Source organism: Capra hircus, chromosome 11 (assembly GCF_001704415.2).
Source record: "Capra hircus breed San Clemente chromosome 11, ASM170441v1, whole genome shotgun sequence".
NCBI classification, from domain to species: domain Eukaryota; kingdom Metazoa; phylum Chordata; class Mammalia; order Artiodactyla; family Bovidae; genus Capra; species Capra hircus.
In genome coordinates this window covers 10,555,154-10,626,063 of record NC_030818.1, presented here as the reverse complement: position 1 = coordinate 10,626,063, position 70,910 = coordinate 10,555,154, and the positions used below count along the sequence as shown (strand labels likewise).

The 70,910-nt window shown below is 44.0% G+C and overlaps 2 protein-coding genes and 1 pseudogene across 7 annotated transcripts; all 3 read left to right on the top strand.

Annotated features, from left to right (window-relative positions):
• Positions 2,581–26,944, top strand: ACTG2 (actin, gamma 2, smooth muscle, enteric). Of its 2 annotated transcripts, XM_005686352.3 has the most exons (9): positions 2,581–2,835; positions 11,690–11,851; positions 12,256–12,384; positions 18,953–19,063; positions 19,318–19,402; positions 21,196–21,357; positions 22,101–22,292; positions 23,944–24,125; positions 26,723–26,944. In XM_005686352.3, exons 2-9 carry the CDS (start codon positions 11,726–11,728, stop codon positions 26,864–26,866), a joined length of 1,131 nt encoding a protein of 376 aa, XP_005686409.1. In that variant the 5' UTR covers positions 2,581–2,835; positions 11,690–11,725; the 3' UTR covers positions 26,867–26,944. The 2 variants fall into 2 exon arrangements, with proteins under 2 accessions (XP_005686409.1, XP_005686410.1); XM_005686353.3 differs by lacking the exon at positions 12,256–12,384.
• On the top strand, positions 15,173–17,894 carry LOC108637134 (annotated as a pseudogene).
• Positions 33,019–66,682, top strand: DGUOK (deoxyguanosine kinase). 5 transcript variants are annotated; one of them, XM_005686349.2, is made up of 7 exons: positions 33,073–33,245; positions 43,560–43,672; positions 55,643–55,830; positions 59,669–59,816; positions 65,196–65,311; positions 65,900–65,999; positions 66,432–66,682. In XM_005686349.2, exons 1-7 carry the CDS (start codon positions 33,104–33,106, stop codon positions 66,456–66,458), a joined length of 834 nt encoding a protein of 277 aa, XP_005686406.1. In that variant the 5' UTR covers positions 33,073–33,103; the 3' UTR covers positions 66,459–66,682. The 5 variants fall into 5 exon arrangements, with proteins under 5 accessions (XP_013822951.1, XP_005686408.1, XP_013822952.1 ...); XM_013967497.1 differs by having other exon boundaries at positions 33,019–33,245; positions 65,900–66,682; XM_005686351.2 differs by lacking the exons at positions 59,669–59,816; positions 65,196–65,311 and having other exon boundaries at positions 33,019–33,245.

Below are 70,910 nucleotides of genomic sequence, written 5' to 3'. Positions count from 1 at the left end.
TGACTCAAGAACCTATGAATCAGAATACTGGTTAAAATTTTTACTGTATATCCCTACTATGAAAAACTATGTCAGGGTTTTAAAAAATCTATAAACTGATTTGGACAGCCATCCAAGAGTGTTATTAAGAGAACATGGCAAGTTTCAGAACAGTTGCAAAAATGTATGTTATAACGTAATCCCATTTTTATAAAGTAACATAAAAATGGAAGAAAAAATCTGGAAGAAGACTGAAAGAATATACATCATACTGAAAGCATATTAGAACCGTCTCTGACTCAGGTCTGTATGAGATTGTTGGAGGCAATTGCCTTCTAAAACACACATTTTTGTGTTCTTTGAATTTTTTGCATTATTTTTGAAACCAAGGGAAAGAAAGAAGTAGCTGTTTAAGGGTGGGAATCTTCGTACTATAAAAAAATAAAATAAAACTGAGCACCTCCGACAGCTGGCTTGGCCTCCTGCCTCCTCCACCCTTTCTCTCTATCAAAGTCAAGGCAGACTCCAGCCTAAGTATTTCCGACAGGCTTCAGTTTATTCAGATAGTTTTCTCTGAACTCTGGACTGTTTGGACCCAGACTCACAACCAGTTCCCTTTGATTATAGGTTCTTCATTGCTTATAAACTGATTGTGGCAATCAAGGTATGAACTTTCACCCAAGTCACAGTTCGAAATGATTAGAAGAGAATGAAGCCAACCCTGAAACTGTGAAGAGAAAAAACGCCCCCATTAGACCCCTGATCCAGTCAGAGGAGACTCAGGCTCTGTCGCTGCCCAGGGAGGGAGATTAGTGGGGAGCGCATGGCCTGGCGCTGGAGCTCAGCTGTCCCCCAGTCGGGACTGGCAGCACCGTGTCCTTGCTGGACAGCGCCCACCCCATCTGCCGCCCTCATGCTCCACCATCCACAACGAGGGCTTTTCCAGGGACCTGAAAGGCTCAGGAAATCTTCCCGGGGGCCTGGAATTTAGACCTGGCGTTAGGCACTCAGGCCAGTGGTCAAAGATAAGAAAGTATACCTCATGATGGCTACAGTGTCCCTTATATGCCGGGGGCAATCCCAGGTCTCCATGCAAAGCCTTCCCTAGTCTTTCCTCTGGGTCCTCTCAGCAGTGGCCACTCCTTACCCACACCTCTGCCCGCCTCAGTCCTTAATTAGTGAGCAATACAGACCTATACCAGCTGTTGTGCCAGGACCCCCAAAACCACTGGACACTCCACGCAGTGTCTCCAAAATGGACACATTTGTGCCTGGTCTGGTGCAAGCCCACGTCAGCTAAAAGCCAAAGGGCAATGGCGTCCCCACCCGGGAAAACAATCCCGTGTGCCCTCCTCCCCTGCTGCCCCTCACACAGCCCCTAACTTCGGGGCTGAGTCACCTGGGGGCCCAGGACAATGTAAGCAGGTATGCGATGCACATTTCTTCTGGTGACAGGTAGGAACCCTGGGCGTCTGGGTGGGAGGGAAGAGGCTTGTGAAAGACAGAGCTGTACCCCCAGTGTTTCTGATTCGGTCCTGCTGGGTGACACCCGAGGGTCTGCATTTCTAACATGGCCCAGGTCATGCAGTCAGTGCCTTCCAGTCAGCCTGGGGACCACACTCGGGGAACTGCTGGGTTTTAAGGTGGGGCAGAGTCAGGAAGGCCAGTCAGGAAGCTGTGCTGGGCAGGACCAGAGCCTGAAGCAGGGTGGGAGCCCACAGGGGTGGCAGGGAAGAGACAGAGCATTTCCAAGGGGAAGAGGCACCAGAAAGATGCCTGGTGGGTGCGGACATGAGGGAGGGCGAGGCACTTACTAGCTAAAAGGACTGAGAGGAAAGGCTCTGAAGTAGGGAGCCCAGTTGTCACAGCAACATCGACAGGAGGGAACGAGGATTCCATTTTGGAGGGTCATCTGGGCAGGGACGTCCAACAGGCAGTAGGTACTCTTAGTCTGGGTCAGGCATGAGGTGTTGGGACTGTGGGAATATGGCGGGGAGAGTAATTGCCACAGAGCTCTAGCTGCTAGCTTGGAAATGAAGCGGCTATTCAGGAAGAGGACGTGAGAAGAGCAGGAAGCCCAGGACTGTGGACAGGTCTACAAGCTTGCGGACCTTGTTAGGTGCAGCGGGTCTTATTGGGTGTCCCTCCAGGTCCAGGCTGAGTTCCCAAGGTCCAGGGACTGGCAGAGGGAATCAGGAAAGGAGACAGAGGTTTCAGAAGAGGCTTATGCTGTTCTGGGCCCGCAGGTGACTCAGCCCAGGGGTTAGGAGCGTGTGGGGGGGGCAACAGGTGAGGAGAGTACACGGGATTGCTTTCCCAGCGGGGATGGCACTTCCCTCTGGTTTTCAGCTGACCTGGGCTTGCACCAGACCAGGCACAATTGCATCCATTTTGGGGACACTGCCCTGGGGTGGCGGGCAGCAGGGCCTAAGTAGGGAGGTGCGGAGGGAGGCGGCCCACTGCCATTCTTGGTATGGTTCTCTCTCCAGGAGCAGAGCTCCATCTGGCCTCACTCTGGGCAGCTTATAAGGCCTGGTGTGAGTTTTGTTTATGCAAGTGCAGCATAAAAGGAACAAATCCGCCAGCACCGAGGCTGCTGCCTCTGGAGTCCTTTTGCATACATTTTTTCAAATGATAATTCACTCTACCCAACCCCCTTCTCCACCCTCCCCACCCCCAAGGCCGATTTATTGAAAAAACCACCTTATATGGTAATATTGCTAACACACCGTCAGCTGGCCTTTTTAGGGACTCTGTTTAAAGAAGATCCGCCTCTGGGGTTTTATATTGCTCTGGTATTTATGCCAAAGACACACCAGCCCTCAGTCACTGGGAGAAGGATCGCTCCTACACTCGGTGAGTACTATACAGCTTCTGCTGTCTCTGTCTTTCTGGGGCTGCCTGGCCCCCTGGGTGCAGGAGGCGCCTTCAGATTGGCCTGGCTTCCGTGACGCTGGCCTAGGTCACACGTCAAGGCCCTTGGTGTGCAGTGGTGCCTGCAAGCACACTGCTGCCTGCCAGTAGAAGGCATTTCTGGCCATGGGACATCCTAGGGCAAGGGCAGCACAGAATTCGGCTCCCTGCCCTCTTAACTAGGTGCTGGGTGGAATACGTTACCTGCGCTCTCTCTCTTCTCACTGCTCGCCCGGAGCCAATGCAGGTCTATACTGTGTCCTTTGTCATGGCTGAGAATGTCTGGGAGGCTGTTTAGGGGAGCAGATGCTTTTCAGAGAAATGACTTCCTAGGGCATTTAAATCCAAACCAGTCATAGCCCTTGTGTCTGTGAGATGTCTTGTTGGGGGTGGGTGAGTACTTTCTTCAGACCACCTCTTGTCTCTCTGACTTCTGATTCATGCTTGGCTAAGCGTTTTCTCAGTCTTGAAGGCTCCAGGGTCATTGGAGGATGCAACAAATCAGAAGTAGGGTGGGGTAAGTGTCCCGGGGCATCATGTGATTTTAGGGCTAGAAGGAAGTGGAACCATCTATTAACAATTCATTCTCCGATGAAGACACTGAGACCTGGGGAAGTTAAGACCCTCACCCAGCTGTGAGACCACCACCAATGTCGTTGTCTTCCCCCAGCGACACACACACAGACACATGAGCATCAATAATTAAGAGGAAAACAGACCAAGGGGCTGTGTCCACTTTTGTGATCAAACTCTGCTAACATGTCTTTACAGCTGAGGCTGGCCGGTGTAGTGGTGCAGGCCTTGGAGACAGACTACCCAGCAATGGAAGTAATAGTAATAATATCTCCCTGGCAGTGCTGTTGTGAGGATTAAATGAAATAATATTTGTAGAAAGTTCCCAGCTCAACACTGTCAGGGCCTGGCCCTGAGTGCTCAGACCTTAAATATCACCTGGACAGCTTGCTAAAACAGATTGCCTTACCCCAGATTCTGACTCAGTAGACTGGGGTGGGAGCTGATAATTTCCACTCCTAATAAACTCCCAAGTGAGGCTGAGGTGGCTGGTCTGGGACCATACTTTGCACAGAGAGGCTTTAAGCTCTTGCTTTTACCATTTGAATGGGTTTAGAGTTTGAGGTTAGCCCTTGGGCTGCAGAGAGACAGAGATTCCTGTGACAGAGATGGAGGGGAACTAGAAGAAATCTAATGAGCAGATATTATATGTCACACCTGGGAATCCAGGATGGGCAACATGACATCATGACCTTGAAGCTAGATTTCTTTCCTCCTTCCCTTTGTTCATTCTGGCAACATTTCTTGCGCACTTGTTATGTAAGCAGGCATTGTCCCTGCAGAGTAGGGGCTCTGCAATCACTAGGAGAGACAAATGAAAACCATGGAAAAGATAAATATATGAAAGGGGTAAAGCCCAGGAACCCCTCACCCAGCCCAGGAGTTATCAGGGAAGGCTTCCCGGAAGAAGTGGTACCTAACCTGGGTCCTAAAGCTGGGATAGTCCCAGGACAGAGGACAGTCCCAAAGTGGTCTTTGGGACTGTTTAAATGACTCAGCTCCACTGAATATAGATTTTAAGGCAGCAAGCAGGGAGTTCTAAGGTCAGAAGAGAAGGCGGGACCAAATTACTAGGGCTTTCTACTGCTGTTGCTGCTGCTGCTGCGTTGCATCAGTCATGTCCAACTCTGTGTGACCCCATAGACGGCAGTCCACCAGGCTCCCCTCTCCCTGGGATTCTCCAGGCAAGAACACTGGAGTGGGTTGCCATTTCCTTCTCCAGTGCGTGAAAGTGAAAAGTGAAAGCGAAGTCGCTCAGTTATGTCCAACTCTTTGAGACCCCATGGACTGCAGCCTCCCAGGCTCCTCTGTCCATGGGATTTCCCAGGCAAGAGTACTGGAGTGGGTTGCCATTGCCTTCTCCACTAAACTAAAGGACTGGGCAATGGGGCATCGCAGAATGGTAACAGCAAGAGGTCTGCCCCCTGAAAGGACTGCTTGGGCAGCTGTGAGGGGAGTGGGCTGGAACAGGGCAAGACTGCTACAGCAGTGCGCTGGTCCCAGTTGGTGCACAGATGCAGAGATAAAAGGCCTGAGGCTTGAGGGGAAGGAGCAGGGAGCACTGGGGAACCGGGTTCTGTCCTGGGTTGGGGTACGAGTCTCTGAGGGGCCAATCCAACCAGAGGACATTGATGAAGATGGCAGTCTCAGAGATGGAGTTGAGGTGCCAGGGCCGTGGGGCTCAGGAGAGGGGTCAGGCCTAGATCTGAGCAGGGGGAGAGAGTGGCCAGGATAAAAGCCAGAACAGCAAGTCCAAATGGCAGATTCCTGAGGACCAGAAGGGTTACGAGCAAGAAGCCATCTTTAATTTAATTAGTATTAACCAAGTCAAGGTACCCTGGAGTTAATAAGAGGTGCCACTAGAATTTTCCACCGTAGGAATGTTCCTCGTGCAGTCATTGTATTTGCAGGTTATAATAGGCAGCTGCTTAGCTGTCAGCTGAAGCCCTCACTCCAATCTATTTCCCCAGCTATTACTTGAAATCTCACTATATTTGAGAGGCTTTCCTTTTAGGACTCAAACTTTTCACTGAAATGAAAATGCCTTTGGGAACTGGCATAAATTCAACCTTCCTTTCAATAAGCATTGATTGGTGAAGCAGATCCTTCATCTCCTTCCAGTGTGGCAGACTTCATCCTGAGAGCAAGTTCTAATGGAGAAGATAAGAGCGATAACAAGAATTATTATTTTTCAGTCCTTTACAACAGGGATTGGGAAACTTTTTCTGTAGAGAACAAAATAGTAAATATTTTGGGCTTTGTGAGTCTAAAGGTCTCTCTCACAACTACTCAACTCTGCCATTGTACTGGAGCAGCCATGAACAGTATGGAAATAAATGGGTGTAGTTGTGGTCCAATAGAACTTTATTTATTATTTGATTTCATATAATTTCCTTGGGTATTAGAATCTTATTCTTTGATGTTTTTGCAACCATTAAAAAATATCAAAACCATTCTTAGTTCAAGGGTCTCAGAAAAACAGGTGTTGTAGTTTGTAGACTACAGGGTCCTGAGTTTACTGACCCTGATTTGCGCTTTATAAAGCACTTCATTTCCATTATTTCATTTGATCCATTGTCCCGGGAGATAGATGTCGCCATTTCCATTTTACAGTTGAGGAAACTGAAGGCCAGAGAGGGAGCTGTGGGACTGAGCCATGGGAAGGGGCACCCGAAGGGAGGTGAGAAAAGAAAAGAGGGCAGGAGAGAACTCTGAAACCAGACCTTCAGAGTGAGGGTGGGGAGCTCTCACCCCGTTCTTGGATTTGCTTGGGGGTGGCCAGGGGCACGTGTGGGTGAGCAAATCCTTTGCACTCATTATGTCTTTGGGTTTTGGCCACTTTTGGGGAGGAGTGGGGAGCTGTGTTTCTAACTCTGTGAAATCCTCAATGAAGGCCAGATGTAGTACGTGCTGAAAGGGCCAGAACAGTGTGCTTGGGTTTTCTGCGAGTGCAAAGTGATCGTGACCCAGGAAACCACAGTGACGTTGGCTCTGGTTCAGCTGACATGCTCGAGTCTAGCCACAAATTACCAGCAAGCGGCTGAGTGAGGTTTAGAATTTCCCCCAGCGGAGACCTTCCAGGAGAGGCTGGCTCCAGGGTCCAAGCCTTCCCCCAGAGGGCCCCCGCCGCCAGCTGCCCTCCCCCTGCGTTCACCTCCCTCGCTTCTCATTTGGTTCCAACTTCAAAAAAAAAGCAGATCTGAGTGCACCTCAAGTGCTGCAGAATGGCACGGCTGACAGCTTGAAGTCACTCTGTGGCTTGTCTCAGCTGCTGGGAAATGAAGTCCAACACTGTTTCTTCCTGCGAGTGCAGAATTTCGGAGGGAGACAATAGGGTTCACCGAAAAGCCAGCCCGGCTTGAACTACAGGTCACCCGAGAGAGGGGACCCCAGAGGGAGATCACAGAGGTGCAGCTTGGCTTCTTGGTCACCTTTGGAGGTTGTTTTCTCCCCAAGGTGGACCACCTGCGAGAACAAGGAAACCCAGCGCTCTGTGACCCGCTTGTGAAGAAGACTGTCCCTTCGTGGCTCTAAATCATGTGACCGAGCTGCCTGGGACTGTGGGAACTGGGAGTTCAGCTCTCAGGGGCAGAGCAGACTGTCACGGCGGAGCCCAGGCAGGTGGTGGGACTGTCATCCGACGTTTACTGAACCTCTGCTTCGTGCCGCACACCGGCATGGGGGCCGTAGACGCAAACCTAGATCTTGGCATGGCACGGGAGGGGCGCAAAGGCTCCGGGAGAGAAAAGAACACTGACCCTTTTGTTTTAGGGCTTTTGCTGCCTGCAGTGCTAGGGAGACAGAGAGGCAGAAGCAAAAACACCAAACATGGAGAAGTTGTGTGGGTGTCACTGAGGTGCTGGGGAAGGGGCAAGCCCAGGCTTTGGAGCCTCATGGGCTGCGGCCAGCCCTACCTCTCCCAGTGAGCGGCCTGAGAGCTACGTCCTTTCACTTTTCTGAGATTTGGTTTGCTTATCTATAAGTTAGAACTAAGGATATCTTCACTCAGGGCTTCTGTGAGGATTAAATAGATAATATGTGTGAAAGGCCTTCAAATTTTAAAAATCAAAGATGTGTTTTTACCAAAAATCCAAACACAGAATATACTGTTTCACCTAACAAGACAGCCTGCTCCTTTTCCAGAGCAGTAAATGTTCTGCTCTATTATAGGTAGGTTTCTGGCAACTAGTTAACCAGCATTTTATTTATTAGTCAATAACTTTTTTGGCATTAAAGTGGGCCAAATCTTTGCACTCACCCAAGGATAAATGGGCTTCCCCGGTGGCTCAGCTGGTAAGGAATCTGCCCGCAATTCAGGAGACCTGGGTTCAATCCCTGGGTTGGGAAGATCCCCTGGAGAAGGGAAAGGCTATCTACTTCAGTATTCTGGCCTGGAGGATCCCATGGACTGTATAGTTAATGGGATTGCAAACAGTTGGACACAAGTGGGCAACTTCCACTTTCACTTTCAAGGAGAAATTGCTAGAAGTGCATTTGTGAAAAGACGTGCATTTTTTAAGACTTTTGATAAGTATTTGTGAATTCTCCTTCAGAAAGGTAGTCCTGTTCACCTTGTCAGCTGTGAACGGAAGCTCACCTTCCCGCACGTCTGCTGGCAAGTGTAGTCCTAAAGAGCAGACACAGCTTTCAGGCTGGAGGTGGGGTCAGCGTTTATCCTGGCTCCAGAACACTGCTGACTGTCCACAAGACCCCAGGTCCTTCTCACAGAGGCTGAACAAGAACTTTCACGGTTTGTTATTCAGACTCACCTTCACAACTTCATATTTATCCTGTTGAATTTAACCCTAGTGAATTTAACTTGTTTTTCTCTGCTTTTTGAGATCATCTTAGATTTTGATCCTTCCAGCCAACACATGTGCTTTATCTGGACATATGATCTGCATGTACTCTCTATTTTCGTCCAGTTCATATATAAAACATGAGAAAGGACCAAGAGTGGAGTTCTGAGGTATATCGTTGCCTCCAGGTTGACAGTGATCTATCAATTAACACCTTTCAGTGACAGTAACTCAGGTAGCTATAAATATGCCTAATTGTTTTATTGTTCGGCCTACATGGCTCTATCAGTAGTGATGTCACAGGAGAACTTGTCAGATGCCAAGATCAAATTAAGCTCAATTTCTCCCACCTTCTCCTTCATTTCCAGCCGGGGAGTCCTGGGGAAAAAAGGAGGCTATTTGTTGTTGGTAAACCCTAGTCAGTTATAAGAAATCACTGCTTCTTTATAATGCTTTCTTTAATAGTGCCTTCTGGAAACCCACTTAATCTGGATATCAAGATTACCTGAGGTTTTAGACATCTGCCTTGTTTCCCTTTTTGAACATTGGAACTTTTGCCACCTCCGTCTCCTGACAGCTCTCCATTTCTCCCGGGTTCCAACATGGTAGGTTAGGGAACTTCTCTGCAATCCAGAAACTGTTCACACCAGAGACAGCATTGTTTTGAACAACTAGGTACTTTTTCTTTACATTTTTAAAAAACTGTTTATTTTATATTGGAGAATTGCCAATTAACAATGTTGTGATAGTTTCAGGTGGACAGCAAAGGGACTCAGCCATACATATACATGTATTCATTCTTCACTAAACTCCCCTCCGATGCAGGCTGCCACATAACATTGAACAGAGTTCCCTGTGCTATACAATAGGATGTTGTTGGTTACTTATTTGCAGTCTAGCAGTGTGTACATGTTGATCCCAAACTCCCTATCTCTTCCCCATTGGCAACCATAGGCTCTTAGCAACCGGGCACTTCCCTTCAGTCTCCATCACATCTCAGACCTTCTTGTCTTCTCACCAGTGTTTGTTCTATGCCACTGACACTGGTGGGCCAAAAAGACTGCAAACGCAACGTCGGTACAGAAGCCTGACAGGTGATGGGAGCCAGAGTAGTAAACAGGTTGGGGGAAGCGTGTTCCAGACCCTGCATCTAAAGGTCCAGAAGGGACAGGAGATGACACAGTTCGGAGGATGGAAAGAAATGCCACATAGCCTCAGCGAGAAGGCCAAGGAGGGGGTCCAGACAGGAGATGAGTCTGGGGACACAGGCAGGGGCCAGACCTTGTTGGGCCCTGTGGGCTGAGTGAGAAAGTTGGGACTTGCTCTCCATGGCCAAAGGGATCATGAGGGTCAGCAAGGACAAGCAGGGTTGGATTCTAGACGTGCCGGTGGCCTCTCCCCAGGTGTGCACACTGCTTTAAACAGAATAGGAAGGGCTTCCTTTTAGCCCGAAAGTTGTGTGAGCAAGCTTTTGCTCAGTCTCTAGGTAGGCTTTGGCATTCGCAGGCCTGAGGCTCTTCCTCTTTACTCTGGTCATGGTCTGTGCTGTTCTCCTCCCACTTAAGGTCGTACGGGAGCCGGGGTCCCAGGTGTCTGCAGCAGCTCTCTTCTTCCCCTCCTGCTGCCCGTCCTGAACGAAGCTTGGTGGGCTCCGCAGCCACCTTCTTGTTCCACGCCGTGTGCCTCTCTTCTCTGGGCTCCCATCCCCCTCAGCTGAGACTCTCCCACCTCCCAGCCGGGGCTTGCCAGCCGGATAGTGATCTGCACACCATCTCCTAGACTGCCACTGCTTCTCTTTTGCACAAGGGTCAAAAATTTGTTGGGTCACTCAAAAAACAGAAAACCTGCACCACATGTTAGAAAAATTAATTTCCTAGTCAGTCTGCAGCCATCCCAATTCAGTATCAGCCCTGGAGGAAGGACTTCTCTGTTTTTTTCCATCTGAAGCGACAGGGGCAGTGAGTCCCATCATGAATTCTCTTGCTTTCCTTGTCCTCCAGGGGCTTCTATCCTTAGGATTGTACATTTCATCTAGAACTGCTCCATCTTTTTTTTTTTTCCTTAATGATATGTTATGACTGATTTTAATTATAAACTATACATGGATACAGTCTCCTTGTTAAAAATTAAAACATTACGGCGCTTCTCCTCCCAGTCCCTTTCCCACCTCCAGTAACTGCTACAATCAGCCTTATTTTTTTTTTTCTCCACCCTCCAGAACTTTTTGCTATGTGTTCATATCCACAAAAAGAAAATTATGGAAAATGCACATTATTTTTTGTGCTTTAAATAAAACTCACTAATCTTTTATGCTGGGCCGTCTACCTGGCAACTTGCTTTGTTCACTCAGCAGAATGGGTTAGAAACTTGTCCACGTTAGTCCTTGTTGATCTGCCTGTCCCTTCCCTTAACCTCAGTACAATATTCCGCAAGGCATATTTAGGCAGTGCCAGATAGTACACTGATGTGTTTTTCTGATTAAAGAGTGCCAGTGTTCCCACAACCTAGCCAACAGCTATGATGAAACTTCGAATCTTAACAATGAGATGGGTGAAAATGGTCTTATTTCATTGGCATTTCCTGATAACTAATGAGGCTGATCACCTTTTCAGGTAATTGTTGGGTATGTGCATTTCCTTTTCTGTCAATTATCTATTTCATAGTTTTGTGTTTTTTCCCCCTTTTGGGCTATTTACTTTTTCTTATTGATTTATAACAGTTCTTGTATATAGTAAATGATAACCCTTATTATGTTTATTGCAAGTTTTTTCTGTTTCTTTTCTAAACTTCAAGTCTGTAGAGAGTTTTTCCATTGGATTAACACTTTGTATCTTTTCAGGTCTTTGAGGGGCAGGTGGATTTGTTTGTGAGGGCTGCCGTAATGAAGTATCACAGACAGGCTTAGCAAGGGAAATTTTATTTTTTCACAGTTCTGGAGGTTAGAAGTCTGAGGTCAAGGTGTCAGCAGGGCTGGTTTCTCCCGAGGCCGCTCTCCTTCGCTTGTAGATGGTTGTCTTCTTGCTATGTCTTTACATGGTCTTCCTCTGTGTGTCTCTGTGTTTTAATTTTCTCTTGTAAAGAGCCATTCTATTGAATTAGGCATATTTGGTACCAGTCGTAATAGATTAATGACCTCATTTTACTCTTAATTATCTCTTTAAAGGCTTTATCCCCAAATACAGATACATTCTGAGGCACTAGGGTTAGACTTCAACACAGAAATTGGGGGGTACACAGTTGAGCTCGAAACAGCAGGGTAGAGAGAGGGAAGAGGCCCAAATGCCAGAGCACAGGGCCGGGTCCTTGCCTGTCCATCGGGAATTAGGTCCTAGTTGCCGATGGGGTCAGACCCCAAAGCCGAGAAGATTGCCTCCAACGTGATTTTGAGAGGTGGCCACCCACCTCTCTTCTCCCCACTTCCCTAGGTGCTCCAGCCCCTGGTTCACTCGGCCACACTCACCATGTGTGAAGAGGAGACCACTGCGCTCGTGTGCGACAACGGCTCAGGCCTGTGCAAAGCTGGCTTCGCAGGAGATGACGCCCCCCGCGCCGTCTTTCCTTCCATTGTGGGTCGCCCTCGTCACCAGGTACGTGCTCACGTGGACCCAAGGCTTTGAGTTCCTGGGAAGAAGCACTGCATTGTGGCTTCCATGGGGAGCCGTGTGTGTGTGTGTGTGTGTGTGTGTGTGTGTGTGTGCGTTTCAAGTAAAGTAAGAGGGAGATGTGTATGGATGAGCCCTGTTCTCTCAGAAAATGACATTGTTTTAGGACAGAGGAGGGAGACGCCCACGAGAAATCAAGCGTCTTCTCTCCCATCATTTCCCCTTTCATCAGCATCTGCCTCACCCTGCCTCCTTCAGTCTGGTTTCCAGTGGGAAAAAAAGGACATTCTTCTTGTCTTTATCCTTCTTCAAAGACTCTCCAATGCCTGAATCCCTCCAAGTAGAACCTCAGCCAATTCCATTCTCCTTCCTTCTCTTTTGCATTGCAGGGTGTGATGGTGGGAATGGGCCAGAAAGACAGCTATGTGGGGGATGAAGCTCAGAGCAAGCGCGGGATCCTTACTCTCAAATACCCCATTGAACACGGCATCATCACTAACTGGGATGACATGGAGAAGGTATTGGTGGCCCCCTCCTGTAATGTGCTCATTTGAATACCATCAAGACCTTCTGCCCTGTCAACTCTTCCTCTACGATGTTTCTCACATCTTTCTTTCCTTCCTGTCCATGCCCCTGGGCGTTCCCAGCCTAAGGTGCCAACATCTCTCACTGGCTGATTCCAATGGCTTCCTGACTGAGTTCTCTGTCTCCTGTCTCAATCGCCTAATTCATTCTCTGCGCTGTTGCAAAGCTTGTCTTTCTAAAAACCAACCAAATCATGTCACTTGCCTCCTGGGACTCTTCAGTAGCGCCTCACTGACCAGCTAGGTTCCTAACTCCGTGTCTGGCACCTGAGGACCTGGTCCAGCCTAGGTCCCAGTTTTATCCTTTCCTGCAGCTTCCTTCCCAGCCCAGTACTTGTCCTTCTTTAAAATGCACGGTCCCCTCCAAAAAGGTGAATAAGTTCTCCTCTTTATTTTCCCTGTCATGACCTCAGACAGGTACATTGATGCTATACTATTATGATGCTTCTCTAGTGAAAAATTTAAGTAAGAATCGCTGCTGGTTTCTAGAAGCTTTTTTTCATGTCAGAAAATGGGAGAAGGGGCAGACTTCCCTGATGGTCCAGTGGCTAGGACTCCACGCTTCCACCACAGGGGATAAGGGTTCCGTCCCTGGTCTGGGAACTAAGATCCTGCATGCCGTGTGGTGTGGCCAAAACAACAACAAAAAATCAAACTTTCACTAGATAGCTAGGAAATACTAATATCAGGAACAAAACCACCTGTGAATGATAAATGAAAATAAAATATCTAGAAAAGGAAGATATGGGGGTACTTTTTAAATAGTAGTTTGTGTTCAACAAAATCACATGCAAAATGCTAATAGAACCTTTCTAATATTCTTTTCTAATTGAAGTATAGTTGGTGTACAATATTTCTAATATTCCTTTGATACATTCCACTGACAGTTGTCTGAGAATTCTTGTTTCTGCAATGACTGTCTTTTGAAATGTAACAGAGGGCTTATTGAGCAGCTGCAGTCTTGCAGCTGGGAATAAAGAAAGCTGATTTGAAATCTGTGCTTCACACACATTCTCTAAACCTTAAATTCAGTCACTCTGAATGAGTGAGAAACAGATAACAGATGCAATTGCTTTTTGTTCCACTCTGTGGGGCAGTTAAAAGCACAGACACTGGAACCAGAGCTAGGGAGATCTGGGAGCAAAAACTCTCTCTAAACCTCAGCTTCCTGATTTGTGGAAATAAAAATACTTTCTTCACTAGGTTGCTTTGAAGGTTAAATTAGGCAAATAGTCTAATCCCAACGCATGGAGCATACTTAATGCTCAACACGTGGCACATATTACTTGCATATGTCGAATAATATCTAATTTAAAAACAATAGACAAAATTTTTATTCACAATAGTAATATGGATTCTTTAAAGAAACTCCTAAAAATACATTACATGCTTTAAAAGAAAAACTGAATAGGATAAAGCTGTCAAATTTTTTCAAGTTGATTTATAGGCTCATTAAAAGTAAAGTGAAAGTTGCTCAATTATGTCTGACTCTTTGCAACCCCATGGACTGTACAGTCCATGGAATTCTCCAGGCCAGAATACTGGAGTGGGTAGCCTTTCCCTTCTCCACGGAATCTTCCCAACCCAGGGATCGAACCCAGGTCTCTTGCATTGCAGGCGGATTCTTCACCAGCTGAGCCACAAACTTATAGTGTGGTATGTTAATTGTCTCTTAGTGAACCTTGAGAGGGAGGGGAGGGGAGGAACCATGTCTCATTCATCTAGAATTCCCTGGAATTTGAAGAGCAGGAAGACCATGCAATTGAGGTTAAGTACATCTAATTTAAACTCTGGCACTTAAATTCAATAGGTGAGGACTGACTTGGGCTCCTCTGTCCATGGGATTCTCCAGCCAGAATACTGGAGTGGGTAGCCTTTCCCTTCTCCAGGGGATCTTCCCAACCCAGGGATTGAACCCAGGTCTTCCGCATTGCAGGCGGATTCTTAACCAGCTGAGCCACCAGGGAAGCCCAGGAATACTGGAGTGGGTAGGCTATCCCTTCTCCAGTGGATCTTCCTGACCCAGGAATTGAACTGGGGTCTCTGGCATTGCAGGTGGATTCTTTACCAACTGAGCTATCAGGGAAGCCCTCATTGCCATTCTAATAAAAATCTCACAATTTAAAAAACTTGATAATTTGATAATGTATATACGTTATGTATCAGTCACTATACTCAAGCTAATAACATATCTACTACCTCACAGTTTGTTTTTTTTCCTTGTAGTGAGAACACTTAGGATTTACCCTCTTAGCAAATTTTAAGGACAGTATTGTTACCTCTAGTCACCATGCTAATATATTATGTTAGATCTCCAGGTTTACTCATTCCACATAACTGACCCTTTGTGCACCTTGACCAAGAACGCCTCCCTTTCCCCTCCCCGTCAGCTCCTGGTAACTCCATTTTTACTCTCTGCTTCCTTGAGTTTGACTAAAAATAACACAAGCTTTAATTATGCAAGATAATCATAAAGTGCGGAGAAATAAATAAAATAAAATTTATGAGACTATTATGAATAAGGAAAACTGACAGAAGACTTGCTAACACCTAAATTAAAACAATCTGATGCCAGTACAGAGGTAAAAAAGAAATACACAGTACATGTAACTTCTAAGACCAGAGAGGAATAAAGGATTATTCAGTGAATTATTCTGTGACAACTGATCCATTATTTGGGGGGCAGGGAATCTGTTTATGGCCCTTACCTCATACAATTTCATTAAACACATCAGTTGAATATTAAAAAAATTAATGAGAAAAATACAATATAGTAAGTATGAGTATCAAATTTCCGGTGAAAGAAGTCATAGAAAGAATAACAAATGTGATTTCTTAAAAATCATAATTTCTAGTATGTGAAAAATAAAACCAAATTTAGAAGGCAAACAACAGGTTGCAAAGAAATTTCACAACTAGTGTAATAGAGGATTAATATAAACAACTAATGTAAATTGATCATTAAAAACACAAAGTCTCCACCAGACAAATAATCAAGGGACATGGCCAGACAATTGGCCAAATAGAAATGATTAAAAGTCGAAAATCTGAAAATTATTTGAAAAATTATTTAAAGTTTTATTTAAAAATTTGGAGTAAAACAGCTAGGTGTTATTTTTATCTGTCAAATTATTTCATATTTTAAGAATGAGAACACTGGATGCAGATAAGGGTGAAATAGGTAATATCTTATTCTGAAGTAAAGACAAAATTAGCCTCTTTGTGAATAATAGAAACCAAAGCATTTTCCAGCAGTCACCAAGATGGCAACACTCAGGCATGAGGCTGGAGCTGACCTGAGAGCTTCAGGTGTGGTGCTGGTGGGAGCTGGGGAAGCATGCAAGGACCTCAAGATGCCAGCATATACACTCAGTCAGTCCAGTCCTTCTTTAGGAGATGCAAAACTCAGAAAACCAATGGTCATTGAAATCATAGAAAAAATTGTGAATGCCTTAGAAAAGACATTTCTATATATGGGACAGTGACCTTTAGAACAACAGCTGCTTTCCCTGGAATATCGGGAAACTTCACTTTCAGGCATTGCTTCAAGGTTAAACATGATGCTTTGAAGACATACGCATCATTGACTATACTTCCATTTTGTCCACCATAATTTCTTACAGGCTTCTTATGACAGATGCTTTGTATTTAGGTAATACAAGCCAGGAAAACTGTGTTCTGAGAAGTTCACCGATTGGCATGGCATGTGGTGTTTTATACCACACTGCTTTGGCTTTTTATAAAAATGGATGTCTGGCAGTCGAGTATACTGTTCCACTGCCCCCAAAAGGAAGCATTTTATTTTATTGGCTGCTGCCTTGTCAAACAGAGATAAAAGCAATGGTGATTCCTCTCATTTTTCAGACAGTCTTTGGGATATTTCATGGCTTTCAGCATTATGCAATATTTGAAAGTACATTTGAGAAAACTGTATGTGAAGATTAACCAAAGAATGAATGGATACTGAATCAGCTGAATGCACTTTTTTTTTTATAAGGACTCAGGCGCTGCTGAAAGAGTTGAAAGTAATTCTAGATGGACAATTTGTTGTTGTTGTTGCAGAATGCTTGCTTTGTGGTGCTGTGCTGGTCTCTGCCATACATCAGTATGCATTAGTCACAACAGTATGTGCAGCCCCTCTTAGAACTTTTCTTGCTTGGAAAACATCCTGAATAGAAAAAGAAAATGTAATGGGTACAGAGATAGTTTTCACACGATTATAAAAAAAATCAAGGCTACCCTGAATAGCAATGTGATTAGATATATGATGGTGATGAGATATGATCAACTGTTGTATAAGCATTAAAATAATTTTAAATTCAATTTATTAAAAATAAATATTTCCTATGAAAAAGAAAATTATTTATTTATATTAACTGAAAAGTGATAGGAAACAAAGTTGAACACAGAAGTGTAATCGTAGTAAGTAATAAAGACATGAAAGCATATGAAGTGAATAAATGATAATAGTAATGAATTTGAAAATGCATAAAGATGAAAGATTAGGGAGAGAAAAAAGCCAAAGTGTTAACTGTTTATTAGTAAGTGATAGAAATATGGGGAATTTTTATTCCTCTTAAAGAAATTTTCCTAATTTAAAAATTGTCAACATCTTTAACTTTTAAAGTACTTCATAACTTAAACTTCAAAGTACTTTATAAAAGCTTTTGAAAATGAAATAAAATGAAGTGCAGATGGTTGGACCCAACACCCAGAAAGATTCTGATTTATGAGCCTGGGATACAGCCTGGGGAGCTGCAGCTATAGCAATTATTCCCGCACAACTGAGGCCACATTGAGGAAACACTGGCATCACCTTATTAAGCCTGATTGCGGTCTCTCCCGTCTCCTGTGACGCCTCCACAGCCTGTGGCCTCTGCCTGGGCTGTTTGCTCTGCCTCAGGTGCCCTTCTCAGTCTCTGGAGACCTTCCTTTGCCTTCAGGGCTCTCTCAGATCTCCTAGAAAACGAACTTCTCCTGCCTCTTCCTTCACCTGAATATGAATGTGTCTTTGCATTTTGTCTTTTTGACTGCTTTTCTCCACTCTAGACTTGGAAACTAAGGTTACTTTTAGCACCATCCTAGCACAAAACCGGAGGCCCATAAATACACGGGTACAATGGACACAAAGGACTCTGTGCCCCACCTCTGAGGAAATCAAAGCCCTGTGTCCCTGCCACTCTGCTGAATCCCTCTGAAATAAAGGCTCTTGTTTGCTGTCTGCATCACTCAGAGGGAACTGGACACAGTGGGAAGAAGTAACTTCCTCTAAAACTACCATGCAATGTTTTCAGAATCTAATATTGTGCCCTGTAACTATTAAATATTCACTATGTAGAAGTAAACTACCAGGCTTCCCCGGTGGCTCAGACGGTAAAGAATCTGCCTACAATGCAGAAGACCTCGGCTCAATCCCTGGTTTGGGAAGATTCCCTGGAGGAGGGCACGGAAACCCACTCCACTATTCTTGCCTGGAGAATCCCATGGACAGAGGAGCCTGGCGGGCTACAGTCCATGGGGTCACAAAGAGTCGGACGTGACTGAGCGACTAAGCACAGCACACATATAGAAGTAAAAAAAAGAACTAGCTTCACCTAAAGCAGTGATTCTCAGCCAGGATAATTTTGCCTCCCAGGGGCATCTGGCAGCTTCTGGAGACATTTGTGCTCCTCACAGCTGGACAGGTGCTACTGGCATCTAGTGGGTGGAAGCCAAGGATGCTGCTAAACATCCCGTAATGCACAGGTCAGCCCCCACGATGAAGAATTATTGACCTAAAATGTCAAAGCGCTGAGGCTGAGAAACCCTGCTGTGAACAGCCCAGTCAATAATAGACAGTGGCAGTCCATGCATATCTGTCAGGCTTCAACAGGAGACAGTATACACTCAGCTGGGGTTCTGAATTAATTTAAGGCAGGACTACTTACAGAGGTGTGAGCAGGTTAGGGAACCAGAAAGAGAGGCAGAGACACCAGAGTACCAGCAGCAGGGGAAGCTGTTAGAGCTGGAAGGCTGAAGGGCAAGGGCGGCGAGACTAGAGGTGAGTGAGAGCTGGAGCCTGAAGAGGGGCCGCACAGCGTGTGCTCAGGGAGACCTCAGCTTGGCCAGGAGGGCGCCCTGCCCTCCTCTCGCCTCGCACTCTGCAACCCCTTGCTGGTATGTCCGATCAGCCAAACAGCCAGAAGCCAGAGAGCTGCAGTACACCTGGTCCCTCGGAGATCAGGGGAGACGAAGGAGCGGAGTAAAGAGGACCCAAGGTCAGACGGAAGTAATCAACACACTGAGTATGTTGGCCCTAGGTCTGAGTCCTGTCTGGGGCCCTGATGAGAAGGACTATACCCTTGAAAGAGCGATCAGAAATTCCCAGTGTTGACGGGCCTCCTCTCCAGATCCAGTGTATTCTGAGACCATCAAGCCATCCTCCCCCAGTACGGACATGCAAGTTGGAATTTCCCCGCCCGCTGAGAGTCTGCTGGACTCATCTGACTTTTCTCCCAACCAGATCTGGCACCACTCCTTCTACAATGAGCTGCGGGTAGCCCCTGAGGAACACCCCACCCTGCTCACGGAGGCTCCTCTGAATCCCAAGGCCAACCGGGAGAAGATGACCCAGGTAAGAGGCCAGGAAGACCTGAGTACCAGCGCAGGAACACACATGGACGCTTGGCCAGATTCTTTTTCCCAACCATGCATCAATGCAAAAGAGTTTTTTGAGGACCTGCTGGGCGTGCAGTCCACACCAGAACCCACGGGAGGTGGGAGCGGGGTTAATAGGCACAGGCACCCCCTTAATAACATTACCAACCATTCTGCGGGCCAAGAGAGCTGTGATTTCTGATAGTCTTCTGTTCTGCATTGTTCCTTCAGATCATGTTTGAAACCTTCAACGTCCCCGCCATGTACGTCGCCATTCAAGCTGTGCTCTCCCTCTATGCTTCTGGCCGCACAACAGGCAAGTAGCCCTGTAATCTGTTCCCTTTTTGACTTGAGGGGAAGATGGGAAAACTGGGCTCCTGGAGAGATTCCTGTTCAGAGGAATCAAAGGGTCAGCCAAAGTCCAACGAAAACCTGGGTGAGGGATAACAGAGGGAAGCCCAGGTAGAATACAGGTGCAAGTCCCCCCAGTATAGCTGAAGAGAATCTACATGAGCAAATCATGACCGCAAGGGCCATTTCCATCACGATAGATAGTCCGGGAGCTTGCGCACACTTTCCAACAGTACTGAAATGTTTCTGCTCACGAAGCAGCAATGGCAGAATCTGTGATGGTGGGTGTATAAGTATGAGGTGGCCTTGGCATAGAAAACTCAGGGAAAACAGAGGGAACTTCAAAATGCAGTGATTTTTAATAAGGGCTTGACAGCTAGGAAATGGCAATCCACTCCAGTATTCCTGCCTGGAGAGTTCTGTGGATTGAGAAGCCTGGTAGGCTACAGTCCACGGGGTCGCAAAGAGTCGGACACGACTGAGCGACTTCACTTCACTTTGACAGTTTCCAGAAACATCTTTCAAACATTCATTCATGTATCCATTGGTTTGTCCATTTATTTATCCATTCAAATATTCTCCAATACTTCACACCATGTGCCAAACACTGCAGGCCATGGGCACACACTGGGAAACAAGACAGATCAGCCATGTTGCAGTGAACACAGTCTAGAGGAGGAGAAGAAGTTAAAGCGTAATTTCACTGTACGTGATAAGGGCAGTGACGGGGAAATGCAGGTACACATGGCTTTGTATCCTGCGTCTTGCACTTGGTTTTATGCTGTGGATGTCATGCTCACACGACCCATGGTAGTCATTGTGTAGGATGCTTCCATGATTGGTTGACTGATTTTACCATCTCTCTGATGCAGAACCTTTAGGTTGCCTCCAATTTTTGCTTATTATAAGTTATGCTGTAACCAATGTCCTTGTATAAGGGTAAGCTACTGATCTCTGGACATTTATTTTGGATCTGCCCTTTACTGAGACACCTTATTAACTCTAATGGTTTCTCAGTTGGTCCTCTCAGGTCTTTTACGTATGGGCTACAGTCCATGGGATCTCAAAGAGTCAGACATGACTGAGCAATTAACATACACACCGCTTTATCTGCAAATAATGATGATCCTCTTTCCTTTTGATAATAATACCTCTTATTTCTATTTTTTGTCATATTGCATTGGCTAGAACATCCAGGACAATATTAAATAATAATAATATAGTAACAATATTGTAATGTTTCCCCATCAATTATATGGCTGTTGGATCAAGAGGGATTTCTTATCATGTTGAGAAAACTTACATCCTTTCGTGGTTTACTAAAAGTTTAATCAGTAGAGAATGTTCATTTTTTTCAAGCTGGTTTTTATAGCCCTTTAAGTGCTAACATTCTAATTGCATGAGCGCATATGTTAGTTTGATGCCTGAAGGATGTGCAAATTATTCACTCTAACTTAAAGAATGTGCATCCTAGATGCCAATTGACAAGTATGCATTTTTGTGAAAGTGTTTCAAGGAATATAAGAAGAGGAGATGTTTCACTTGCCTTCCAGAAGCCTACAGTTTCATTTAGGAAAATAAACTGACATACACAAAATTGACGTAAACAAAAAATATGATTGATAATTCTCACAATGGGTGAATTTTCCAGCTGCTAAAGAAAACTATGGTTGCTGAGGATCATTTGGTGACAGGTCCCAGAAAGAAACAGATGGAAAAAATAAAGGGTTTCATGGGCCTTATCTCCTCTGTCCTTAGGCATCGTCCTGGATTCAGGGGACGGTGTCACCCACAATGTTCCTATCTACGAGGGCTATGCACTGCCTCATGCCATCATGCGGCTTGACCTGGCTGGCCGCGACCTCACGGACTACCTCATGAAGATCCTCACAGAGAGAGGCTATTCCTTTGTGACCACAGGTACCCATCCTCTTTCTGGACTTGACTTGAGCTCAGAACCAAATCTGATCTAGGACCAGAAACTCTCATGGGTAATGAGAAGTCAGTGGCCCTGTGTCCTCAAACTCTCTTCGGGTAGATAGGGAGGCCATAAGCTGGGGTCGGGGCCCTGGACCAGACCAGATAGTCAGGGGAGCCTCTTTCAAGGGACAAGTTTCCCAACCAAGACCCCCTGGGGAGGGGTACCAGGCTTAGACCTACTCATTCTGACAAGTGCTTGTCTTCACCCTCCTTTAACTGCTTTCACAGCACACCCTCCTTCCCCAGGAAGGAGGATCAGAGCTAGTTTTTATGGGGCTGAATGGTGGCAAGACTGGTGGTGCATTTCATTACCTAGAAGTGTTTATGGTTTGAGGACAAATGGGATAACTAAGGTCTGAATTTCTAAGGGGAAGTGGCCCCCAGGGCAGGAAGAATTTATAGGTAGGGGCCTTCCTAGATTCTGTACAATCTCAGCATATAAGCCTCCATCTAGATGGGAGATGTGTCCTGCAAGGCCCTCAGGAAGGCTTGCAGCTTTGTCAAGACAGAGTGATAAGAGCTAGATGAAAAGTACATGCAAAGTTTTGCATGAGAATCAGGCAAATCTTGAGACTGAATCCAAAGGACAAGGAAGAAGGAAGTTAGTTTTCATGGAGACCAAAATGGGACAACCAAACCGGCAGAGCCGAGAATCTACTGTCTGTCATTTCTACTCTTTCTAGCCGAGCGAGAAATTGTGCGAGACATCAAGGAAAAGCTGTGCTACGTGGCCCTGGACTTCGAGAATGAGATGGCCACGGCAGCCTCCTCTTCCTCCCTGGAGAAGAGCTACGAGCTGCCGGATGGGCAGGTCATCACCATTGGCAATGAGCGCTTCCGTTGCCCGGAGACCCTCTTCCAGCCCTCGTTCATTGGTGAGGCTCTGCCTTAGTTCTGGCCAATCACACACACTGTTGATTGTTTACACTTACCCATATTTTTCCAGAAAGGGCTGAAAATACATGAACAATACAACTAGATAAAATCTTATTTTAAATAAAAGGGTAAGGAAACCAAAATAAAGGAAAAATGGGATGGGAATATAACATGAAACTAAGAATGAGGTTAAAACACAAAACTCTTCTTGAATTCTCACCATTTAGATCATGGGGTCTGAAATCTATAGGAGTAAACAGAGTGGGTTTGGGGGTCAGACCTGGTTTTAAGTCTTGATTCTGGTCCTTCAAGCGCTATACCTTGGGCATGTTACCTTCTTCAAATCTCAGTTTTTTTATCTACAAAGTAGAAATTGTGATAGTACCTGCTAGATGGGGATTAAATAAGATCATGTTTAATACAAGGATAACTATCATCTTGAGAAGTATATAAGAGAAAGGCCTGTTAGCAAACATTGACATACAATGTAGTGGTAAATAGCAAACTGGATAAAGTGCTATAGGCCTAAGAAATCAGGCAAGGCTTCTCATAAAGCTGAATCTTTGAATAGAACCTTGAAGACGGAGCATCACCTTATGGTATCTGGGGATGGAAGGAGCGCAAAGTGGGGAATGGCATGCAAGGCAGATGGAAAGCTTGTGAGAATTATGGAATATGTACAAGTCATATTCTATTGGCGACATCATAGGTGAGGTGTGTGTGTGTGTGTGTGTGTGCACGCATTCACACATGGAAAATTGAAGAGAGCTACTGGGTCACACAAAGGGCATGGGTGTTGATCATATCAGCAATTTCAAATCCCCTGGAAGTCTTTAAGCAGCAGAGTAGAGAAGTCAGGATTTCACTTTAGGAAGATTCCTCTGTCTACAGTGTGGAGTAATACCACATGGAAAAAGACTGGAGGTGGGGAAACTCAGGTATGTGGGCATGAGCTGTTTTGGCAGGCAGGACCTTTTACTGCGGAAGATCTTGGTTGCAGACAAAGGTGGCTAGATGTTAACTAGTAGGCAAACACGATGTGATTGTTATGTCCTAAGAGTGGGATATTTTTTGGCTATAACTGACTATAACATGGAAGAACCTTGAAAACATTATGCTAAGTGAAGTGAGCCAGACATGAAAGAACAAATATTGTATGGTTTCATTTATATGAAATGTCCAGAATAGGCACATCTATAGAGATTGAAAACAGGTTAGTGGTTGCCTAAGGCTGGGAAAGGGGAGACGGGGAAAATGGAGAGTGTCTGCCAATGGGTATAGAGTTTATTTGAGGGGTGCTAAACATGTTCCAAAATTAGACTGTGGTGACGGTTGTACAACTCTTTAAAGTAAACTCTACCTTAAAGGGGTGAGCATCATGGTGCATGAATTATATCTCAATAAAGATGTAAAAACAGTGATACAACGGAAGCGTCCCTCTAGAAATATTGTCATCAGGCAGCAGTGTGAACGATCACCCAGAACAGGGGAAAGTCAAGGCAGGGCAGTGACCAGTTAGAGGGTCTGATCTTACAGTCCAGTAGGGAGGTGACTGAGGCAAATCAGAGTAGCTGTCCCGATAGAAGGATCACCTGAGGAGCTGTAGGTGTGGGGTGGTGGGTCCTGACCAGATATCGTGGTCTCTGCTAGGCATGGAGTCAGCTGGAATTCATGAAACAACCTACAATTCCATCATGAAGTGTGACATTGACATCCGCAAGGATTTATACGCCAACAATGTCCTCTCCGGGGGTACCACCATGTACCCAGGCATTGCCGACAGAATGCAGAAGGAGATCACAGCCCTGGCCCCCAGTACCATGAAGATCAAGGTGGGTGCTACCCTGGCTCTCCTTGTCCTGTTCTTTGTACAAAGACCTGTGTACTTGGGTACACGTGTCCAAGTCAGGCTGCCAGGCCTACAGCTTGGTGGTCACCTTTATCCTGGCCTGAGGCAGACTTCATCTTGGGCTGGGCAGGGAGGAGTATGTTCCTGGGACCCTGAATGGGAGACACATTTATCCTGGACCCTTAAGCACAATCTCATGGACACTGTACGAGAAGGAGGTAAAAATATGGAATGGAGAGAATGTGGAAGGGGCTGAGAAGGAAACGAGATTGAAGAGGGAAAGAGAAGGAAGAGGCAACACCTCACCATCTTTAAACTTTAAAAAGGACCTGGGAAACCTTTTTACGGTGAAAGTTCCAGAGAGAGAATGTTGGCTGTAGGACAGGCTACAGGGACATGCCTCGATTTCTGGATAACCTCTGACCTGTCGTCCCATCTCGGCCACAGCACCCCGACACTGCTGCTCACCTCATAGGCCTCCTCAGCACAGGAGCCCACCTGTTTTACCACCCCTCCCCAGCCCCTGTCCGCAAGCAATCAGACAGACCCTTTCAGGATTTATAGGAACTGTTTTGCTAGTGGGGTTAGAAAAAGAATGTGAAAGTGAAGTCGCTCAGTCATGTCCGACTCTTTGTGACCCCACGGGCTACCCCACCAGGCTCCTCCGTCCATGGGATTCTCCAGGCAAGAGTACTGGAGTGGGTTGCCATTTCCTTCTCCAGGGAATCTTCCCGACCCAGGGATCGAACCCAGGTCTCCCGCATTGCAGGCAGATGCTTTAGCCTCTGCACCACCAGGGAAGCCTCAGTGGGGTTAGAGATAGGTAGGCACCAAATAGCGATAACAAATAGGTTAAAAGTTACAGACGCTCATGATAAAGTTGGCCTCTGAGCTGAGGAAGTGTGTTCCAAATGTTAATATTCTAAGAACCTTTTCCACAAAGGCTTCCCTGCCCAGGGAAGCAGAATGGGCCACCAGAAAACAGGTAAGCACCTCTGAGCTCTTCTCACCTGGAACCACTGGAGCAGTCATGTTTATTGAGGCCTGCCGTATGGTGGGCACTGTGCTAGGCCTTGGGCAGTGGTGTTTTTACTAAGACCATGTGTCAGGATACCAGACTTAGCCTCACCCCCAGATTCCTCTTCAACAGTTATGGGGTATCGCCATCAACTCTACTGACAAACGGACACCAGTGATTTGATGCATATTTGATGCACACCAGTGATTTGATATGAGCCAATGCCCTGAGTTTAATAACATGGCCAGCTGTTCAGGAGTTTAAGATCTGCTTATTAGACATGCTCAATGGGAGAACAGCTTAAATAAGACCAGAGGAAGGGAAAGGGCACTGCAGGCAGGGGAAGAGAGTGAGTAAAGCTGCCCAAGGGTGTGTGCGTGTACAAACTCCCCAGCCAAATTGGACAGCAAGACGTGTGGGGGAGATGAGGCAAGCTCCAGAATACGGAAGAAGAGAGTAGGGTGGAAATGGGGCTGAGACTTAGGGCCTCCAGCCCAAGACAGCCCAGAGTTTTCTCACAACTAGAGCTGCCCAGCAATAAAATCCTGTACCTTCTTAGTGGCTGCGCCAGTCCTTGAGGTATCTGTCAAAGGAGCCTCAGGGTGACTTTCGTCTGTGTGCAAAAGATAACTTCTAAAGACCCTACTTATTCTGTAATTCCATGATCTCTGCAATTTAGGAAATATGTAGGGAGATTCTTAGGAGACCAGAAAAAATCTGTTTCACATCTGGCATGTTCTAGCATTGGATTCTTAGTCCCTTCAGAAACAGGAGTTAATTGAAGAGTCATAGTCCTTTTGGATCCACTGTTAGGTGAAGTTCAAAGTTGTCTGACATGGCAACGAATTTCTAAAGGCCAAGCTCAGGAATCCCAGTGGCATGTATGAATTTGAGAACTTCTCAGATACAAAAGAGTATTGCGTAGACTGGCTTATACTCCGGGAAGGAGGAATCCCAGCCCGAGCTGCCCAGGCATCCAGGCAAGAAAAGAACAGCACCCCCCTTATAGATGTCTGTATTGGTCTGTATTGCTGGGTAACAGCAACTGTGAAATGTCAGGTCCCATAACAATAAGCATTTATTGTTCATGCATCTGCAGGTCAGCTGGGAGTCAGTTGTTTCAGGTCAAGTTTGGCTAGGCAGTTCTGCAGGTCTAGCCAACTCAGGTCAGGGGTGTATCTCTTACTATGGGGCTCAGGCTAAAGGGCCAGTAGCTCTTTAAGGGAAGCTCTTCTCATGAAGATGACAGAGACCCAAGAGAGTGTGCCACTTACAAGACCGAAGCACATTTCTAGCCACTATGTCAAGTCTGCTGATATCCCATTGGCCAAAGCAGATAGGGCCCAGCCCATTCTTCTCATGGAGGGGCAGGGGAATGAAGTGGGAGAGAGAGTGACAATCTGAGCAATAGTCTGACCTACCACAAGGCTTCTCCTGGTTCCTTTCTGACCACAGGGGCTGTCCTTGCCCAGGGCAGCCTGGCAGTATGATGAGATGATTCCTGGACCACCTTCCCTGTACCTTGGCAACTGACCATGATTCACCACCTTTGCTCTTTGCAGATTATTGCCCCCCCAGAGCGGAAGTACTCGGTCTGGATTGGAGGCTCCATCCTGGCCTCTCTCTCCACCTTCCAGCAGATGTGGATCAGCAAGCCAGAGTATGATGAGGCAGGGCCCTCCATTGTCCACAGGAAGTGCTTCTAAAGTCACAGCAGATTCTCTGGGGACCTCCTTGAGCCTGCTCTGTTAACAATCATGAAACATTAAAACCTACAAGCCTTGCTTCTCTGTGTGGAGCTCTTTTATCTTCCTGGGCTGTGTCTTACACACAGTGCTAAGGGCTTTTCACACCTTATTTCTAGTCCACACAAGGACTCTATGAGGTAGGTGCTGCTATTACATATCACAGATGAGGAAATTGAGCTCTGAGAAGTTACAAACTTGCTGAAGATCACACAGAACCAGGGTTAAAAATTCATGTGTATCTGACTCTAATGCCGAGGGCTTCTTCTACCAACTTGTTTCCTTTTTCTTTGAACTTTAGTAAGAATGAGGACTAGATGACTCTTGGGGACAGGAGGGTTAAGAAACAAGGGCTTTCAGAGATGTAAGTCCTTTTACTCAAGGGTGATAACACTAGAGAATGTGAACAAAAAGAGAAACACAGCACTTAAAAGATGTAACATACGAGTGGTTGAAACACAGTGTTTTTTAAACTTAGGTGAAAGATGGTCATAGTGGGCTTAAGGTCTCAATGATCCTTTGTCATTGAGGATTAAGTTGTATTTTGCCCCAAAAACTAATCAAGAAAGGAGCAGCACCATGGGAAGAATATTTTCTCTTCCTGCACTCCTCTTCTCCCTCCCTCTTCTCCTTTTCTGTCTGTCTCTGTCTCAGATTATTTGCTACCCACTCCCTGCCCTTGGTCAAGTCTGCTATTTCACAAGTATTTACTGAATTTTTGGCATTGACAATTCCTGGTTAAGGTCAAATGGGATTTATGTACCCCACAAAGATGATTCCTGCCCATCAGGGTCACAATGCCTAAAGAAGGAGACAGACACATACATATAACACAAAGATTTGAACAGAAAGAGAAGCCTTCACAAAATACTATGGGAGAATAACAGATAATGACAACAGCTACCATTGATTGAATGCTTACAATATGCTGGGCACTGGGTTAAGAGCTTTACATGGATTTTCTCATTTCATCCTTACCATAGCCCTATGAAGCAGGAGCTAGTATCATTCTCATTTCATAGCTAGTTTACTAGTTAACTAGATTGCCCAGCTAGTTATTGGCAGAACTAAGTCCTTACTTCTGCCAGCATGCCTTTTGCTCTTGCCTCCTGGCCAGGTCCCACTTTTAATGCTCCTGAACAAAGCCCACCTGGTCTTTGCAGACACACCTATATGGAAACAGTGGAGTCCAGTTAAAGCATTACAGAACTCAAGGTCAGACATTTCTCCTCCACCATCCCCTCACTTGCCCTCTGGGGTTATGGTAGAGAGGCATATTTTCAAAAACAAAATCCCTAGAGGATTTTTGTCTTCTAAAGGGTTTCCCAGAAGTAGACCCTGGAATGAGGACTCATGTGCAAGTGATTTATCAGAGAAGTGCTTTCGCTGGAAACCAGTGAGTGAGGAGAGAGGCAGGACAGAAGAGGGTGACTTCAGCCCGGTCTCCAAGGAGCCCTAGAGTATAAACCTTACTGCAGGCAAGGAGCCACAGCCACATATCGTGATTGGTGATGGCACTTCCTAGGGGACAGAAAGTCCCAGACTTTCCTCCAGTAGGTTAAGGGCTGTCTTGCAAAGAAGAGCCACAGGCACAGGCTATCGGGAGAGAAAGCACAGGGAAGATGGGTTATGTATGCCCAGGCACACAGACCCTTCCCACTGTGCAGAGGCACAGAGGAGTCTCCACATGGGGCAAGAAGGGAAGGCTGAGCCGTCCTTCCTCCTTTTCCCTGACCTGATCTTACCCCACTTCAGTAAGTGCTGTCCTAGACTTCTGCAAGGGAAGTCGAGTTATGTGCTGGTAGAAGGGACAGCATGGATCAGTTACAGTGGTTTGAGGAGTGTGTAAATCCAACAGGAAATCAACTAAACAGAAATAACATCCTAGGACCTGAGGGCCAAGCTGAAGGCGGCCATTACTTGTTATGTAATACCTATTGGTTGGTAACCATGCTGCAGGCATTGTATTAAACGCTGCACGTGGATTATCTTTCTTAACCCTCACCCTCAGCTGTCTGAATACAAGAGCCCACACACTTAACTGTTCCCTATATGCCTCCTTTTATGACTAGGTCTATCAGTGTTCATTCAGGCAAGCAGAGCCACCATGCACATTATGGGGATAAGGGAGTTATTATAGGAATGAGACTGCCCCAATGTGGGACAAGCTAGGGAAGTGGAGGTCCGGAGGGAAATGTGGGGCAATCAGGGAGGAGTCGCTAGGCCTCAAGGACTAGCTGGGATCTATCTCTGGGCACACCTGTCTGTCATAGTGTCTGATGACAAAGGTCTCCTCAGAGTTGCTGAGGCTCCCATCCTGCTTTCTAAATCTCACACCTGGTCTTCTTTTGATCAACTCAAACTCAAAGCCCTGTTAGGAAGGGGGTTTTGGAAGCATACTTCCCAGCTTAACCAGATTGAGTTAGCACAGTCCAGTACATTAGAATATCTTTGATGTAGATAAGAATATAACTGACCAGACATCAAGCCGCAGAAGAAGGTCAGGGTCACATTTGTGTATGTTTATCTCCCCGTTTTTAGTGGCTGCATAGCGCGCTGGTAGTATAGATCAGTTTACTTGTCACAGCAGCATTAACAAATATTTGAAAGCGGTAATTCCTTCAGAGCTCTAAGGACTAAGCAGAGTGTCTAGTATATGACAGATGCTGAGCCAATACTGGATGAAGGAATGGATGCTGAATGACTGCAGTCCTCCCGGAGCAACATCAGCTTTTACTCATAAACTTCAGCAGATGTCTGACAAACCCCAGGAGCAGGAAGTGACGTCATTCTTCCAAGCAAATGGGACATAATTCTGTGCACCAACTGCTTTCTGGCCAAAACCTGTTTACCACTTCCAGGAAGAACCTATCACCGCCTTTTTTTCTCCCTTGCTCCTGACGATCCCTTTAATCACCCTTCTTCCTCATGCACTCTGGGGTGGGTCTCCAACACACCCATTTGTTTCTTGAGCCCTTACTTTTTGGCCATAGCTGGGCCAATCAGAGTCTCTCTTTTGGAAGTTTGGAATTAGGATTAAGAAAGGTATTGAATTTTTCTGCATGGTATAACATAATAAACAAGCATGAAGAAATACAGAGGAGTAGAAGGATCATCAATAACTGAGGGATAACTAACAGGCAAAAGACATTAAAGTGTCTTACTTTACAGTATACATCCCCTCAATTTAAAAGCTTTTGGAAGCAAGGAACACAGTGAGAGGAAATATTCACAATGGATTCATATCCAGAATATACAAAGAACAATAACAATAAGTAAAAGAGAGATAGCCAATAGAAAACGGGCTCAGGACTTGAACAGGTCCTTCACAACAGAGGTTACTGAAATGGCTGATAAACATACAAAAAAAAATGTTCCATTTCATTAATCATCAGGAAAAGGCAGATTAAAACTGCAAGACACCATTATACAGCAGAATGAATAAATTGGAAAAAGCTGACAATACCAATTGTTGGCAAGAATGTGGAACTATAAGAGCGCTGACTCACTGATGGTGGCACTCTTGATTGGTGCAATCAAACCCCGTGCAACTGTATACTCTTTCGGAATATCTACTAAAGCTCAGCACACACGTAACCTCTCATGCAGCAGTTCTACTTGTAGGCATATGCCCAAGACAAATGAGTTCTTAAATTTACCAAAGACATACTCAAGAATATTCATAGCAATGATATCTATTATAGCTTTAATCTAGGAACTTTCAAATGCCCATCAAGGGTAGAATGGATAAATTAAATTCAAGGTGGTATAATAACATAATGGAGCACCACACAACAACAAGGATAAATGAACTACAGCTATGCATATAACATACATAAATCTCACAGACATTATGTTGAATGAAAGAACAACTGACTACCTGATTTCATTTACATAAAGAATGGGCAAAACTAATGTCTGCTGTTAGAAGTCAGCCTATTGGTTAACTTTGGGGGTAGTAACTGGCATGGGAAATGAATTCTGGGGATGCTGGTAATGCTTTATTTCTTGCTCCGAATCTGGGTAACAGGGTGTGCTTAGTTTGTGAACATTTCATAAAACTGTATACTTATAACACATGCTCTTTTCTTCACTACATATTCTGCCTCACTAAAAAGTTGTTTTAAATGACTCTTAGGGGAATTCTCTGGTGACCCAGTGGTTAAAACTCTGCGCTTCCACTGTCAAGGTATGGGGGGAAGTGGGTTCAATCCCTGGTTGGGGAACTAAGATCTTACATGCACGAAGTGCAGGCAGACATCTTATTTTAAAAATAAGTAAATAAATTAGTTAAATTATTTTTAGGAGCTCTAACTTCTAGGAACAGGTTAATTGCCTATCTGTGCCTAAACCTGCCAGCAACTTTGGTAGTTAACCTTCACAGTCACCCTGAGGGCAAAGAGACAAACAAAGCCATAGGATGGTGAGAGCTTCTCAAATTTTTTTGGATGAATATTTTCCCAAGTCAGAGTTTACATAGATAAAGAAACAGAAGTAGTTTTTCTACAGAGAAGTGACTGTGGCGGAGGGAGTGGGGGAATGGGACAGATTTTACCTGCTCCAATATCCTTTAGCATCTACCCAGGTTATCCTAAATAAATTTAGAATCTATTTTTTAATGTGTGGGTGTGTATGTGTATGTGTGTGTACTCAATTTTGTCCAACTCTTTGTGACCCCATGGACTATAGCCCACCAGGCTTCCCTGTTCATGGGATCTCCCAGGAAAAAATACTGGAGTGGGTTGCCATCTCCTTCTCCAGGGATTGAATCTATATCTAAATATATGAATATCACTTCAGCCATCCCATATAAACATCAATATAGGAAAAAGATCTTGTGCCTGCTTTGCAAATAGTTGTCCTGAGACTGGCAGGAAGGCGGCGGGGCACAATCATTAAAAGAATGGCACAATTAATAAGAACAGGAGGTCACAAAAACAGGTTAGAACCTCCTAGGCCCAAGATGGCAGAAGATTTGACTTCCAGTAGATGAACCTCATTATATGCTCACTGTAATACATTAGCATCTAAATGACACCCACAGGCACCATGACAGTTTTGAGGCTGAACATAAATGGGCAAAAAGTGGGTGGTTCTCCAATTTCTGGAAATCCTTGCCCCTTCTCCAAGATGTTAGAATATTCCACCCACTCCTTAGCCTATGAAATTACCCAGCCCATAAAAACTAACCACCTCCACATCTCTGGTGCTCTTGCCTTCTGAGACAGCCCATACACTGTGGAGCCTATATCTTCCTAAATACACTATGGCTAGCTCTTGAATTCTTCCTGCAAGAAGCCAAGGACTCTCACTTTGCAGCCTGTCCCTGGGATTCAGTCATGTCTCTGCTCTTTTTGACCCCATGGACTGTAGCCCACCGGGTCCCCTGGTCCATGGAATTTTCCAGGCAAGAATACTGGAGTGGGTTGCCATTTTCTACTCCAGGGGATCTTCCCCACCCAGGGATCAAAACCAGCTTTCTGTTAGTCTTCTGCAATGGCAGGTTGATTCTTTACCACTGCACCACTTGGGAAGCCCTCCACCCTCTTCACCCTTACGGAATTTTTGCTTACTACTCAAATCAACTGACTGAACTTTATATTTATTCAAGAGGCAAAACAAGAGGTGGAGTGTAACTGACACACTAACTTGCTAATTTATTCAATAAGATGCCAGCATTGTGGTGGAAGTTATACGGAATGTGAAGTTAACGTGTGTAAATCATCAGACTGCATCATTTTCCTACTTAAAACTGTCCAATTTCTTCCCACGTTAGAACAAAAGCCAAAAAACAAACACTTGGGGGAAAAACTCGTTTAAAATTACAATTATTTTTATTTGTCTTTAGTTACGAAATTTATTCTAAAGTGAGACAAATATGCAAAGGTGATGAATTCTTGAACTTAAGGCAGTTGTTAAATGTTGCTTTTCCAGTGAACACAAACAGACGAGCGAATAAAGCAGCAGCAGCTCCAACTTTCAGTACACTCTCCAGTACCCCACTCTAGAAGTCTTTCTTGCAACACTTTCCTACAAGTATCGCGAGAACAGAGAAGTCCCCTTGGCCCCTCCCTTCGAGCCAGCTCAACTCCACCTACTTCCCGCCTGACGTCAAAGGTGCGCCGGAGTGTCTGAATAGCAGTATCGGGGGCGGAAGTGCTCTCGACGGAAGTGATCGCTGTGTGAATCGTGGGTGGGATGACCGCTTGCCGGCTCTATCAAAGGTTGCTGCGCGCATCCTCGAAGTTCATGGCTCAGCGCTTACTCGAGGGTGTGCCCCCTTCCAGGGGTCTACACGCGGGGCGTGGTCCCCGAAGGCTCTCCATCGAAGGCAACATTGGTAAGGGCCAGAAAGTAGTTGCCAGGCTTCGGCCTCCGCAGAGCAGGTTCCTGAGAGGCTAGGAAAGGGAGTTGGGCCCAGAACCCCTTCCCTTTCGATCTGATGCGGCCAGGCTGCTTGTTCTCAGCTTCCAGACCTTTCCCCACTCAAGGTGCGCTGTGTGCCTTTGCCTCTTGGATTTTTCAGACGTCAGGCCTTCGTACTCTCCCACAGGGATACGTTTATTGAGGCATAAAAGCCACGCAATCTGTTAATGGGACAAGAGCTAGCTTGTTTTCGTAGATCAGAACGGAAGCGACAAAGAGAAGGATGCAATTTCTTTGTTCTCCTAAGATGAGGTTCCTAGATTGAGGGGAGGAAAAAAGGATGTCCATTTAAAATAGCATTTCAGATAACGAATAATATTTTAGTGTGTGTCCCATGCGGTATTTGGAACATACCACCTCCCCCCCCCCAAATCTTAAATTCAAATTTAACTGAATGTCCTTATTTTATCTGGCAACCCTACCCTAAGTTCATAAACTCCAGTCATTCAGATATCACTTTCACTATTTTTGCCATGTCTCTGCTGGTCCCACTATAGTTTCTTAACATTTTTCTTAGAACAGCTCACTTTTTAAACTTAAAAACGTGTGTTAAATTAAAAATAACTGTTATAAGAGTGAATAGAAGTCCAGTACCTTAAAAATATTTCAAAATAAAATGAAAGCAAAATATTCAATTAGTAACTGTTAGTTACTAATGTTGCTAACGTCTGACTTGAGGCTTTTACCTGTAGGGTGCTGAGCCCTAAAAAAGGATTAGGAAGTTTTAAGTATTGAAGACTTTTAGCAGCAAACTGACAATTTCTCAATTTGTTCATTCAACAAACAGCCCTTTGAGCAACTTCTGTATTTCAGCACTGCTGTTGGCCCTGAGGATACAGTAGTGAACAGAACAAATAAAAATCTCTGCTCTCATGGGACTCTAGTAGAGAGAGATACACAATAAACAACATAAATAGTATGTTAGATATTAAAAAGTGTGATGGAGGAAATACAGGATTGAAAAATTGAAGGAAGTTGCAGTTTTAAGTTGAGTTGTCAAGGCAGGCCTCACTGAGAAGGTGATAATTTGAGCGAAAGCCTGAGGAAGATGAGGGAGTGAACCATGTGGATAATGTGGAGAAGAATCTTCCAGGCAGAGGAAAGATCAAGTGCAGAGGCCCCGAGATGGGACGTGTGTTCAGGGAACAAGGTGAAAGCTGCTGTGGCTGGAGTGGAGTGAGGCAAGGGGGCAGGTGAGGGAGATGAGGTCAGAAGGTAAGGGGTGGCTAGATTGTATAGGCCTTGTAGTCCATTATGGAATTTTACTCTGACTGAGATGAGAAACTGTTGGAAGATTTGAGCAGTCAAGTGACTTGATTTGACTAAGATTATAAAAAGATCACTCTGGCTGATATGTTGAAAATAGAAGGTGTCAGGAAGTTGCTGCAGTGATGAGTTATGGTGTGTAGGACCAGGATGTTAACAGTGGAGGTGGTGAGAAGTGATTCGATTCTAATTTCATTTAGGGTAGGGCACACAGGAATTGGTAACAGGAAATTGTGGAGTACAGCATAAAAGGGGTCAGTGATGACTCAAATCATTCTGGCTTGAGCAACTTGAAAGATGGAGTTCCAATTCTCTTAGATAGAGAAAAGTGGGAATAACAGTCTGGGGACAGAAGGGTGATTTCAAGTTTTTGGTTTTAGGCATGTTAGATTTTTATATGCTTATTAGATATCTAAGTAGGGCTGCTGAATAGTCAGTTGGATATATGAGTCTAGAGTTGAGAGTCTCTCTGGATTGTAGCTATACATGTAGATGGTATTTAAAGCCAGGAGCCTATGTATGTTGATAGAGAGGACCATGTCCTGGGCATGCAGATGTTAAGAGAGATTGAGACAATGGGAAGGAACCAGCAAAAGAGACAAAGAAGGAGTGACCACTGAGATGAGAGGAAAGCCAGAAACATGATATGCTGGAAACTAAATGAAGAAGGTGTTCGGGAAAGAAATGATCAACTGTATAATGCTGTTTGAATACTGGAACTCTTTGGTGAACTTGAACAATTTATAGGAGTGGGGGCATGAAAGTCTGATTATAGAAGTTCAAGGAGAATGGGAGGTGAGGAATTGGAAACAGTGGGTTAAGACCACTGTTTGCAGTTTTCCTTGAAAGGAGAGATGTAGAGTAATAGCTGAAATGGGACAAGGGTTTGAGAGAGTTAGATTTTTTTTTTCTTTTCTTTTTGTAAGAGGAATTAGATCATGTTTATAAGCTGATAGAAAGGGAGAAAATTGGTGAAACAGGAGAGAGAATAGACTTGCCAGAGTGATTTTAGTAAGCAGGAAGGAATGGAATCTCTTGCCCAAGTTAAGAAAGATTGGCTTTAGCTAGGAGCAGTTTATCCCTAATAAACAGGGAGAATAGCAACATAAATGATTACTGACTTGAGTAGGTGCAGTGGGAACTTGGGGAACATCTTCTGGTTGTGTCAGTGTCTCAGTAGAATAGGAAGAAGGATCAGCTGAGTGTGAGGAGAGAGGAAAGACGTGAAATAGTCCAGCGAGTGAGCAGGAGAAGTGTAGAACCGCTGGGCGGCATTAAGGACCCATTTGGACTCAGCGGTCTTGAATTTTAAGTGAGACCAGTCACCACAGATGTGTGTTGTCCTCCAGCTAAATCAGAAACATTGAAGGGAATGAGAGGGGCTACCTGCCTCATGGTGTTTTTTAAAAAAAGATTTTCTCTCCTATACTTGGGGAAACATGCCGCTAAAGGAAACTTTGTCCCCAGAGCCCAGAGAGGTACTGAGTACTTCACAAAATCAGTGGTTTGGACGGATGATCTAGTGAAATTTGAAGTGCCTATCCCAGTTTTCCTGCCTTTTGCTTCTCTTCTTATCCTTTCCAGATTTCTGTGCCGCCTCCTTGCTTTCTCCTGCAGCCAAAGCTCAGTGGGTGCCTGCTGTGGAGGTAGGCTCAGATGTGGTCGAGGCCTTCTCTTGTAAGGAACTCACGGCTAAGTGGGAGGAGCGGACTTCTAAGCATAGTTTGTGTACCAAATGATGAGTGCTATGTTCGGACATGGAGACTTGGAACCTCTGGGGTAGGAATTCCTCCCCCAGAGGAAAGAGTGTTCTAGGCACAGGAAGTAATATTTGCCAACACAGAGCCTCAGGAGACATGCAGTTTTAATATCAAGCTTGTGCCGGGAGTTTGAAGGGCCTGTGAGAGGATAGCAGAACAAGAATCTGGAAGGGTAGGATTTGCCAGATGCTGGACAGCGAGGAGTTTCTCACGTAGGCTGTGGGAGGCTACTGAAGACTTAAAGCTAGTGTGTGCCATGGCCAGATTAATTTTTAAAAGGAAGTGGACTAGAATGAATAAATAAAAATAAAACTTCATAAAGTGGGCATTTTGTATGTCTTATTTGCTGCAGTACCCATCATGCCTTGCGTCCAGTTTGTTGAATGAATGTTGGAGTAGACTAGGTATTGTGGCCATTGTAGTTGTTGGAGGGAGGGAAGATGCAGGCCTGAACAGAGAGAATGGTGGACATCACCGGACATCATGATGGCGTGAGGAAGGTTTTGGAAGTGGAATTGACAGGACCTGGTGACCACTTGGAGGTGAGAGAGAAGGAGCCTTAATTTAGACACTGACTGAAAACTGAGGATGGGAATGAAGGAAGAAGCAGTCTGGGGATGTAAGAGTGATATTTAGAGGAGGTGCCTCTGAGACAAGAGATAGATGTTCTGAGGTGGATTAGAGAACCTGAGGTAGATGAGAGTAAGTGCCTGAAGTGCATAGACAGATTGGAGCTGCAGTCCCAGACATGGAAGTTGTTGACTTGTCAGGGTAGTTGTTGAAGTCTTGGAAGTGAATGCAGTTGCCCAAAGGAAGTGTGACTAATGCGAAGTGGACTGGGGGATCTTAATCTGGCTCTTTCTAGTTTTATCTCCCATTATATTAGTCTCCATCACCCCCACACGGTGATGACTCTCCCCAGACAGAATTGGGCACTGCCTCCTCTGTGTGCTCACATAACATTTTGTACCTACAACTTCTGCTGCACTTGAGTTCTGTTGAGACTGTTGACACCCTCGGTGCTTTCCCTGGATTAGCCACAGAGTGTCTTGTTCATCATTGTGTCACCAGCATCTAACCCACGTGTGGCCTATGGTACTCAGCCAGTGTTTGCTAGATGCTTGAATCCTGGGCTGTGATAGCCATGTGCAAGTTAGTCACTGGTACTCACACAGGAAGTGCAATAAACTGCTTTTACAATCAAACAGTTACCTTGTTCTCTAACCACAGGTGACATTCCCCCGCCCCCACAAAAATCAGAGTATCCATTCAGGAAACCTGAACAGGGGAAGGTGAACCCCTGTCCCAGCTGGAGTTAGATAGGTTTAGAGGGACTTGTTTTGCTGCTCTAAATCTTGTTAATCTGATCCTGCAGGTACAGACAGTAGCATGGAAGGAAAATAGATCAGTGAAGCAGCAAGTAATGGCATCCAGCATGAGTTGTGAGCCATATGCTATGATTAAAAGTCAAAGCTTGGGATCTAGAATCCCTTAAAATCTAAAAAATTAAATACCTAGCCTATCTTTTTTATATAAGTGTATCCATCACTAAAGTGTATTATCACCTTCCAAAGTCAGTTATTTTGTGTTTACAAACCTAAATTGAAAAAGGATTGCTGTAGGAACTATTGTTAGTCATCTCAGAGTAGTCTCATTTTTATTTTTTTTTAATCTTCATTTTCAAAGACCCAACAGAGAAGAAGAAACCTCCCTTTTGCCATTTAGAGGCTTTTATGTAAAGCAGTGGAGAGCCTTCCTAATAACATATCCTCCAGCATTCAAAATTAGTGATTTAATATCACTAGTGTCATCTTTTATTTTCCTTAAGTGTAAACATTTGGGCAAGTTTCCTAGGGAAAAAAAGGAATCTTTGTATATTGGATACAATGTTAGGAATAAACTGGATTCTCTGTTTCTGTGATTTACATCATTCCATCCATCCATCTCATTCTTAGCACTGGCCAGATACTCAGGATGCAAAGGAAGTAAGGTTAGTCCCTGTCTTCAAAAGGTGAGTTCCCAGTCTAGCTGGAGAGACTGATGAGTCAACAAATAATTACACTGTGATGCCTTTTAAACTAGAACAGGCAGTAATTAACTATGCCCAGGGATAAAGTGGAGCTGGAAAGAGTTCAAGGAGACCTCACTGAGAAGGAGACAGTGAAAGGATGAATCAGCTGGTGGGCAGAGCTGGGGAGGACATTCCGGATCAGTGAGGGTCTTGTGCTGAATGCAGAAGCTTAATTTCCACTTTGGAAGTTGTGAGGAATGTTTTTTTTTTTCCTTTTTTTAACAACGAATTTTTTTTTCTTCTCCTGAAAAGAAGATGAAAGTAATCAGGGCTAAAATATATCAAGTTTCTTTTAAGTCAGCTGATGATTTTTTTTCCCAGAATGCTTTTAGGCTCAGAGCCTGTCTGATCGTGTGTGCTTAGCCTCAATATAAGTTCCTTGAGGGCAGCATCTCAGCTTACTTCATTTTAGTTATAGTACCCGCCGTTAGTGGCTATTCAGTAAACATCTGTTGGTGAATGAATGAATATAGCATCAGATATAGTTCCTGAAATAAAGGCTTTAAATTTTCTTTGGCAGAATTTTTTTGCTTAAAGATAGGCAGTTTTATATTTACTGCTTTTGGTTGCTTCTTGGTAAAGGATTTTACATATTCAGAAGAAAATGCCTAGAGATGATGGTATATTTAAGAGGCTCCCATGAACTATGGCTATATTTAAAATGATAGATCATTTTGAGTGTTACATCAAGATACTATCTTAACTACTAGGTTTTAGTATAATGTAGCTGTAACAGGCATTGTATTGCTAGTTTATAGAAAAACTTGAGGGAGGGAAAAAAAAAACATGATTTAGGAAAAGATGAATGTTAACAACAGAACTGTTTGATCCATCCTGTGGAATGACAATACTGGTGCTAATAAAAGTCAACTTGTTGATGTAATGTGCTCTAATAACAGAGTACCTCCCACCCTTTCTCAGGTCATGGCACGCATAATAAAGTACAGTGATAGCCAAGGCCCTAAGAGAAGGTTTAATGCTGCTTACGAGGTGAAACTGCCCAAATTTCATGATATTAGAAGTATACTGAAAAAGAACAGGTAATTGTGCTAAGTCTGAGATAATGATATCAGAAGACGCTGGTGCTCAGCATAGAGACCAGACAAGGGGAGGCATTTTTCAGTTGGCCCAGTGTTATTCTGAAGAAGAGAACTTCTGCACACAGATGTTCTGGTCACCAGGAGGAAACCAGTGTAGCCCTGGAGAACCAGACAGCACCATTCTTGTGAAACCCCTGGGAATATTTTAAAACCGAAGTCTTAAAAAAATAAAAAAAAACTTATAAGGAAAAAACTATTATGGTCAAGTATCGTAACCCCCAAAAAAGTATTATAAATACATAATTTTGAATTATTTTTAAAAATAATTATTCCGTATTGGTGGGTGGTGCTTGGCACAGCTGAGCTCCACTGGAGTGCAGTTCTGTGTTCATTCTATGGTAGATTACCCAGGCTCTCAGCCCTACAGTGACATGGATGGCAAAGTTCCTAGGACCGTCCATCAGCATCCACTGTTATTCTTTGCTGAAAGTCTAGCTTCTCATTTTTAAAGTGGCTTTCCAAAATTTTTGGAATGGGGAGTGGTGGGCAAGTTGGGGGTGTTGCACTGGTGTGATTGTTCCAGTAATTGGGACTGTATATTTCCCATTACATCTCATTTATTGGCATTCCGGGTTTTGTGTGTTTAAATAGCACCAGTCTCAGAGTACTGACTGCCCTTGGATGAACTAATAGTGTCTGATCTCAGAGGTGAAGTTGGCACGCCCTACTCCTCAGGGCTCTTCCTTTCCATCTGCAATTGTTCCTTGGGTAGTTGTTTTTAACTTTTAAAAATTTAATTCTAACAACCATTTTACCCCACCCATGTAAGAAATAAGTTACCTTCATCTTTTGATGTGAATTAAAATTGTTTTTCAGCCCATAGCCAGGAACCATGTTTTAGCCTTAATCAAAAACCTGCAATCTAAATATTGACCATTTCTGCCAAATATTTTGAACCAGGGGTGATTCAGGGCAGGCAGATGTCTGATAATAGAAAATTCAACCAGTTTATAGTTCCTCCGACCCTGTTGGGCACTCCATGACAAGCCCAGAAGGTCTTTTTGGTAGTCTGGGATGTGGGTTTAGAACCTATATTTTTTAAAAACCACTTCTGTTGATTGTTATCAGACTGTTCTGGATAGAATCTGAAATGTAAGTCTACATCACAGTCACTTGGGGCATACTTTAAAAATGTGGATTCCTAGGGATCCAACTTCAGAGGTTCAGATCCTGTTAGGAAACCAAAATTGAGACCCATGAAAAATCAAACCAATTAAATGCTAAATGTATCAGAGGCAGTTAATAAATATTTGTTTGAGTCAACTGCCCAACATGGTAGGAATTTGGTGTGAGCTAGAGATGTCCTGAACTTTGTGGAAGAGGTGGGCCTTGGGCATGGTGGGGAAGGGATTTAGACACAGGCGGAGCAGAGCAGGGGAAGGCATTTATTCACTGAAGTGTGGGAGGGGCAGAGGCACACACGAGCTCAGTGGACGTGGGATTGAGAGATGAGCATGACTGTACAAAACGCACAGATTTCTGTGTTTGTTCTTCACCCCCTGTGTTCAGAGAGGAGTTGGAGCAGTGTGTAATAAATGTCACATATTGGATGTGTGGGCTCTCCTGCTGAGACATCTCTTTACTCCCAGTCATCAACCATGAATGGCTGATAGAATCAACTTAAAGGATGCCTCCCCTTTCCTTCTCTTGGTTCCATTTGGGTTCCTCCTAAGGGTAGAATTCACTTGAGGAAGATCATCTCTGATAGGGGAGATTGAGCCCCAAGTGTTCAGTTGTTTTGGTTCATGTTTTGGTTTTTAACAGATGTGGGTTTTGTAGGGAACTGAAATCAATAATCTATGTTTTATTCACTTGGCTGGGTCATTAGTCTGGGCTTTGGTTCCTGCCTTGGAGGAACCCCGTCTTCTACTTAGAGAAACAGAATTACAATGGCAGTGATGGAGTCTTATCCACATTGCCAGGCCAAGCACAAGCATTGGCGGGCCAATCCAGCTTATAGGTGTAAGGTCCTGAAAGGCTGCACACAGGGTGTGTATCTAAGCAGAATCTAGAAGACTGAGTAGTAGCTGGTCAGAAGAGGAGAGGAGGCGCTCCAGGAAATGGGAAAGCGTATGCGAAGTCGCATTTGCAGCAGACCACATGGCCTGATTAAAGTTGCAAGGCGTTTGGTCCAGCAGGAGCTCAGGATGTCTGAAGAGAAGCTGAGGCAGAGCAGTCTATGCAGGGGCCAGGTTTTGATATGTCTTATATGCCATGCTGGACTTGCCTGGTGGCTCAGACAGTAAAGAATCTGCCTGCAATACAGGAGACCTGGGTTTGATCCCTGGATCAGGAAGATCCCCTGGAAAAGAAAGTGGCAACCCACTCCAACCTATTGCTTGGAGAATTCCATGGACAGAGAAGCTTGGTGGGCTGCAGTTCATGGGGTCATAGAGAGCTGGGCATGACTGAGAGACTTTCATCGTCACCACCACCATCATACGCCATATGCTAAAGGGTTTGAATTTTGTCATGAAGGGAGTTGGGACCTGTCACAGGATTTTAAGCAGGGTTATTTTGTGTGGTGTGGCTGCTGCAGTATGAATAATGCATTGAAGAGGGCAAAGCCAGAGTTTGAGAGGCAAGAAATGAGAGCCTGGTCTTGAGTGGGAAATGGGAGTAGAGAGAAGGACAGATGGGGAAATTTTAGAAGGCATCTTCAAAAGCACTTGGTGGCCACTTGAGGTTTGGCAGAGGAGGAAGAAGTTGTGACTGAGTGGATGGTGCTCCTGTGCCCTGAGATTGGGATATGGGAGGAAGCTCAGTTTGGTGGGGAAGACGGTGAGTTCATTTAGCAAATGTCAGTACTTTGAGGTGCTTGTGGGACATTCAAGTGGAAATGTCTGGAGGGCTCTTAGATAGTGAGTCTGGAATTTAGGAAGGTGTGGGCTAGATGTTGGTGTAAATGGGAAAAGAGAACTTAAATGTTGCGGTGCTGGGTTCATTTCATCTCCAGAATATTTCTCATAGCACTCACTGCTTCCCACCTCCTCTGCTGTTGCTTTGGTTGAAGCTCCTGTTACGTTCCAACTGGTCTGTGTCTACATCCGTCCATTCTTACCTAGCTGGTGGAGTGTCTTTTAAAAATGAGATGGTAACTTGTTATTTTCCTGCTTAAAACTCTTCCTCAGTGATTTCCCGTTGCCCTTAGAACAGAATTCAGACTTCTTCGCATGGTACAAGGCCCCATGTGGCCTGGCCCCGCCCTGCCTGCTGCCCTCTCCACACTCATTTTGAGCCGTCCTTCGCCCTCTTTGGACCACACTGTTGCTACAGTGCCTTCTTCAAGGCCACAGATTTCTCTTCTGTCTTCTTGTGCACTGTTCTTTTCCTGACCTTTCCCCCCACCCTTGGCCTGGCTGCTCCCTCTCCCCTTACCCCACCCGTGACCTGGCCAGTCCTCATCTTTCAGGTTGTACCTCAGGTCACATTTTTCAGGGGAGCCTTCCTTGATCTTTTGAGCCACATTTGAGTCAATATGCATTTTTCTTGCCTAGCACTTAACACTGCTGTTAGTTACTCATGTGTTTATTTGGTGTCTGTCTCTCATACAAGCTCTGTGAGGGCAGAATCCATCCTGTGTTTTGTTTACCATTGAACCACCAGTGCCAGACGGTTCTGAGCACATAATAGCACTCCCTGAGTATTGGTTAGATTTGTTGAATGAATGAGGGTCATTGTCTTCATTTTCTACAGAAAAACTTACAATTTTATACTGTCAAAGAATAACTGACTGTGATTCAAGGTTTATAACATATGTAGTTGATTTCATCTACGTTTGAGAGTCTATTCCATTTTTAACTGGTATTAAATATTCCTCTGGGAGGTTGGGGCAATAAAATTACAAATTAAATCTTAGGGGTATTTTTCCTCCCTGTTACCTGCATTCATTTGGTTAGCACAGCATGATCTATCATCTGTCTGACAATGATGTGGCTGCTGAGTTGGGCATTTGTGGAAGAGTTGAGTAGCAGCCTTCTCCTGTAACCCTGATTTGGGAAGTGTCCCAATACATGCTGTTTGCATTGCAGCTGTGGGAAAATCCACCTTTGTGAAGTTACTCACGAAAACTTACCCAGAGTGGCACATAGCTACAGAACCTGTAGCAACATGGCAGAATGTCCAGGCTGCTGGCTCCCAAAAAGTAAGTTTTCAGTTGTGGTGGGTAGTTGGCAGGCTTGGGTTCATAAACTAGTTGTAGTAATCTAATTTGCTCCGAGTAGGTAAAGTAGTCCGTTTTGTGTCTCCTTTTTAAAATAGCTTCATTTCAGAAAGCAGACCATGTACATCAGGGAGGGATGGCTTGTTTGAATGTGTTTAGTTTTGATTTTTGTAGTTTTTACATTTCTGTTTAAGTGATTGCCTCTGTTCTTTTCAGTTTCCCAAAGCATGGCCAGCCATCCTGGCATTGAAGATTAAGTTTGTCATTCCTACCCTTAAGTATTTTGTTGAAACTGACCATCAGGATTCGTAGTTAATTACAGTGATTTTAGCTTAGTTTTGAAGTCTTAGAAATTGAAAGGAACCTTAGAGAACATCTTGTCACATTTTGAGTCAATGCAGAAATCATAGCTAGCATTTATAAAGTGCATACTACATGCCAGGCACTGTCCCGTCCCAAACACTGTACGTTTCACAGATGCCTCGTGGCTGAAGCCCTCCTGTCAGGTATGTTGCTGTGGGAGAGGCCACGGGGTTGGTTTCTCACCAGCCACATCAGTGTGAGTAGGGACCAACCAACTGGATGTGAACCTTAGAAGCAACTGAGTGGCAGCATCTCCGCAGACTCCTGTAGTTCCAGGAGCAGTCATGAGTACCTCATTCTTGCTTTTAACAGCCTATTGTTAGAAAGTTCCTGTATGAGCCACTTGGCATACCTGTGACTCTGATTCATTGGTTCAAGTTCTGACTCTTAAGTCCTTTAACTTTTCCACATGGCACCTCTTCATTCATTTCTAAGGCAATGATTTCTTGCCTTTTTGCCCCCTCGAGTCTTCTCTTTGAAACCAAATACCGTTTTCCTCCAGACTGTTTCTCATGCAGAAGTAGCTTTGTGTAGGAGATGCTCTCCTGTTTGTTGGTTTCCCACCAGATGTTGGTAGCACTCAGAGCTGAGCAGGACCTCTTGGCTGTAGTCTGCCTGGTACAGAATACCATAGAACTGGTTCTCCGTGCCCTTTTCTTGTTCTTCCGACTTAGGATCGGGTCACCTTTTTTGGCAGACACTTAACTTATTGAGGATACTTGTTTTAACTGTCTCCATCTATGTATGCGCATGTGTGTCTGTATTTGTGAAATTAACTTTTCTATTTAGTAAATAAATAATCTTTTTCTGAGTATGCCACAGGGCACCTGCTTTGGGGATTTAAAAATATATCCACAGATTTGGTACTGTTTCCTTCTTGAAGGAAATAGTATTAATTCTTTTATTCTTAATTCTCCCCTGGAGTGTGATCTGGACTTAGTGACTTGCTTCTAATGAGTACAGTGTAGCAGGATTAATAGTGTGTGCCTTTCTGTGGTAGGTGGTAAAAGACATTGTATCTTCCATCTTGCTCTCTTTCGATCACTTTTGGCTCTGGGGCTGCCAGCTGCCCTGTGATGCAACATACCTGTCTGTGAAGAGGTCCACGCAAGCAAGGAACTGGTCCTGCCAAGAGCCGTGTGAGAGTCTTCTTGGAAGCAAATCCTTGAATCCCCAGTCAAGTCTTCAGATGACTGTAGCCTCGGCCGATATCCTGACTGAAATCTCATGGAGAACCCTGAGGCAGACCACCTGGCTAAGCTGTATCCCAAATTCCTTTCCCGCAGAAGTGGATTTAGTGAATGGCTTTTTTGTTTAAGCCACTAAATTTTGGCATAATTTAGATAATTACTACTCTCATAATCCCACTGTCTAGAAATAAAATAGTTAACATCTTTGTCCTTTAAAATTTTTTTCCTAGAAAGAAGAAAATGTGTATGTTAACACATATAAATGTAGGAAACATACACACATTTCATCTTTTTTTAAAATTTATTTTTTTATTTATGGCTGTGCTGGGTCTTCGTTGCCACGCAGGCTTTTTCTCTAGTTGCAGCAAGCAGGGACTTCTCTGTGCAGTGCTCAGGCTTCTCATTGTGGTGGCTTCTCTTGTGGCGGAGCACGGGCTCTAGGTGAGCAGGCCTCATTAGTTGCAATGTGTGTGCTAAGTCGTAGGTGGCGCATGGGCTTATTTGCTCCAAGGCATGTGAGATCTTGCCGGACCAGGGATCCAACCAGTGTTCCCTGCGTTGGCAAGTCGAGTCTTTACACTGTGCCACCAGGGATGCCCACATTTCCTCTTTTAAAATAAAAATTGTGATTGTCGCTTGCACATAACTTGATGCACAAGGTCTCCTTCCTTTCACAGTAATGTCACTTTAATGGTTGCCGTATACTGTATGATGTGGTGTGCTATCATTTAGTTATCCAGCCTTATTTTGAATGTTTACTTTTCCAATTTCTGCTTATTATAAAGTGTCACAATGATGAATATTTTTGTACCTATATCTTTTTTTCTTTTTAATGGCTTAATTTTGAGGGTAATCTAGAAGTGGTATTTGGATGTCCAAAAATTACATGTTTTGTTGAGACTTTTGTTACATTTTGTAAAATCTTCCTTCAGAAAAGTTTTACTATTTTTCTCATATTTTTAGCAACACAGGGTGTTATTTTTTTTATCCTTTCTGACTTGAGAGTGAAGAAAATGAATGGTATGTTATTTTATTTTACATTTATTTGATTACCAATTTGTAAGGCCTCCTCAGACAGCCATTTTGCTTTTTTGCATTTCTTTTTCTTGGGGATGGTCTTGATTCCTGTCTCCTGTACAATGTCATGAACCTCCGTTCATAGTTCATCAGACACACTGTCTATCAGATCTAGTCCCTTAAATCTAATTCTCACTTCTACTGTATAGTCATAAGGGATTTGATTTAGGTCATACCTGAATGGTCTAGTGGTTTTCTCCACTTTCTTCAATTTCAGTCTGAATTTGGCAATAAGGAGTTCATGATCTGAGCCACAGTCAGCTCCCAGTCTTGTTTATGCTGACTGTATAGAGCTTCTCCATCTTTGGCTGCAAAGAATATGATCAATCTGATTTTGGTGTTGACCATCTGGTGATGTCCATGTGTAGTCTTCTCTAGTGTTGTTGGAAGAGGGTGTTTGCTATGACCAGTGCGTTCTCTTGGCAAAACTCTATTAGCCTTTGCCCTGCTTCAATCTGTACTCCAAGGCCAAACTTGCCTGTTACTCCAGGTGTTTCTTGACTTCATACTTCTGCATTCCAGTCCCGTATGATGGAAAGACATCTTTTGGGAATGTTAGTTCTAGAAGGTCTTGTAGGTCTTCATAGAACCGTTCAACTTCAGTTTCTTCAGTGTTACTGGTTGGGGCATAGACTTGGATTACTGTGATATTGAATGGTTTGCCTTGGAAACAAACAGAGATCATTCTGTCATTTTTGAGATTGCATCCAAGTACTGCATTTCGGACTCTTTTGTTGATTGTGATGGATACTCCATTTCTTCTGAGGGATTCCTGCCCGCAGTAGTAGATATAATGGTCATCTGAGTTAAATCCACCCATTCCAGTCCGTTTTAGTTCACTGATTCCTAGAATGTCGACGTTCACTCTTGCCATCTCCTGTTTGACCACTTCCAATTTGCCTTGATTCATGGACCTGACATTCCAGGTTCCTATGCAGTATTACTCTTTACAGCATCGGACCTCGCTTCTATCACCAGTCACATCCACAGCTGGGTGCTATTTTTGCTTTGGCTGCATCCCTTTATCAGAAAATGAAGATCATGGCATCCGGTCCCATCACTTCATGGCAGATAGATGGGGAAACAGTGGAGACAGTGGCTGACTTTATTTTTCTGGGCTCCAAAATCACTGCAGATGGTGATTGCAGCAATGAAATTAAAAGACGCTTACTCCTTGGAAGGAAAGTTATGACCAACCTAGACAGCATATTAAAAAGCAGAGACATTACTTTGCCAACAATGGTCCATCTAGTCAAGGCTACGGTTTTTCCAGTGGTCATATATGGATGTGAGAGTTGGACTATAAAGAAAGCTGAGTGCCGAAGAATTGATGCTTTTGAACTGTGGTGTTGCAGAAGACTCTTGAGAGTTCCTTGGACTGCAAGGAGATAACCAGGCCATCCTAAAGGAGTTCAGTCCTGGGTGTTCATTGGAAGGACTGATGTTGAAGCTGAAACTCCAATACTTTGGCCACCTGATGCGAAGAGCTGACTCATTGAAAAAGACCCTGATGCTGGGAAAGATTGAGGGCAGGAGAAGGAGAAGGGGATGACAGAGAATGAGATGGTTGGATGGAATCACCGACTTAATGGACATGGGTTTGGCTGGACTCTGGAAGTTGGTGATGGACAGGGAGGCCTGGCGTGTTGCGGTTCATGGGGTCGCAAAGAGTCGGACACGACTGAGTGACTGAACTGAACTAAGTAGCAATTAATTGAGCAACTTTTTAATGTTTATTGGATGTTTTTTAGTATTCTTTAGTGAACTGCTTGTTCAAACCTCTTGCCATTTTTCCCCCCTATTGAGATCTTTAGGTTTTTGTAATGGCTTTATGAGAGCTCATTGTCTTGTTAAATATCTTAACTCTTTGTCATATACTGTCGATTCTTTCCCCAGTTTTGTCATTTTTTTCTTTCCTTTTCTATATGGTATATTTTGCAATATAATACTTTTAAGTTTTTATGTGGTCAGATCTACATTTTCTTCGTAGTTACTGCCTTTGATGTGAAAGTTTAAAAAAACCTGTTACAAGCCCAGGATGATAAAAACATGCACTTGTTTTTCTCTTTTGCTTTTAAGGTTTTACCCTTTATGTGACTTTAAAAGTTACAGGAGTCTAATTTTCCCCCAGTTGTTATCTGCATTTCCAGTAATGGTCTTGTTGAGTTTTTTCCTGAGTGGTTATCTATTTCGTGGTTATTGTGACTGGGAAGTATTTTTCCATCGTCCTTTTCAAACTGGTTATTGCTGTTTTAAAGAAAAGCAGTTGATTGTTGTACATGTCTTGTGTGACTTAATTCTCTCTCTCTCTCTTTTTCTGCTTTATTTGCTTGAGGTTTTAGAAAATAATAGTTTTCTCTAAATCCTAATCACTTGTAAGGGCTTTCCAATATCCAAACCTCATTTCTGGTTTCTTCTGTTAGAAGTTCCAGAATAATATTAAATAATAGCAGTGATGGTAGTCACCCTTATCTTTTCTGTCTTGAGTGAAACTACCTCTAATGCATCATCATTAAGTTCTGTGCTTGTCATTCATTTCAGTAGACTCTGTGGAGGAGGTACCCTTCTATCACTAAGATAGTAACTGTTTCTATCAGTATCAGATGTTAAGTTTTCATCAGAAGCCTTTTTTAGCATCTAGTGAGATAACCATGGGATTTTTCTTTCTTTTGCTTTTTTCTTAGTGTTAGTCATAGATTTGATAATGATGTCATCCTCACATTCCTAGAATGAACCCTTTTGATCATGGTGTACTGTTGCATTAATTTGCTAATACATTGTTTGGACTTTTGCATGTGTATTTGTAAATTTAATTGGTATTACTATTTGGGTATACAGTTTTTGACAGGTTTTACCATTAAGGTTATGAAAATGAATTGAGGAGCTTTGTATTGTATTTAGCATAGAAATTGTCTATTCCTTGAAGGTATGATAGAAATTAGTTTCAGAATTACATGGACTTAGTGTTGTTTGGGGGAAATATTGGACAACTCTTTCTCCCTCAATTATTCAGTGTTTTTAGTCACTTTTGACAATTTTTTTCCAAAGAATTGCCTTTTATTAAGATTTTCAAATTTAATAATGTAAAATTAGTACATGTCTTCTTTTATGCTTTAAATTCTTTTGTATGAGAGTTGTTTTATTGTTTGTCCGATGTTGCTTATCTGTGTGACTATTTTGAAAGGAGAAGACTTGGTAGGTGATTATTCTTTTTTAAAAGGTGCAATTAATAGATTGTAATTTTTAATTCTGTTGGGGCTTGCATTCTAGTTCGTTACTCTTTGCTTTTAAATTTATTTCTCAGACTTTTTGTATTTTTAAAACTCTTTAATAAAGTTAATGATTAATTTGTGTATTTTTCCCTTTTTTTTGCCTTAATAATACTGTTGGCCCAAAAGGTTCGTTAGGTTTTTTTCACCCATTTTTGGCCAACCCGATAAAAGCATAGAATAAGTTCTGGCCCTATCTTCTAGATTTTGATATATGAGACTGTAACTGAAATTTCTAAAAAAATATGTAATTGTAGTTTTAACTTATTTTTTGCCTAAGAATTATTTTTAGTGTTTTACATATTCTGAGTAGATTTTGTATGTTTATTATTTTGTTAATTCTAGTTTTACTTTGTTATGATCAGTGTGGCTTATACAGTTTCTCATGGGAAACTTCCTGAGGTTTTCTTCATGGCCTGTGTATGGTCAGTTTTCATAAGTTTGCCGTGGACTTTTAAGAACAGTATGTATTTCCTGTAAATTCTATGTAGTTTGGTGTGACATATTTTATCCATTCTAAGATGCCATTGATTATGAGACATCAATTTAGTGACGCTCCTAAGGAATAATTAAAATGTCTGTTATGTTTAGTAAGCATTGTACTATGTATCCCAGTTTCCGATATGTGAAAAAAATGATTTAGAGTCTAATCCTCTGAGTTTTGGTTTTTTTTTATTAAATTCTAAGAGAAGTGAACTAAAGTTTTGTGCTTTTATTATGTTTTGCCCATTTCTCCTTGTATTTTAAAAATATTTGTTTACTTCTTTTTTATTTTTAAAATAAAATAAATGGGTCTTTGTTGCTGCACACTGGCCTCCTCTAGCCGCGGCGAGCAGCAGGGGGCCCCGCTCTCGCTCCAGTGCGTGGTCTTCCTCTTGTGGGGGCTTCGCTTGTGTAAAGCACAGGCTCTCCTACTCGGGCCTCAGTAGCTTCAGTGCGGGGCTCAGTAGCTGTGGCTCCGCAGCTCCAGAGCGCAGGCTTAGTTGCTCCGAGGCATGTGGGCTCATCCTGGACCAGGGATTGAATCCACATTTCCTGCGTTGACAGGCAGATTCTTCTCCACTGGATCACCAGGGAAGTCCCTAATGCTTTTTTTCTTAACACATCTTTGCCACATCTGCTTGCTTTTTATTTGCACCTACTTGATGGATTTTTCTGCCCCTTTGTTTTCAACTAATCTATGTCATCTTGTTTTGGTGTTTCACTTATGAACAGGATTTTTAGCTTTTACACATTTTGAGGGTCTGCTTACCATTCCTGGGAATTTTTCTCTTTGATCATGATTATATTTAACTTCTTCCTGCCACCTTATTCTTGTGCTTTCTTCTCCTTTTTTTCCCCTTTTTTCTGTATTTAAATATTTCTCTCATCTTTCTCCCCTTCATTCCTGTGGAAATTTTTACTATTTTTACTCTGCTAATGGAAACATTTAAACTAAAAATATACATGTTAAATATATATATATATATATGTTTAAGATTCACAGATACAGAAAACAAACTTGTGGTTACCAAAGAGGAGAGGGAAGAGGGAGGAACAAATCAGGAATGTAGGATTAACAGATACAAATTACTACATATTAAATAGACAAAGCAACAAGAATATACTGTATGACACAGGGAACTATAGCCATTTATGTTGTAATAAGCTATAGTGGAGTATGATCTGCAAAAATACAGAATCACTGTGTTGTACACCTGAAACTAATATAATATTGTACATCAACTATACTTCAATAAAAACTACATATATTCATGTTTAAACCTGTTTATCAATATTAATGGCATCTCCATAAAAGAAAAAAATAAAATTTACTACTTTTTTATTACTTTATTCTCCAGGCTCTACCACCCAAGCATAGAAATCTATAATTTTATAGTTCTGAAATGTTTGTCTATAGTGAAATTTCTCTCTCTCTCTCTCTTTTTCTGGCCAGGCTGTACAGCTTGTGAGATCTTAGTTTCCTAATCACGGATTGAACTTGGACCCCAGCAGTAGAATCACCAATTCCTAACCACTGGACCGCCAGGGAATTCCTGGAAATTTCTCTTTTAACTATAGAAATTGGCAGTAAACTTCTTAACCGCATTAATAATAATTTATAATTAACTCTCTTCTACTGGTCATTCACTGAACACTGTTTTCTTTTTGCCACTTCTTCCCATTTCTTGATTCTCTGATTCATTTTTCAATTGGTTGAAGTTTATTTTAGAGGAATTTTTTTTTTTTTTTTTTAGAATGTATGTGGTATTAATATAGTCTCTGAGTGATTGCTTATCTTAAAATGTCTTTAATTTCTGTTGTGGTGGTGTTCAGTTGCTTAGTCATGTCTGACTCTTTGTGACCCCACAGACTGCAGCACACCAGGCCTCCTTCACCATACCCTGGAGCCTGCTCAGACTCATGTCCATTGAGTTGGTGATGCTGTCCAACCATCTCATCCTCTGTCAGCTCCTTCTCCTCCTGCTTTCTGTCTTTCCCAGCATCAGGGTCTTTTCCCATGAGTTGGTTCTTTGTATCAGGTGGCCAAAGTATTAGAGCTTCAGCTTCAGCATTAGTCCTTCCAATGAATATTCAGGACAGATTTCCTTTAGGATGGACTGGTTGGATCTCCTTGCAGTCCAAGGGACTCTCAAGAGTCTTCTCCAACACCACAGTTCAAAAGCATCAGTTCTTTGGAATTCAGCCTTCTTTATGGTCCAACTCTCACATCCACACATGAATACTGGAAAAACCATAGCTTTGACTATAGGGACCTTTGTTGGCAGAATATTGTCTCTGCCTTTTAATATACTGTCTAGGTTTCTGTTGTAGGGAAGTGTTATGTGGTTCTGATCCTTTTTTAAATGTAAGAAATTAATATATCCCCCCTCCTTAGGTTTTTGTTTTGTTTTTATGAATTAATGACATCTTGCTAGGATAGGTCTGCGTGTGTGTGTGTGTATGTGTGAGAGAGAGAGAGAATATGAAAGCCACATATGTAAATCCGTATTAAATCCTTTCTGGTACTCAGCAAATTTCTCTGGTGGAAAGTCTCACGTCTTCAGAGATATTCTTTAATTTTTTTTCTTTGGTTTTGGCTTCTTTTTCACCTGAACTAAAACCATAGTAAAAGTACCGTTGTTTAAGTTTATTTGTGTTCTAAAATACCTAGAGATATGTCATGTTTCTATTAGACAGTGATTCTCAGTGACAGTGAAATTTGATGAGAGGGAGACACAGACCTTACAAGTAGTGGTCTTCCTCTGTTCATCTCTTTTTTGGGGGAGGGGAGTGGCATTTCACCTCTCTGTATAGGGCTCATCACTTGAGAAAGAAAATTGTTTACTTTGGGTAGGTAATTTTATCTGAAATATGGGTACTGCAAAGTTGCACATTATTTTAGCTCTTGTTTGAAGTTATTTGATACAAAATTGTATTAACTGCTGTGGGGTGGGAGAAGGTGACATTATATCTTGATGCATCTTTCCAGAAGAAAAAAAAAATACCCTACCACTATGTAACAGTGTATATTGGATCTCCTAAACTGTTTCTCTTTATTTCTAACTTTCTGCCTTTTTCTCTTAGGAAAAATTTCCTGAGCTGATACTCTGTATGTGCTGTGTGCTGTGCTTAGTTGCTCAGTCCTGTCCGACTCTGCCCAGTCGTGCCCGACTCTTAGCGACCCCATGGACTGTAGTCTGCTGGGCTCCTCTGTCCATGAATTCTCCAGGCAAGAATACTGGAGTGGGTTGCCATGCTGTCCTCCAGGGGATCTTCCCAACCCAGGTCTCCCACTTTGGAGGCAGATTCTTTACTAGTCTGAGCCACGAGGAAAGCAGTATTCTGTTTGATACTCACTAATCAGGTTTCGTGGAGTTTACAGTCTGCTGGTTACTATCTTCATTGGGAGTTTTGTTTTGGCAATTGCATTTTTTTCCTCTAAAAGTGTTCTCTTCATATTGTTCCATTTGGAGCATGGCTTCCTTTCTTTTGTTGGGGGGCATTTCATGCAGTCTGTGGGGTCTTAGTTCCCCAACCAGGGATCAGACCCTTGCCCCTGCAGTGGAAGTGCGGGGTCTTAACCTCCAGGGAAGTCTCTGGCTCCTTTTTTTGATAACCTGTTCTTAGTGTGGCAGTCTCTTGAATCTCATGGAGCTTTTTCCATTTTCTCCTCTTTCTGGCAATAGCTCTGTCTCCTGAGAGGCTGCTTGTCCCAAGCACATTGATGAGTTCACTCCTTTAGAATTGCTGAGTATTTTTATTTCCACTGATTGTCCCCTTTTTTGTTTTTATGTCTAAAGGGATATGTGCTTCATGTTCTGTAGTTGAGATAGGTTCTTTAGAAATCATGTAGGCCTCTGTACAGTTTTTTATTCTACAACAGGCTCCCTTTGGTAGCCCAAAGCCTGCTGGTAGAAGCCCCCACCCAGTCAGCCTGGTGCCTCTGCCAGCGCAGTGCCCCACTCCAGTCAGCTGGCTTCCCTGCCATCTCAGGACTGTGCCACGCACCATGGGCTCCCTACAGTCTCCAGTGACCCTGCCAGAGACCCCAGTAGATCCAAATTTGTCCTGCTTCAACCTCCAGCTCTCAGCCAGGGGCCGTTTGTGAGGCTGGTGTGTGTTTGTAGGTTGGGACTGGAAAGAGGGAGGTTGTTTTGTGACCTGCTGTGCTCTACCTGCGTTGCTCCTGATGAAACCTTCCAAAGGGTAAGACCCTTCTTTGGAATCCAGGGTTGATATTCTGTGAAACCGGACCACTTATGGTTGTCTAACCTCCCCTTCCCCACCCCCTCTACCCCCACCAAGATTTTTGTCTCTACGTGAAATTCTTTCTTCTTAATCTCCGTTTCCGTCTATGGAGATTCCATGTACCATTTGCTTACTTCCTTGCTTAATGCCGCTTTTTTCCAGAAACTCCCCAGATTCTCTCACCACGTGTGAGCACCCCTTTGTTGTATGCTCTGCTTTCTAGTCTAGTTTTCTATATTTTTGTCTCCCCCTTTCTGTTTGCATTATGAGCTCCTTAAATTTAGGAACCATGTCTTGCTCGCTTTTATATGGAGAAGCATTAGAATGAAGAAGTTAGTGGAAGCCAGGTTTGAGTCCCCGTTCAGCACTGAACCATGAAGCCTTAGACAAGCTCTGTCACCCTTCTGAGTGGGTGTTCTCCTCGAGGAAATGGGCGTAACAGTGGTACCTACCTCATGGTGCTGTTTTGAAGATTAAATGAGACAGCATAGCACAGTGAACGTTGAGATAAATCTTAATTTTGTTTTCTGTACCCCTTACAGCACCTAGCTCATGTAGCACCTCATCCACACAGGCCTTCAGTTAATGGTGACTAAATGAACACAGATGAGAGTGCTTTGTGCAGAACTCACTTTTGCACTGAGTCAGTGGCAGAGCCCAGGGAAGAATCTAGGCTTCCTGAGTATCTTTCACACATTCCCCCTGCACATGCTGAGTAAGTGGGTCTTCACGTGCCTCTCGTAAAGTGTCTGGAATCCAGGAGGAGGGATTTGTGTGTTTTTGTTTGTTCGTGTGTTTGTTTTTAACAATGTGTAGCTCTGCATAAGAGAGACAGCACTCTTTTATTTTGTGGGTTGGATTTTATAGTCAGTTACTTTCTTGTCTAGGTTAGTTTTAGAAAGAACCACAAATGGAAGCCCCGGAGAGAAGCAACATAGTGTTGTGGTAGAGGTAATATGGTTGCAAGTAGAGTTTTAGATGGTTGTGATTGTTAAGTCCTCCTCCGGCCCCCCTCTGCAAACACATCTGTCCATGAACGTGCTAATTCTATGGGTGGTTCTGCCACTGCTCTTATTTGGTATGTTGAAGGTGGCATGTCATCTCGCTCTATCGGATTCTCACCTAAGAAAGTAGGAAAGTTTCTTCCTTGATTGTGTAGCTTCGACTACACGAACGGTGTGGGATGCAGTATCTTTTTAGTGGGAGGAAGCCTCTGTAATTGCTTCTCCCAGTGATTACAAGGTACAAGGTAGAAGGGTGGTAAACACTGAGAAGAAAATGTGCCTCCTAGGAAATTCTCCTCTTTTGTAATTTGCCTCTAGGCCGGCGCTGCCACCAGTCTTGGAAACTTGCTGGATATGATGTACCAGGAGCCAGCACGATGGTCCTACACCTTCCAGACATTTTCTTTCCTGAGCCGCCTGAAAGTACAGTTGGAGCCCTTCCCTGAGAAACTCCTGGAGGTTGGGAAGGCAGTACAGATCTTTGAGAGGTCTGTGTACAGCGACAGGTAAGATCCCGAGCCTCTGCCGGCCACAGGCTCTGTGCTCAGCACTACAGGTTTTCTTTTCTTGCTCAGACCCTGTGCTGCTCTTGTCATTGAATGTTATCCTTGAAAAAATTGTCTTCTTTTTAAAGACAACACTGTAGAGATTTGTTCAGACTTACAATTTCAGTTACCACACATGTCAAGAAAGGAAACTGTGTTTTTCATAAACTAAATGCATTTAATTTCTCACATTGGCAGTGATTACCTTGTCTTCTTCTTTTCTGTCATAGAAGCAGGCTGGTGGCTACCTAGTATAACCGTTACGTGCAGAAAGGCACGAAAGAGACACTTAAGTAGCAGCGTATGTTCTAGCAAACCAGATGAGTCAGTGACTGGCTATCACCTTGAAGAAAAAAGCAGATGGAATTAAAATCTGTGTTCTAAAATGATAGGAGAAATACATTTATCCTTGTTTTATTCTTCAAGAAAGGATTTCTGAGCAGAAGCACATCTGAAAAATTGACTTCTGTCTTGGATTTAACCATTTTTGACTCTGTCGTGTGAGAGGATTTATTATTGGCCAGAGTCTGTAAGAGAGATCCAGTCTCTCATAGGGCCAGGGAAGGGCATTGTCCTATCTACCCGACGGAGTGAGGTGGGGAGTCACTTTTCACGAAGGCTAGCAGCTAGCTTGGGAATTCAGCCCCTCGATTCTAGAGGAGCTAGTCCGTCTATACTCCGGAATTCCTGGTTCTGCCACAAGACCAGGCTGAGACTTGTGTTTCAGCCATTTGAAGAAGTGAGGGTGCCTCGATCTGGACATTACTGAGGGTTTTTTATCTGAAGGCTATGAATGACCTGTGTCAGTGTGAGATGGTGGCTCAAAGCATGTTGAGCTCTGAAGCCCCTTTGAATTATCAGAATGGAAAGTTTCACTTCTGTTGTCCATTCACGTCATTTTGTTTATATGTTTTTGTCTATGCTGGGTCTTCGCCCTGCCCAGGCTCTCTCTGCTTGCGGAGAGTGGGGGCTGCTCTTCGTTGTGGTGCTCAGAGGAGCAGTGGCTTCTTTTGTTGGGGAGCATGGGCTTTAGGGCCTGCAGGCTTCAGTCGCTGCAGCTCCCCAGCTCCAGAGCACAGGCTCAGTAGTTGTGGCTCATGGGCTGAGTTGCTGTGGGGCGTGTGGGATCTTCCTGGATCAGGGATTGAACCCATGTCTCCTGCAGGCAGGTTCTTTACCACTGAGCCACCAGAGAAGCCCTGTCCATTCACTTCTCAAGACGCTAGATTGGTTACCTGTTTACTTCCAGATTACAAAAACTAGCTGTACTTCTTAGTCTTCCCATAAAGCCTCCTGGAGGGGGAAAGATAAGGGCATATTTGTAATATATTCTGATTTTTTTTAAGCATTACTTAAAAATCATTCAAGATATGTAATACAAACGCCATAGGCTAGGCACTCCTTCTCTGTGGGCCCCAAGAGAGAGCCTGTTTTTTATAAAAGCTAAATACGTGAATTGTAAATGGTTGAGCTATAGATTTTTGTTTTTTCAACTGTTGGATAAACTACTATTTATTTTCCTTTCCCCTCTCCCAAGCCTAGCCTCTAGAATTAGGAAGATGAATTACATATTGCTACCTGCCTGGAAACATACTTGCCATTGGTCTTTTGATATTCAGCCCTTTAGTGAGGTAGACATGTGCGAGACCCCTTAGAAATACTTTGTTTGGAAAGTACACTGACTTTAGAAGATCTGTTCAGAAGATCTCCAGACTTCTCTGGCGGGCCAGTGGTTGAGACTCTGTGCTTCTGTTGTAGGGGGCCTGGGTCTGATCCTTGGTCAGGGGACTAAGATCCCTCATGCAGCGTGGCGTGGCCAAAAAAAGGTATCCGATCTTGACATTTACATGTAAAGGGAGACAGCTGGTGGTGCTGTAGGCAGCTACAGCATCCTAGATGTTTTCTTCAGAGGGGACATTTTTGAGACAGAGAGGATAACTGATTACACACTCTAGCCCTGATGGTAATTTAGAGCCTCTCCACTCCTTTAAACGTTTATTCATTTGGCTCAGCAAATGAACAGATTTGTTGAATGCCACCTGTGTTCAGGCACCGGGTCAGACCTGGGGACTGCAGTAAGCAGAGCAGACCCGGTTCCTGCCCTCATGGTGACCTTAGTCTGACAGGGAGCTCTGAGACTGCACACCTGCTCAGGTGTGTTACATGTATTCCAGAGGAGCAAACATAGCCTGTTGGGGAGAGTAGATGACAAGGAGGGAGAATCTAAATCTTTTCTGTTTGAGTTGAAAGAAAACACTAGCATGTGGTTTTAGAGCAGGGACCCTGATGCCTTGGTGCTTAAGCTGGCTCTTTTCTGAATGAAGGGATTCAGGCTGCAGGGGCTCTCCCCACCCTCCTCAGCATTTAGCACCGCCATGGCCTCTACATCCTCTCGCCCCTTCACGGCCAGCTTTGGAGAAATAAAGAAGTGCTCATCCTCAGAAAAGGGCCAGGGCCTTTTATAAGACTAAGTAACAGATATTTACTTGCTCTTTGTAAGATCTTCATTTCCATGTTACTTATGAAAAAGCTGAAAACATTTTTCAGATACTGAATTAGAAATTCACCTCTTTTCTTTGTTGCCTTCAGCTAGGCTATAGGTAAGCCATTTCAGACTGAAAGAGTTGGCTTCTAGAGCTCCCAAATTAGTGCCTTCATAGCCTAACAATGAAGTAGTTACAGTGACAACTAGGGTGTCTTTAATAGTATCTGTCAGTCACTGTTGTAAGCGCCTTGTAAGTATTACAGTTCTCACAACTCTTAAGAATTAGGTTCAACTGTTATCTATGTACAGAGGAAGAAGCAGCCTGAGAGTTTGATGACTTGCGCCTGGAGACACAGCTAGTGAATTTTGAAGCCAGGTCAGACTCAGAAGTGTGACTCTTCAACCCCTTCTCTTATGCAGCGCTCGCAGACTTGTGGTGTATACCTCCCTGAGCCATTCATAGACAAGGCTTCCGAATTTCATTTTTCCAGAAGTAGCCAGTTGCTGAGTATTGCCTTAGAAACTGGAATTCATTGCTTGATGTAAACTGTGTTTTGTATCAAGATGCCTGAGGTTGGAAAGCAGAATTGCTCCTTCTGAAACAATGGTTTCTAGTAAGCCCCGACTTCCTATTTACCAGATGCTCCTTTAGTTATGGAAGTAAGCAAGGGGCAAAATGAGATTGATTTTTAGATTTAGCCTTCTCTTATCTGGATTAGAAGCTCAGAAGTAGAGGAGGCTTGCTTTGGAAGAGAGTTTGTTTTCTTGGTGATACTGCAGTTAGTAGGAAATGCATTTCCTGCTCCATAGGGGACATGACTTAAATACAGTTCCTGCTCTGCTTCTCGGCTAGACCGAAGGATGGCTCTGCAGCCTCAGAACCCTTGAGTCCTTAAAGTAAGTCGTGGGTGCTTTATACTAGGTTGTTTTGTTTGGGGGCTTACTTACAGTAATAATAAGGAAATCTTTAAAGTCTGAGTCTATTTGCACCATTTGCACATCTTTTGACTGGTTTCCAGGAGGGGAAATTGTTAGTGACCAGTGAGACTGTCTTTCAGTGCCCTTTTTCTTCCAGTGGATTAATCCACTCAGAGATTTTGGCCTCTAAAGTTTAAATGCTATTCTCAGTATTGAGTGAAAGATGTAGGTAAAGAATTCAGACTTCTTAAAAATCAGTAAGGAACCAAAAAGGTTAAGTGGTTTGGACAGACATGGAACAAGTTGTTATTAATGTTTTTTTTGCTTCTTTCTTTTGCCTTTCATTCCATTTCCCATTCTCTTCCCCTCACCCATCCCACCTACATTTCCAACCAGGTATATCTTTGCAAAGACTCTTTTTGAAAATGGGTCCCTCAGTGACATTGAATGGCATATCTATCAGGACTGGCATTATTTTCTCCTGCAGGAGTTTGCCAGCCGGCTCAGATTACATGGCTTCATCTACCTCCAGGCTGCTCCCCAGGTAAGACAGAATTTAAAGCCTTGAACATTAGGACCATATGAAACTTAAAAGGTGACATTCTCTGAGCCTCTGATTTTCCAGTTGGAGAAAGTTGGTTGTGGGTATTACCTGGAGCATGGAGAGCAGTGGGTGAGCACCCTCCCATTCTAGCACGAGGACCCAGTTCCCATAGGCTTCCTGCAGCAGGGGGCTGAAGTGTTCCTCTTGATGTAGCGACCACCTAGAGAGGATTGGGCTTTATCACTGGGATCCACAGTTTCGACCCTCTGACCAGCGAACCTGTAGCCAGTTGCCTCAGCTTTTCCTTCCCTCTCACTGGGCCATCAGAGTCCATTGTGGTCTTGGTGGTTTTCTGACTAGCATGTCAGGAGGACGAAGAGGCTTTCCTCACCTCATCCTGATGCTCTCCTAATTCATTGTCTGCTTTTCTGAACCTGAAGGATGCCACTGGTAAGGCACGATGGACTGTGGGAGTTGCCTCCCATGACCTCCGACCTGGACCGTGGGGCCAGCCCAGCACACAGCAGGGTGGTGGTGTGGAGTCTCTGGAGACGGCAGGGGTCCTTGGCTCTGCCAGCCGCGGGCAGGCCCTGGAAGCCCTTCCCTGGAGGGGTCCTTGTCTGTCCAGTCCAGTGTCGCAGACACGTGATCTCGAAGGGCTCCTCTGGAGTGGGAGTCAAGCTGGGGGGTATTTTTGAGGGCTGTGTTTCTCTCACCTTTTTAGACAGACATCTGACATACAGTCAAATGCCACGTATAGCACATAGTCTCAGGAGGGAGCGCTCTCTTCAGGCTGGAGGCCAGGCTTTTAGGTTTATGACCAAGTCTTGTGGAAGGAAGGAGCCTGAGAGCAGGCTGGCCAGGGTCAGAAAATGGGTGGGAGAGCCCCCATGACACAGACCCCCGGGAACCAGAGGGGAGAGGACCAGATGGGAGGGCCTGGCCTCAGCAGGGGCGGCAGCAGGCGAGGGCCCTGGGTGTGAAGGGGACCAGGCATCGGGGCTCTTTATGTCGGGAGCTTCTGAAGATTGTGAGGAAATAAAGAGAGTCCACGGAAGTGAATAGGGTCTCAGGTTTAAGTGAAACTCAACTGGAGATGCAGTGAAGCCAGAGGGCTGAGAACCTTCTGTGAAAAGAGCAAAGCTGAAGGTGGCAGCCTCGCATGTTTATCACTTCTTGAAGTAGTTGTCGTTTCCTGGGAGCAGGAATAGAAGAGACCAGTTATGAAGGTGACTGGACTGTAGGGGCAGGCATTGGTGCCAGTGTTTAGGGGAAAAGGAGAGCCGTGTCAAAAGGATGGTTTGAGGTAGCTGAATGTAGGGTTCAGGGTGAGAGGAAAGTCCTGGCCCCCAGGAAGGCTCATGGCCTGAGCCAAGGATGAGTTAAGAGCATTGTGGACTTGAACTGAGTGAAGACTGTGGTTGGATCTGAAGAGGCAACAGGTTTCCAGTAGGTGTTCATGGGATGGAGAGTTGAAAGCAGCTGTAGGTTGAGGGGCTAAGCATTAAGAGAAGAATTGAAAGTACTGACATCTAACCTTTTCCTGGTTCCTGACCTAACCTGCTGGGACACCGGGACCCAGCAAGGAAGGAAGAAAGTCTTCCTCACGTCTTTGTGTACTTGGAATGACTTTGTGAGATGGGACAATGATGATAACAGTGGTGGTGGTGATTGTAATTATTATGGTGTGGCTGATAACATCTTTTTGGAGAGACGAATTGAGGTATTGCAGCTGGGGTAGAATAAGGATTGAAGGATTAAGGATTACTGCAACTTGATGGTAGAAAAAAATTACTTATTTTGGGATTGGATGGGGATTTTGGTGCTATTTTGATGGCACCAGAACCGAGAATGTTGATATCCTTCCCCTGAAGTCACTCCTGATTTCTGCTGTGAGACCCAGAGGAACTGTGAGAGAGCAGAACAGAAGTGAAACATCTCTATGTAGAAAGTGGTGTGAGCGCCCAGTCCCCAGTGCAGAGTCCCGGCAGATGTTGGCTTAGAGCTCATGTGATGGGCTTGAGTAGGGCATTTTGCTCCTTCCTACCTACTCTTCACTAACCTGTAAAAAGCAAGCTAGCCAACAGTTAAAAAAAAAAGAAATCAGAAGAGAAATGGCTGGGCCTCAGTGCCCCAAAGAATCAGCAAGAGAGAGTGCAGCTGGCCAGTGTGCCTCCAAGAGCCAGGCCATGTCTGCAGCCTGGACAGCGAGTGCTGCAAAGACCTGGGACAAGTGGCACCTGGGTGTGGGGCTTAGGAAGTGCAGTGGTCAGACGCACTAGCAATCCCTGTCCAATTGCTGCCTCTGACTTCAGGCAGTCCAAACAGCAGCTCTTCCAGGAGGGTGGGGTGGAGTGAAGCAGGCGGCCGCCGTTTCCAGCCGCACTGTCTTTCCTGGTCACATTCCGCGTGTCCTCCCCATGAGGACCGAGGTAAAGAGGAACCAGACTAAGGCACTGTTTGCGCAAGGTGGTTGTTTTTTTAAAGAACTTGTAACCATATCAGTACAGCAAGAATTACACCAAATGTTCAAAATAGAAGTTTACCTAGGCTTCTGGGTGGGGGAAGAAAAGTTTGCTCTCTTAAGTAAATTAATAGTGCACAGGGAAATGTTAGCCTATTTTAACAGGAGAGACTTTAGCATCAGGTTTGCCTGCCAGCAATGAATGAATAATTATAGCTTTTATAAAAAGAATTGCTCTGCCCTAGTATATAATTGAAAACATAACGTCACATTCTGAAAAATACGCATTTTCATTAATTCTGATAATATTTTTCTCTCAGGAAAATTAAGTAGCTTTGCTATGTTTAGAAATCCTGAAGCTACCTTGCTGGCAGGAATGTGAATTGGTCAGCCTCTAAGGAGGCAGTCTGGCAGTGTATACTAGCAGGGTACATAGTTTTGCCCTATTAATCATGCTTCTTGGAATTTACTCCATAAATACGCTCCCACATAGGCAAAATGGCTCATGTGCAGGGCAGCATTGTTTACAATAGCAAATTATTATAAACAACCCACGTAGTCATCAGTAGAGGCCAGTTAAATATATTATGCTCCATCGATGCACTGAAAAACTCTGAAGCCATGAAAAAGAACTGGAAGGTACTATACTGACATATAACAATCATCAAAATATATTCTTAAGAAAAATAAGAACTAAGTGTGTAATAGGAGACCTTTTATATATATATTTTTAAGTGGAGGTAAGACTATATGTGTAAAATCTTTCTGAAAGTAGGCAACAGTCACTAACATCTGTCATCAGTGGGGTGGAGCACTGGGTCGTGGTTAGTCAGGGCCATAAAGCTGTGTGATGGGGAGGCAAGGGAACGGCAAAGAGGTCTGGAAGCAGTCAGCAATGAGGAAACGATGTAGGGACAGAATGACAGAAGGAAAAAGAGAAGGTTCAGAGGGAAGGAAGGTAGAGAAAAAGATGAAAGTAGGAGGTCCACAGAGATAAGCTGGGTCAGAAATGAAAACTTTCAATGAGTATGTGCAATAAGTATGTATTGACCACCTGCCCTGCCAGGCCAGGCCCTGTGCTCAGCCCTGAACCAGACAGATTCTGGCCTGCTTTCAGAGTGGTGCTGAGTAAGCTGGTGCCAGCGATGAAGGGGGAGCCCCTGCCTCTTCCAGGAAGCTCTTCTGACTGCCCCAGCCCAGTTGCTGTCTTCCTTATCTGACTTCTGTACTTAAGATCCAAACCTCACAGTAGGGCACCTGATTTGCTGTTTTGCATATGTTGTTTTACTTGTTATCTAATTAAATTATAGACTCCCTAGGACAAGGACTTCATCTAACTTTAGAACAGTTCTTGGTTCAAGGGAAAGAGATGAGAAGGGATAAGTGCTAAAAGTATTAGCATGTTAGACTGTTAACCTGTGTTAATCAATTTGAAAAGTTGGGCAGAAGATCATAAATGAAATTTGTTTATATGGTTTTCTTTCCCTAGAGAAAAGATGGTACAAGAGGGAAACAGTGAAGATTGCACCTTTGGGAATCTTATACATTATATTTGGGGATAAAAGTTTACATTTGGGAATAAAACTTAACTATTTGAAAGAGAGAAGTCCTAAATCAGTGAGTTAATCTACGTGTTCTTCCCAGGACAGATGACACTGAATAATGAAGTGTTTGCCACGCACAGAGAGGAAGGAAGGCAATTCAGCAAAGCAGACATTCAGAGCAAAAGTTTTGAGATGCGAAAGAGCTTGGTCTGTACTGCAGACAAGAGGTCACATGCAGCTTCAGGGGAGGAAGGAGCTAAGGATGTCAAGAGCGGAGAGTTAGGAGCAGTGGCCAGACTCTGGGAATGGCCCTGTGTGACCAGTAAAGGAGAAGGTGACATTCCCTGAGCCATTGTGCTTCAGATTTTCTGATCAGATGAAAACAGACTGGAATTATGCACGCTCTGGAAGGACTGAGGGACAGAGTGAGTCAAGCCTCACTTTTTTATTTTTTGAACTTTGACCTATGCAGAATTTGCATTCTGCCCCAGAGTGAATGTGTGATATGACATGACTTCAAATTACTTACCCTTTTGTAAATATTGTTACTCGTACTTCCTTGCACCTGGGACTAAAGGCGATAAGCACCCTGTGAGGTACTTTAAGCAAGGAGAGTCGTACCGTTAGAGTCAGCCCTCTGGGTCCAGACATGGAACCCCCTGATGTGGAGAGCCCACTGCCATTTCATACACATAAGGGGCTCTAGCAGCGTTGGAATTTCGTACCCACAGAGGGTCCTGGAACAAACCCCCTGAAACCCCCACTGCACATGCTGAGGGACAGCTGTATATTGCAGTAGTCTGGAAGGGTGGAGTGAGCAGGACAAGTAGGAGAAAAGACAGCATTTGCCTGGAACTGATGGGCTCCCTTCCGTGAGTCTTCACAGTGACCCATGGGGTTGATGAGAGGAAGTAGAAGCCCACAAAGCTTACGCCCCTGGTGCCTGGCGAAGATGGGAATTTAATCCTGGACTTTCTGACATTAAGGCCTGTGCTCTTTCCATACACTTCACTGCCTCCAGGAGGCAGAGAGTCAGAAGGCTCTTGCTCCATGGTCCAGGTGAGAAATGCTGGGGACCTGACCAGGGCAGGGATGAGAGAGGGGCAAGGAGAGAACCAGCTGGAGAGAGATGAAAGAGAACTCAGTGACTTCCTGGCTATGGCAGGGAGGAGGAAAAAAATAATAATCCCAGGTTCCTAGGGTAGATGATGTTTGCCATTAACCTGTGATTCACTAAGAAGACAGGCAGCAGAAGGAATGTCATAGCACTAGCGCCCGGGATAGACGCAGCAAGGAGGCCTGAGAGCCCCTAGCTTCTGTGACAGCCGAGATAACCCAGCAGCTCAGCAGAGCCTGGGGACTGTCTTTCAGGTTTGTTTAAAGAGACTACACCGGAGGGGCAGGCAAGAGGAGAAAGAAGTTGAGTTGGCCTATCTGGAGCAGCTTCATGGTCAACACGAAGCCTGGCTTGTCCACAAGACAACCCCGTAAGTGGAGAAGAGAGTGCCAGTGGACAGAGGCCTGCCTTCCTGCAGCCAGTCATTAAAATACAGGCAGCTGAACACGCAGCCCCTTAAGCAGGTTCAGAATGTCCTGGAAGTGGTTGGAATTGTCAAGCATTATCCCCAGCAGAAATTTAATACTGGATATAATCTATATATTCCAAGAAACTTTTTTTATTAGATTGTTTCCCAGTTTTTTTTATTTTTCGATATGCCCCTAGACTGAACTTGGTGATTGATGATGATGAAGTAGTTGGCTCAGGGTAAAGGGCTGAAAAATTGTCAGTGTGTACTAAGTTAACACTCCTGGTTTCAGCCTTTCCTCCCTTCAGGCTTGGTGTGCTGTCCATTTAAATTGTTTGGGGCTCCGACCTTCAGTATCAGTCTTCAGACTAAAGAGAAATTTCAGTCTCATCTTTCCAGCCAACTTTATTGAATTCCTTTTTTAAACTGTTTACATGAAATTTCCCTGAGAAGCCCTGTGACCTTAGAGCTGTTCTGAATTATTAAGACTGGTGAGAATGTGAAGCTTACCGTCTTTTTTTGCTCCCTAAATACTCGTGCTTCTTACAGGCTCCACTCTGAGGCTCTGCTGAACATTCCAGTGCTCGTGTTGGATGTCAATGATGACTTTTCGGAAGAAGTAACCATACAAGAAGAGCTCATGCGGAGGGTGGGGAAGACCTCAACGCCTGCTTTTCTTTCTTTACACTTCTATCACTTCAGAACTTCACTATGGGTCCTATGCCTTGCGCCTCAAATAGCATTTCACACTCCAAAGCCTGTGGGGCCTTGGATAAGTTATTAATATAATCTCTATTCTCTAAAGTGTTTGGGGCTAATAATTGTTAAATACTTGCCTTGTAAGATGTGCTTTCCAGCTGACTTCCTCGTCTGAGGTATTCTAGAACTAGGGAAATGAGACTTCTGGATTCACTCCAGCTCTGCCACTTGATACCCTGGGCAGGTCACATTTCCTTTCCATACCTGTGTTCTCTTCCTCACCAAAAACTCGAAGGCTTGGCTACACATGCATTATGGATGGACTAGTGTATAGTCTCCTGAAAATGTGAAATTTAACTTTTCGTTTTTCTCTTTCCCACAGGTAAACACCTTTGTAAAGAATCTATAACCAGGACTGGGATGTTCTAGCTGGGATCTGGGCTCTCTGACTTTCTAAAGCCAGAGAATACCCAGCTACCCACCTTTCTGTCCCCTGCTCCCACCTGCTTTTACCCCTAGAGTACTCTGACACGCAGGGGGTTAAGCTTCTGTTAGCTATAGACCTAGCCCTAGTCTTCTTTTGTATCTCAAGGACTTCTTAAATAAAGTCTATGCTTTTGTGGATTCTGTTAATCCAGTTGTTCGTTTATTTCATCTTGTCTCTACTGCTCTGAGCTCCCCTCTAGACTAGCCATTTTCACTTGAGAAGAGTCCTTGCTCGCTTTTAAATCCTTCACCTGTCAGACTTCTCTGTGTGTTCACTGGTTCCTTCTGACATGCCAGGGCAGGGACTACTTCAGAACCCTGACCAAGCTCTGCCTTAGGCATGAAAAGGGGGAATAAAATGACTCAGGAGTGGATGGATATGAAGTGAGAGCCCTCAGAGCTAGGAAATGGAACTCAAACTCCAGGAAGCTTCTCTGTGTCTCCCCATCCAGCACTCTTGGTGTGGGCGGTGGGGTGGGTACTTAGACCTTTGTCCCAAAGCTGAAGAACCTGGATGAAAGAAAAGGAGGGAAAGAGGAAGAGAATAAATCACAAGCTTAGGAGTTCAGCATATGACATTTAGGGCTTGGTCGTCCTGGCACTCTGGCCTCCTCCAAATACCTATCAAGTAAGTTTCAGGTTAACTTCATGGAGTGAATTTGTTCATGCTGGAAAGAAAGAAAATTTTTTGTGTGTGCTGCGGTTCAAGCTTCAAGGACAGTTTACTGTAAAGAGAGAAAAATACATGACTGTCTAGAATTGAAGTGCTTCATTGAAAGAAGCCTGCAGATCCACGATTCATCAGGATCGGGATTCCTGCACTGAGCCCTTAATAGCTGCACAGGCCCACGAGAAAATGAATGAGCTTGGGACCCAGAGTGTCCCAGAAGACACAAACCTGCGTTTCCCTGATACTTGGGAAAACAAATGTGAGACTGGTTTCTAATAGATGTGTGATGTTTTGAAATAGCACAGCATTTCTTTATGCTACTTAAAAAATTTTTTTAACAGCTTTATTGAGGTAATTCACATACCATACAATTTACCCATTTAAAGTGTTCAATTCTGGAGTTTTTAGTGTAGTCATAGAGTTGTACAGCCATCACCACAGTCAATTCCAGAATGTTTTCATCACCTCAAAAAGAAATGCCATGCCAGTTGGAGTCACCCTCTATCCCCCACTTTCCCACAATCCCCACCCACCTATACCCTGCTCTGGGCAACCAGCAGTCTACTTTCTGTTTCTACTGATTGGCCTATTCTGGACATTTCATGTAAACAGATCACATAATATGTGGCCTTTTGTGACTGGCTTCTTTCATTTTCAAGGTTTTTAAGATTCATTCAAGTTATAAAACATATCAGTACTTCATTCGTTTTTATGGCTAAGTATTTTGTAAATATACATTTATTTATCCATTTATCCATTGATGGACATGAGGGTTCCACATTTTGACTATTAGGAATAACACTGCTATGAAAATTCATCTACAGGTTTTTGTGTGGACATATGTTATAATTTCCCTTGGGTGTATACTGAGGAATGGAATTACTGGGTCAGATGACAACTCCACGTTTCACTTTTTGAGGAACTGCTAAACTTCTGAAATTCCATGTTACGTTCCCTCCAGCAGTGTGTGAGTGTTCCACTTTCTTCACGTCATCGCCATCTGTCATTTTGATTATGACAATCCTAATAGGAGTGACGCTGTATCTCACTGCACTGGGGTCTTGATTTACGTTGCACTAACGGCTAATGATGTTGAATGTAACTCTCATGTACTTATTGGTCATTTGTATATCTTTGGGAAAAACCGTCTTCAAATCCATCTTTTCAATTGTGTTTTGTGGCTTTTTATTGTTGAGTTGTAAGAGTCTATATTCTGGATACAAATCCTTATTACATAGATAATTTATTCATATTTTCTCCCACTCTGTGGCTTATATTTTCATTTTGATAGTGTCCTTTGAAGCATGAATGTTTTTAATCTTTATGAAGTCAAATTTATTTTTATCAACTTATTTTGGCACCATGTCTAAGAAAGTTTTGAATAACCCAGCGTCACAAATATCTGCCATGTTTTCTTCTAAGAGTTGTGTAGTTTTAGCTCTTACATTAGGTCTGTGATCCATTTTGAGTTAATTTTTGTGTAGAGTTTAAGGAAGGGATTCAACATCATTCTTTTGCATGCGTATATCCAGTTATTCCAACACTACTTGTAGAAAACATGACTTTTCTCCCATTGAATTGTTATGGCCAAAAAAAAAAAATAGTCTTGGCACCATCTTGGAAATCTGTCCCACTTGTTTGTGTGTTTATTTGCCGCTTCGGGCTTTGGACAAGACCAGGGATGAATATAGGGTATTAGGTGTGTTTGGAAAGTCAATGGTTTTGGTATTTGAGCTCTGAGGGTCTCAAATGTTTCATTCCTATTTAAGTTTCCAGGAGCCGCTAATGTAGAAATCACCTGTAAACCCGGAGTAAGAGCACTAGGTCCCCACCCTTCATTCATTTATTCAGTTGTCAACAAATATTTGAGCATCTCCCATATGCTAGAGACCAGGAAGGTAAGGCAGACCTCATCCTCACCTCACAGAAACTGTCAGCTAATGGAGAGGGTAACAGTCACGGACCAACTGGTGCAGACCTAGTGACTATTTGAAAAGATGTGCAGGTGCGCTGCGGCGGCCAGAGCAGAAGGAGCCACATAGTCCGGGACAGCCCCCTACAAAAGCGACAGCTGCCCTGAAGAACGAAGTGTCCAGGCAGAGAAAAACGTCCTGTGCCAAGGCTTTCGTGTGAGAGCGAGGCATTAGGCCCAGACTGACAAAACTTGAGGTTAATGAGCTTATTATTTAAGAATGCCTTCCTCTCTACACACTTAAAGTCTGAAAATCTGCAAATACAGTGTTTCTTTCCATTTGTAAACATTGCCTTTAGATTGTAAATATTCTCTGAAATAATCAAAGCTGTCAACAGTCTCACCGGAAACAATTTGTCATTTTCCAAATTGGTAGCTGAGCTGGTCTGGTGAGAGTATATATTTTAATTAGGAGTAGTTTGGAACTTTAAGAATGTGGGTAGGGGTAGGTCTAGGTGAAGTGCTTAAATATGGAGATTAGGTCTTCACTGGCAGGCCAGACTGGGTGGGCTGTTCTCAGTCTTGGATTAGACAGGCCCCCAGAGTCAAGTAACTGGGATTAACACATAAAACACATAACACAGCTACATTTCTTTCTGGTTTCAGTTCAGTTCAGTCACTTAGTCGCATCTGACTCTTTGCAACCCCATGGACTGCAGCATGCCAGGCTTCCTTGTCCATCACCAACTCCCAGAGCTTCCTCAAACTCGTCCATTGAGTCGGTGATGCAATCCAACCATCTCATCCTCTGTCATCCCCTTCTCCTCCTGCCTTCAATCTTTTGCAGCATCAGGGTCTTCTCAAATGAGTCAGCTCTTTACATCAGGTAGTCAAAATATTGGGGCTTTAGCTTCAACATCAGTCCTTCCAGTGAATATTCAGGACTGAGTTCCTTTAGGATGGACCAGCTGGATCTCCTTGCAGTCCAAGGGACTCTCAAGAGTCTTCTCCAACATCACAGTTCAAAAGCATCAATTCTTCCACACTCAGCTTTCTTTGTAGTCCAACTCACGTCTATACATGACTGCTGGAAAGACCATAGCCTTGACTAGATGGACCTTTGTTGGCAAAGTAATGTCTTTGCTTTTGAATGTGCTGTCTAGGTTGGTCATAACTTTCCTGCCAACGAATAAGTGTCTTTTTATTTCATGCCTGCAGTCACCATCTGCAGTGATTTTGCAGCCCAAAAAAATTAAGTCAGCCACTGTTTCCTCTGTTTCCCCAGCTATTTGCCATGAAGTGATGGGACCAGATGCCATTTTAGTTTTTTGAATGTTGAGCTTTAAGCCAACTTTTTCACTCTCCTTTCACTTTCATCAAGAGGCTCTTTAGTTCTTCACTTTCTGCCATAAGGGTTGTGTCATCTACATATCTGAGGTTATTGATATTTCTCCCAGCAATCTTGATTCCAGCTTGTGCTTCTTCCAGCCCAGCGTTTCTCATGATGTACTCTGCATAGAAGTTAAATAAGCAGGGTGACAATATACAGCCCTGATGTCCTCCTTCTCCTATTTGGAACCAGTCTGTTGTTCCATGTCCAGTTCTAACTGTTGCTTCCTGACCTGCATACAGATTTCTCAAGAGGCAGGTCAGGCGGTCTGGTATTCCCATCTCTTTCAGAATTTTCCAGAGTTTATTGTGAGCCATACAGTCAAAGGCTTTGGCATAGTCAATAAAGCAGAAATAGATGTTTTTCTGGAACTCTTGCTTTTTCCATGATCCAGCAGATGTTG

Coding starts and splice junctions, on each gene's coding strand:
- ACTG2 (XM_005686352.3), top strand. CDS start 11,726: ATGTGTGAAGAGGAGACCACTGCGCTCGTGTGCGACAACGGCTCAGGC. Junction 22,293..23,943: donor CTTCCAGCCCTCGTTCATTG/GTGAGGCTCTGC, acceptor GGTCTCTGCTAG/GCATGGAGTCAGCTGGAATT. Junction 24,126..26,722: donor CCAGTACCATGAAGATCAAG/GTGGGTGCTACC, acceptor TGCTCTTTGCAG/ATTATTGCCCCCCCAGAGCG.
- DGUOK (XM_013967497.1), top strand. CDS start 33,104: ATGACCGCTTGCCGGCTCTATCAAAGGTTGCTGCGCGCATCCTCGAAG. Junction 43,673..55,642: donor AGGCTGCTGGCTCCCAAAAA/GTAAGTTTTCAG, acceptor ATTTGCCTCTAG/GCCGGCGCTGCCACCAGTCT. Junction 59,817..65,195: donor ACCTCCAGGCTGCTCCCCAG/GTAAGACAGAAT, acceptor ACTGTCTTTCAG/GTTTGTTTAAAGAGACTACA.